At 39.4% G+C, this 62,500-nt stretch overlaps 2 protein-coding genes across 3 annotated transcripts in view; both read left to right on the forward strand.

Moving 5' to 3' along the window:
• Positions 1-11,208: 11,208 nt before the first annotated feature.
• Positions 11,209-37,154, forward strand: LOC128684847 (putative mediator of RNA polymerase II transcription subunit 26). Its single transcript, XM_070099957.1, has 4 exons — positions 11,209-11,315; positions 14,807-14,975; positions 15,904-16,072; positions 32,270-37,154. Exon 4 carries the CDS (start codon positions 32,299-32,301, stop codon positions 35,791-35,793), a length of 3,495 nt encoding a protein of 1,164 aa, XP_069956058.1. The 5' UTR covers positions 11,209-11,315; positions 14,807-14,975; positions 15,904-16,072; positions 32,270-32,298; the 3' UTR covers positions 35,794-37,154.
• A 16,547-nt stretch (positions 37,155-53,701) lies between these two features.
• LOC138850903 (serine-rich adhesin for platelets-like) overlaps positions 53,702-62,500 on the forward strand; it is a 31,589-nt gene continuing 22,790 nt past the window's right edge. The window contains exons 1-2 of one of the 2 annotated variants that reach the window (XM_053771143.2): positions 53,702-54,169; positions 58,703-58,764. The gene's annotated coding sequence lies outside the window, so the exon portion shown is untranslated. The remainder of the gene's footprint in view (positions 54,170-58,702; positions 58,765-62,500) is intronic. The other variant, XM_053771142.2, reaches the window with a different exon arrangement.

The following is a 62,500-nucleotide window of genomic DNA, read 5'->3' on the forward strand; positions in this document are numbered from 1 at the left end:
ACCAACAAGGAATACACCAACAAGTGTTGGACGACATACATACAGATGAGGAGGAGGTGAAGAAACTGCTAAGGGACATCGATACCTCAAAGGCAATGGGACCGGACAACATCTCTCCATGGGTCCTTAGAGAGGGAGCAGATATGTTGTGCGTACCACTTACCACAATCTTCAACACATCCCTGGAAACTGGGCAACTACCTGAGGTATGGAAGACAGCAAATGTAGTTCCCATTTTCAAAAAAGGAGACAGAAAAGAGGCACTAAACTATAGACCTGTGTCATTGACGTGTATAGTATGCAAAATTATGGAGAAGATTATCAGGAGGAGAGTGGTGGAGCACCTGGAACGGAACAGGAGTATAAATGCCAACCAGCACGGATTCACGGAAGGCAAATCCTGTGTCACAAACCTTCTGGAGTTTTATGATAAAATAACAGAAGTAAGACAAGAGAGAGAGGGGTGGGTTGATTGCATCTTCTTGGACTGCAAGAAGGCCTTTGACACAGTTCCTCACAAGAGATTAGTGCAGAAGCTAGAGCATCAGGCGCATATAACAGGAAGGGCACTGCAATGGATCAGAGAATACCTGACAGGGAGGCAACAACGAGTCATGGTACGTAATGATGTATCACAGTGGGCACCTGTGACGAGCGGGGTCCCACAGGGGTCGGTCCTAGGACCAGTGCTATTTTTGGTATATGTGAACGACATGACGGAAGGGTTAGACTCAGAAGTGTCCCTGTTTGCAGATGATGTGAAGTTAATGAGGAGAATTAAATCTGATGAGGACCAGGCAGGACTTCAAAGAGACCTGGACAGACTGGACACCTGGTCCAGCAAATGGCTTCTCGAATTTAATCCTGCCAAATGCAAAGTCATGAAGATAGGGGAAGGGCACAGAAGACCACAGACAGAGTATAGGCTAGGTGGCCAAAGACTGCAAACCTCACTCAAGGAGAAAGATCTTGGGGTGAGTATAACACCGAGCATGTCTCCGGAAGCACACATCAATCAGATAACTGCTGCAGCATATGGGCGCCTGGCAAACCTGAGAACAGCATTCCGACACCTTAGTAAGGAATCATTCAAGACACTGTACACCGTGTATGTCAGGCCCATACTGGAGTATGCAGCACCTGTTTGGAACCCGCACTTGATAAAGCACGTCAAGAAACTAGAGAAAGTACAAAGGTTTGCAACAAGGTTAGTTCCAGAGCTAAGGGGAATGTCCTATGAAGAAAGATTAAGGGAAATCGGCCTGACGACACTGGAGGACAGGAGGGTCAGGGGAGACATGATAACGACATATAAAATACTGCGTGGAATAGACAAGGTGGACAAGGACAGGATGTTCCAGGGAGGGGACACAGAAACAAGAGGCCACAATTGGAAGTTGAAGACACAAATGAGTCAGAGAGATAGTAGGAAGTATTTCTTCAGTCATAGAGTTGTAAGGCAGTGGAATAGCCTAGAAAATGACGTAGTGGAGGCAGGAACCATACACAGTTTTAAGACGAGGTTTGATAAAGCTTATGGAGCGGGGAGAGAGAGGGTCTAGTAGCAACCGGTGAAGAGGCGGGGCCAGGAGCTAGGACTCGACCCCTGCAACCACAAATAGGTGAGTACAAATAGGTGAGTACACACACACACACATACACACACACACACACACACACATACACACACACACACATACACACACACACACATACACACACACACACACACACACACACACACACACACACACACACACACACACACACACACACACACACACACACACACACATACACACACACACACACAGGAATCATTCAGGACCCTGTACACCGTGTACGTTAGGCCCATATTGGAGTATGCGGCACCAGTTTGGAACCCACACCTAGCCAAGCACGTGAAGAAACTAGAGAAAGTGCAAAGGTTTGCAACAAGACTAGTCCCAGAGCTAAGAGGTATGTCCTACGAGGAGAGGTTAAGGGAAATCAACCTGACGACACTGGAGGACAGGAGAGATAGGGGGGACATGATAACGACATACAAAATACTGAGAGGAATTGACAAGGTGGACAAAGACAGGATGTTCCAGAGATTGGACACAGTAACAAGGGGACACAGTTGGAAGCTGAAGACACAGATGAATCACAGGGATGTTAGGAAGTATTTCTTCAGCCACAGAGGGAGCATTCACCAAATTCAACTTCAATAACAAAAACATAAAGTGGGACCAAGTAAACCAAGTCCTAACCGATATAAGCTGGGAAGATATACTAAGCAACACAGACCCAAACTTATGCCTAGAACAGATTAACTCGGTGGCACTCGATGTATGCACAAGGCTTATTCCTCTAAGAAAAAGGAGTAGATGTAAAATAGAAAGAGACAGGCGCTCCCTTTACAGGCGACGGAAAAGAATAACAGAGCGGCTAAAAGAGGTCAATATATCTGAAATGCGCAGGGAGACACTGGTCAGAGAAATAGCAAGCATCGAACTTAAGCTAAAAGAATCCTTTAGGAGTCAGGAATCGCGGGAAGAACTAAAAGCCATAAATGAAATCGAAAGAAACCCAAAGTATTTCTTCTCCTATGCCAAATCAAAATCGAGAACAACGTCCAGTATTGGGCCCCTACTTAAACAAGATGGGTCCTACACAGATGACAGCAAGGAAATGAGTGAGCTACTCAAGTCCCAATATGACTCAGTTTTTAGCAAGCCGCTAACCAGACTGAGAGTCGAAGATCAAAATGAATTTTTTATGAGAGAGCCACAAAATTTGATTAACACAAGCCTATCCGATGTTATCCTGACGCCAAATGACTTCGAACAGGCGATAAATGACATGCCCATGCACTCTGCCCCAGGGCCAGACTCATGGAACTCTGTGTTCATCAAGAACTGCAAGAAGCCCCTATCACGAGCCTTTTCCATCCTATGGAGAGGGAGCATGGACACGGGGGTCGTCCCTCAGTTACTAAAAACAACAGACATAGCCCCACTCCACAAAGGGGGCAGTAAAGCAACAGCAAAGAACTACAGACCAATAGCACTAACATCCCATATCATAAAAATCTTTGAAAGGGTCCTAAGAAGCAAGATCACCACCCATCTAGAAACCCATCAGTTACACAACCCAGGGCAACATGGGTTTAGAACAGGTCGCTCCTGTCTGTCTCAACTACTGGATCATTACGACAAGGTCCTAAATGCACTAGAAGACAAAAAGAATGCAGATGTAATATATACAGACTTTGCAAAAGCCTTCGACAAGTGTGACCATGGCGTAATAGCGCACAAAATGCGCGCTAAAGGAATAACAGGAAAAGTCGGTCGATGGATCTATAATTTCCTCACTAACAGAACACAGAGAGTAGTCGTCAACAGAGTAAAGTCCGAGGCAGCTACGGTGAAAAGCTCTGTTCCACAAGGCACAGTACTAGCTCCCATCTTGTTCCTCATCCTCATATCCGACATAGACAAGGATGTCAGCCACAGCACCGTGTCTTCCTTTGCAGATGACACCCGAATCTGCATGACAGTGTCTTCCATTGCAGACACTGCAAGGCTCTGGAGTTTACCTGGAGAGAGTTTCGGGGGTCAACGCCCCCGCGGCCCGGTCTGTGACCAGGCCTCCTGGTGGATCAGCGCCTGATCAACCAGGCTGTTGCTGCTGGCTGCACGCAAACCAACGTACGAGCCACAGCCCGGCTGATCAGGAACTGACTTTAGGTGCTTGTCCAGTGCCAGCTTGAAGACTGCCAGGGGTCTGTTGGTAATCCCCCTTATGTGTGCTGGGAGGCAGTTGAACAGTCTCGGGCCCCTGACACTTATTGTATGGTCTCTTAACGTGCTAGTGACACCCCTGCTTTTCATTGGGGGGATGGTGCATCGTCTGCCAAGTCTTTTGCTTTCGTAGTGAGTGATTTTCGTGTGCAAGTTCGGTACTAGTCCCTCTAGGATTTTCCAGGTGTATATAATCATGTATCTCTCCCTCCTGCGTTCCAGGGAATACAGGTTTAGAAACCTCAAGCGCTCCCAGTAATTGAGGTGTTTTATCTCCGTTATGCGCGCCGTGAAAGTTCTCTGTACATTTTCTAGGTCGGCAATTTCACCTGCCTTGAAAGGTGCTGTTAGAGTGCAGCAATATTCCAGCCTAGATAGAACAAGTGACCTGAAGAGTGTCATCATGGGCTTGGCCTCCCTAGTTTTGAAGGTTCTCATTATCCATCCTGTCATTTTTCTAGCAGATGCGATTGATACAATGTTATGGTCCTTGAAGGTGAGATCCTCCGACATAATCACTCCCAGGTCTTTGACGTTGGTGTTTCGCTCTATTTTGTGGCCAGAATTTGTTTTGTACTCTGATGAAGATTTAATTTCCTCATGTTTACCATATCTGAGTAATTGAAATTTCTCATCGTTGAACTTCATATTGTTTTCTGCAGCCCACTGAAAGATTTCGTTGATGTCCGCCTGGAGCCTTGCAGTGTCTGCAATGGAAGACACTGTCACGCATACATTTCTTATCAGATCATCATTGTTAGTGAAGATGAGGTCTAGTGTATTCTCCAGTCTAGTAGGCTCTATTATTTGCTGGTTTAAATTGAATTTTGTGCAGAGATTTAAAAGCTCGTGTGAGTGTGAGTTTTCATCAGAGCTGCCTCCTGGTGTTATTACTGCAACAATATTATTTGCTATATTCCTCCATTTTAGGTGCCTTAAGTTGAAATCCCCCAGGAGCAAGATGTTGGGTGTAGGAGCTGGAAGATTTTCCAGACAGTGGTCAATTTTTAACAGCTGTTCCTGGAATTGCTGGGATGTTGCATCCGGAGGCTTGTAGACTACCACAATGACTAGGTTTTGGTTCTCGACCTTTACTGCTAAAACTTCCACTACGTCATTTGAGGCATTAAGCAGTTCTGTGCAAACAAGTGACTCTGCAATGTACAGGCCAACCCCCCCCTTTTGCCTGTTCACTCTGTCACATCTGTATAGGTTGTAACCTGGGATCCATATTTCGTTGTCCAAGTGATCCTTTATGTGGGTCTCAGTGAAAGCCGCGAACATTGCCTTTGCCTCTGCAAGCAGTCCACGGATGAAAGGTATTTTGTTGTTTGTTGCTGGCTTTAGACCCTGTATATTTGCAAAGAAGAATGTTATCGGACTGGTGGTATTGTTGGTACTGGGGGGGGGATTTTTTTTCCGGCATTAGTATCTGTATCTGTTGGTTTGGAGTGGAGGCCATCGACTGTGGTTCCACTCCAGGAATGACTGGATTTGGTGTACGATTTCTGCCATTTCCTGCCAGTTTTTTTTCCTTCCTGGCACTAAAAAACCTCTCCCTCTTGAGTGGCTGTGGCTACCCAGGTTTTCCCATGGCCTGGATGTTTTGTATCTTTTTGTCCCCTTTAGATGGTATGCCTGGCAATTTAAGTTATAGCACAGTCTTTCCTGTACTGAAGAGGTACACATTTCAGGGTGAAAAAGCTTACAGGAAGGGAGTTTGCATTTTCCTGTTGTCATATGGGCATGACATTTTCTAGGGTGGTCATAGTTGCATGTCCCATCTGTTTTTCCAGATTTCCCATGCCAGCAGATACCAAGTGCATAGTATGTGCACAGGCTTGGTTTCCGTTTGCCTTGGGTTTCTGTTCCAGGCGGACATCAACCAAATCTTTCAGTGGGCTGCAGAAAACAATATGAAGTTCAACGATGAGAAATTTCAATTACTCAGATATGGTAAACATGAGGAAATTAAATCTTCATCAGAGTACAAAACAAATTCTGGCCACAAAATAGAGCGAAACACCAACGTCAAAGACCTGGGAGTGATTATGTCGGAGGATCTCACCTTCAAGCACCATAACATTGTATCAATCGCATCTGCTAGAAAAATGACAGGATGGATAATGAGAACCTTCAAAACTAGGGAGGCCAAGCCCATGATGACACTCTTCAGGCCACTTGTTCTATCTAGGCTGGAATATTGCTGCACTCTAACAGCACCTTTCAAGGAAGGTGAAATTGCCGACCTAGAAAATGTACAGAGAACTTTCACGGCGCGCATAACGGAGATAAAACACCTCAATTACTGGGAGCACTTGAGGTTTCTAAACCTGTATTCCCTGGAACGCAGGAGGGAGAGATACATGATTATATACACCTGGAAAATCCTAGAGGGACTAGTACCGAACTTGCACACGAAAATCACTCACTACGAAAGCAAAAGACTTGGCAGACGATGCACCATCCCCCCAATGAAAAGCAGGGGTGTCACTAGCACGTTAAGAGACCATACAATAAGTGTCAGGGGCCCGAGACTGTTCAACTGCCTCCCAGCACACATAAGGGGGATTACCAACAGACCCCTGGCAGTCTTCAAGCTGGCACTGGACAAGCACCTAAAGTCAGTTCCTGATCAGCCGGGCTGTGGCTCGTACGTTGGTTTGCGTGCAGCCAGCAGCAACAGCCTGGTTGATCAGGCGCTGATCCACCAGGAGGCCTGGTCACAGACCGGGCCGCGGGGGCGTTGACCCCCGAAACTCTCTCCAGGTAAACTCCAGGTAAACAGAGTAGTCAGTAAGTGGAATAGTTTGGGAAGCGATTTAGTGGAGGCAGGATCCATACATAGCTTTAAGCAGAGGTATGATAAAGCTCACGGCTCAGGGAGAGTGACCTAGTAGCGATCAGTGAAGAGGCGGGGCCAGGAGCTAGGACTCGACCCCCGCAACCTCAACTAGGTGAGTACAACTAGGTGAGTACACGAACGCACACATGCACACATGCACACATGCACACATGCACACATGCACACACACACACACACACACACAGTCATAGAGTAGTCAAGTCATGGAATAGTCTAGAAAGTGAGGTAGTGGAGGCGGGAACCATACATAGTTTTAAGGCGAGGTATGATAAAGCTCATGTAGCAGGGAGAGAGAGGACCTAGTAGCAATCAGTGAAGAGGCGGGGCCAGGAGCTATGACTCGACCCCTGCAACCACAAATAGGTGAGTACAAATAGGTGAGTACACACACACACACACACACACACACACACACACACACACACACACACACACACATGCACACACACACACACACACACACACACACGCATGAACACACACACACACACACACACACACACACACACAAAAACACACACACACACACACACACACACACACACACACACACGCACACACACACTCACACACACACACACACACACACACACACACACAAACACACACACGCACACACACACACCTACACACACACAACAGGCCTAGTGTCTAATTGACATGTGCCTAGGACAAAATGGTAACTAACTAACACACACACACACATACATACGACATACATACAGATGAGGAGGAGGTGAAGAAACTGCTAAGGGACATCGATACCTCAAAGGCAATGGGACCGGACAACATCTCCCCGTGGGTCCTTAGAGAGGGAGCAGATATGTTGTGCGTGCCACTTACCACAATCTTCAACACGTCCCTGGAAACTGGGCAACTACCTGAGGTATGGAAGACGGCAAATGTAGTTCCCATTTTTAAAAAAGGAGACAGAAAAGAGGCACTAAACTATAGACCTGTGTCATTGACGTGTATAGTATGCAAAATTATGGAGAAGATTATCAGGAGGAGAGTGGTGGAGCACCTGGAACGGAACAAGAGTATAAATGCCAACCAGCACGGATTCATGGAAGGCAAATCCTGTGTCACAAACCTTCTGGAGTTTTATGATAAAATAACAGAAGTAAGACACGAGAGAGAGGGGTGGGTTGATTGCATCTTCTTGGACTGCAAGAAGGCCTTTGACACAGTTCCTCACAAGAGATTAGTGCAGAAGCTAGAGCATCAGGCGCATATAACAGGAAGGGCACTGCAATGGATCAGAGAATACCTGACAGGGAGACAACAACGAGTCATGGTACGTAATGATGTATCACAGTGGGCACCTGTGACGAGCGGGGTCCCACAGGGGTCAGTCCTAGGACCAGTGCTATTTTTGGTATATGTGAACGACATGATGGAAGGGTTAGACTCAGAAGTGTCCCTGTTTGCAGATGATGTTAAGTTAATGAGGAGAATTAAATCTGATGAGGACCAGGCAGGACTTCAAAGAGACCTGGACAGACTGGACACCTGGTCCAGCAAATGGCTTCTCGAATTTAATCCTGCCAAATGCAAAGTCATGAAGATAGGGGAAGGGCACAGAAGACCACAGACCGAGTATAGGCTAGGTGGCCAAAGACTGCAAACCTCACTCAAGGAGAAAGATCTTGGGGTGAGTATAACACCGAGCATGTCTCCGGAAGCACACATCAACCAGATAACTGCTGCAGCATATGGGCGCCTGGCAAACCTGAGAACAGCATTCCAATACCTTAGTAAGGAATCGTTCAAGACACTGTACACCGTGTATGTCAGGCCCATACTGGAGTGTGCAGCACCTGTTTGGAACCCGCACTTGATAAAGCACGTCAAGAAACTAGAGAAAGTACAAAGGTTTGCGACAAGGTTAGTTCCAGAGCTAAGGGGAATGTCCTATGAAGAAAGATTAAGGGAAATCGGCCTGACCACACTGGAGGACAGGAGGGTCAGGGGAGACATGATACCGACATATAAAATACTGCGTGGAATAGACAAGGTGGACAAAGACAGGATGTTCCAGGGAGGGGACACAGAAACAAGAGGCCACAATTGGAAGTTGAAGACACAAATGAGTCAGAGAGATATTAGGAAGTATTTCTTCAGTCATAGAGTTGTAAGGCAGTGGAATAGCCTAGAAAATGACGTAGTGGAGGCAGGAACCATACACAGTTTTAAGACGAGGTTTGATAAAGCTCATGGAGCGGGGAGAGAGAGGGCCCAGTAGCAACCGGTGAAGAGGCGGGGCCAGGAGCTAAGACTCGACCCCTGCAACCACAAATAGGTGAGTACAAATAGGTGAGTACACACACACACACACACACACACTCACACACAGGGGTCCCACAGGGGTCGGTCCTAGGACCAGTGCTATTTTTGGTATATGTGAACGACATGACGGAAGGGTTAGACTCAGAAGTGTCCCTGTTTGCAGATGATGTGAAGTTAATGAGGAGAATTAAATCTGATGAGGACCAGGCAGGACTTCAAAGAGACCTGGACAGACTGGACACCTGGTCCAGCAAATGGCTTCTCGAATTTAATCCTGCCAAATGCAAAGTCATGAAGATAGGGGAAGGGCACAGAAGACCACAGACAGAGTATAGGCTAGGTGGCCAAAGACTGCAAACCTCACTCAAGGAGAAAGATCTTGGGGTGAGTATAACACCGAGCATGTCTCCGGAAGCACACATCAATCAGATAACTGCTGCAGCATATGGGCGCCTGGCAAACCTGAGAACAGCATTCCGATACCTTAGTAAGGAATCATTCAAGACACTGTACACCGTGTATGTCAGGCCCATACTGGAGTATGCAGCACCTGTTTGGAACCCGCACTTGATAAAGCACGTCAAGAAACTAGAGAAAGTACAAAGGTTTGCGACAAGGTTAGTTCCAGAGCTAAGGGGAATGTCCTATGAGGAAAGATTAAGGGAAATCGGCCTGACCACACTGGAGGACAGGAGGGTCAGGGGAGACATGATAACGACATATAAAATACTGCGTGGAATAGACAAGGTGGACAAAGACAGGATGTTCCAGGGAGGGGACACAGAAACAAGAGGCCACAATTGGAAGTTGAAGACACAAATGAGTCAGAGAGATAGTAGGAAGTATTTCTTCAGTCATAGAGTTGTAAGGCAGTGGAATAGCCTAGAAAATGACGTAGTGGAGGCAGGAACCATACACAGTTTTAAGACGAGGTTTGATAAAGCTCATGGAGCGGGGAGAGAGAGGGTCTAGTAGCAACCGGTGAAGAGGCGGGGCCAGGAGCTAGGACTCGACCCCTGCAACCACAAATAGGTGAGTACAAATAGGTGAGTACACACACACACACACACACACACACACACACACACACACACACACACACACACACACACACACACACACACACGAATCTTCAGTCAAAGAGTTCAACATTTCAGGTCCTTTTTACCCACAGTTTTTACAAAGGTTAAAACAGACACGGGGAACATCAGAGATTTGTGTGTCTAGTATTATGCCTATGAGTTCTGTTACAGTTGTCAAGAAAGTTTCAGAGAAGGGTTGACCAGCCCGGCTGGTCAGGTACTGACTTTAGGTGTAAGAGAGTAGTATAATGTAAGTAGTTGTGATTGAGGTAAATAGTAACGTATCTTAGAGATGATTCTAATCTGAATAATTTTTCATGTGCTGAATGGGTGTTTAATTTAATGTTTCTGTCGAGAAATAGACCTAGGAATTTTTCTTTGTTTTGACTATTCACGATGCCCTGTGGCATGGTGGCAAAAGCTCTCGTTTCACACATTGACGTCTAGGATCGATTCCCTGCGAGGGTAGAAACATTGGACGTGTTTCCTTACACCGGTTGTCTAAGTTCACCCATCCGTAAAATAGGCACCTGGGTGTTAGTGGACTGTTGTGGGTCGCATCCTGGGACAAAACTGACTTAATTTGCCCGAAATGCTCATCATAACAAGCAGCTTTCTATACAGTAGTATGTCAATGATGTCAGCTATGGTCTGTATACCTTGTACAAGTACTTGTAATAAATAAAGATATTATATTATTAACATATTATATTATTATTATATTATATTATTTTATCTTCGTTCCACCTTGGTTAAGTTTCTTGTCCGGGTAAAGGAAGGTTCAATACGGCGTATGGTGTCAGTGGCCTTCAGAACCCCAAGAACAAAGAAGCGCCTTGAAAGAAAGTTTATCAAGGACGTCTCTCTCTCGCCTGAGTATCAGTGACAAATTTCCCTCGTTCTCACTGGGACGCTTGTCCTCATCTATTTTGCCCGCCGGGCACTCTACAGGAGGGGCACCTGTACATCAGCTTACTTTAGCCAGCTCCATTTTTTCCGGTCTTCGGAAACTTCTTTAACGGTTTTAGTGGGAAGCCGGTTACTAAACTCAGGTGGGAGTTTAAACGTCCCTCCCTGCTGGGGCTTGGCAAGGGCGTCCACCGGATCTAATTTGAAACTTTAAGTTTCTATCTCTATTTACAAAGGAACTTTTGTTCCTTTTCTCTCATCGCCCAGCCTTGGGCAACAATTTTTCCTCGTACCATCGAGAAACAGGGTTCGATACGGCTTATGTTGTCAGTGGCCCTGATAAACCCAACAAAGGAAGAACAAAGTTAATCAAGTTAAATTTAGGTACAGTTACATAGAAGTATAATTACGCAAATTTAGATGATTGAAACTGTCATACATAGTATCGTAATGTGCACTAACTAGGATAATCCAAAAAAGTCAAAGTTATTATTTATTTAAGCTTTGAATATATAGCTGATTTTTCTTACTGGTCCTATGGGAACGGGTGGGGATTAAACCCATGGCAAGTGTTATTACGATTTCGTGAGTTAATGTAAATTTAACCAATATAATAATATCTTTATTTTTACAAGTACTACAAGGTATACAGACCTAGCTGACATCAGTGGCACTACTGTGTAGAAAGTCCCTTGTTATGAAGATTATTATTATTATCATCATCACCATGGGGAAGCGCTAAACCCGTAGGGTTATACAGCGCCCGTGGGGGAGGATGAAAGGTATTCAGGCTTAATTCAGGGAACTGGAGCACAGATCCCTTGTTATGGAGAACATTTCAGGCAAATTATGTAAGTTTTATTCCCAAAATGCGACCCACACCAGTCACTAACACCTAGGTACATATTTTGCTGATAGGTGAACATGGACAGCAGGTGTCTTGAGGAAACACGTCCTGATGGTTCCAGCCGTATAGGGGATCGACCTGCGGACCTCAGTGTGTGAGCTGAGTGCTCTAACAGTCGAGCTGTGGAACACCTAGGATACCTGGAGTTTACCTGGAGAGAGTTCCGGGGGTCAACGCCCCCGCGGCCCGGTCTGAGACCAGGCCTCCTGGTGGATCAGAGCCTGATCAACCAGGCTGTTGCTGCTGGCTGCACGCAAACCAACATACGAGCCACAGCCCGGCTGATCCGGAACTGACTTTAGGTGCTTGTCCAGTGCCAGCTTGAAGACTGCCAGGGGTCTGTTGGTAATCCCCCTTATGTGTGCTGGGAGGCAGTTGAACAGTCTCGGGCCCCTGACACTTATTGTATGGTCTCTTAACGTGCTAGTGACACCCCTGCTTTTCATTGGGGGGATGGTGCATCGTCTGCCAAGTCTTTTGCTTTCGTAGTGGGTGATTTTCGTGTGCAAGTTCGGTACTAGTCCCTCTCTTGCACACGAAAATCACCCACTACGAAAGCAAAAGACTTGGCAGACGATGCACCATCCCCCCAATGAAAAGCAGGGGTGTCACTAGCACGTTAAGAGACCATACAATAAGTGTCAGGGGCCCGAGACTGTTCAACTGCCTCCCAGCACAGAAAGTCAAATAATTTTGGGACTTATGGCTCAATTTGTAATTGCTTTATCTCACATACAGAGGGACCAGGGTTCAGTGCCCGCACAAGTGAAACCTTGGGCTTTGTAGGGAAATTATATCTTTATTTCTACAAGTACATGTACAAGGTATACAGGTTTAGCTGACATCAATGACATACTACTATATAGAAAGCCGCTTGTTATGCTGAGCATTTCGGGCAAATTAGGCCAGTTTTGTCCCAGGATGCGACCCACACCAGTCCACTAACACCCAGGTACCCATTTTACTGACAGGGAGCATAGAGAACCGGTGTAAAGAAGCACGTCCAATGTTTCTACCCTCGCCTGGAATTGAACCCAGACCCTCACCATGTGAAGTGAGAGCTTTAGCCACCAGGCCATGGGGCACCATTAGTTCTTAATACTCTCACCTGGGTTTACACAGTGAACAATCTTTCTGGGTCTTACTGTCTCTTGATATATACCTGGGAATGTTTCATCAACGAGTGACTATTAATTATCAAGAAAAATCATTAATCACTGGGCAAGACTATGACATTACACTGAGATGCCAACAGTGAACACAGCATGGACTGGATTTATATATCAGGCAAATAATTATCATAAGAGGAGGCTGTTACTAAGCAATGACTAAAAATACTTGTGTGCATGTGCAGCATGAATACACATGACTAAACAATAAGATCTGGTCACATTGTCATCTTGCTCCTGACACTGATGCTTGTTGTAGTGAAAGGATGGGGAAACACTGTAACAATACTTTCTGTACCAGAAGTACATACTACTTGTTACTTGCGTAGCAAGAGTGGTTGAAGTGGGCCAGTCAGTGTACCCAGGTTGCCAGATCTTGGCTAGTTGGCGACTATTTTGTCAACCAGAGCAGACTGCTTAACTTTTGCTTAGTCCAGAAATTTTTTAATCAGTTAGCATGCCTGAGAAGAAATTATATTTAATCTATGAAACTGAAAGTGGATAGGTTACTTTATTACTATATGGTTCCATCTGTTCACTCTCAAACCCTTCTTAGTACATATATCTGTATCCAAGTCTCCTTATTAAATCTAGAGGCCAAATTTTGTTTGATGTGAGACATGGACTAGTTTGATCTCCAGTTTGAGACAGGACTAACAAGTACGTACGTCCGCATTGTTCCCGTTTTGCCAGCAGCAGCATCTTTTGCCAGCATCTTGGCCATTCCCTCATAGTGAAGGATCACTGACTAGTAACTGAATCTTCCACCTACAAATCCAGCCTGTATTAGTATATCCTTGGCTATATACTTAATGAATACATTGTTGCTGCTTTGCTAGGGTTTTTGGATGCTTTCCATCTGCCTTATTAAAGAGAATATCAAGACTGTTACTGAGTTTCTCTTTGAAGAAAGATTGTTCATTGCTAGTGCTATTGTAGCCCAGCCACACATTAAGATAAGATTTAGTTTTGATTTTTAAACCCGGAAGGTTAGCTACCCAGGGTAACCCAAGAAAGTCAGAGCATCATCGAGGCATTTTGTTTTATTTCCATTGGGGTCCTTCAGTCTTGTCACCCAGGATGCGATCCACACTGTTGACTAACACCCAGGTACCTACTTCCTTGCTAGGCAAACAGGGACAGGTGTAAAGAAACATGCCCAATGTTTCCACCCAGCTGGGGATTGGACCACAGACACACTGGTGGCTAAAGCTCTCACTTCACACACAGAGGGCCCGGGTTGGATTCCTGGCAGTTGGAAACATTTCGACACGTTTCCTTACACCTGTTGCCCTGTTCACCTAGCATCAAATAGGTACCTGGGTGTTAGTTGACTGGTGTGGGTCACATCCTGGGGGACAAGATTGAGGACCCCAATGGAAATAAGTTACAGTTCTCAATGACGCACTGACTTTCTTGGATTATCCTGGGTGGCCAACCCTCCGGGGTTAAAAATCCAAATGAAATCTTATTTCATCTTAATCTTATCTTAACAATATACAGTATACTATACATGTATTTTGATTTGTTCATAAAAATTTCAGAAATCTAGATGCAATATTTTGTGGAGCTAAGAACACTTCAGACCTCATTTTATTTTCCACAAGTTCTGTACTCTAGAATTCATTTATTAGTGAAAGAAATAAAACATTTGGTAGGTCAGTGTTTTAAGTTAAAAGTAATCTGGCAGGGGATTGCTGAGATGCTCTTTTATATTTGCATATTATTTTGCTCACATAGCTGAGTGTATAATATCAGACTTTAAGTAGGACCATTATTTAGTCATTTTCTATCCACAGAATTTGGTGCTGTAGTTATGTATCCTCCCAGAGCCCAAAATCTGTCAGTCACAAAGGCAGACATGGCTAGCATCTCATCTCTCCATTCTCAGTAACTGTTGATGGCTCCATAGGCAATTAGTGATTAAAATCTAACTATATACCCATCTTCCAAGACATTTTCGAAAAGGTATGACATTTTCACTTTAAAATTGTGATTTTAATATTTATTATCTGTATGTAGATTTTTAGGTAGTAGGTTGGTAGACAGCAACCGCCCAGGGAGGTACTACCGTCCTGCCAAGTGAGTGTAAAACGAAAGCCTGTAATTGTTTTATATGATGGTAGGATTGCTGGTGTCCATTTTTCTGTCTCATAAACATGCAAGATTTCAGGTACGTCTTGCTAAATTCTACTTACACTTAGGTCACACTGCACATACATGTACATGCATATATGTACACACCTCTCTGGGTTTTCTTCTTTTTTCTTACTAGTTCTTGTTTTTGTATTTCCTCTTACCTCCATGGGGAAGTGGAACAGAATTCTTCCTACTTAAGCCATGCGTGTTGTAAGAGGCGACTAAAATGCTGGGAGCAAGGGGCTAGTAACCCCTTCTCCTGTATATATTACTACATGTAAAGGGAGAATCTTTTGTTTTTCCTTTTGGGCCACCCCGCCTCGGTGGAATATGGCCAGTGTGTTGAAAGAAAGATGTAGATTTTATTACGTACATAAAAATATAGTTGTAAGTGAATTTTAACCCTTAAACAATGTATGAAGGGTCATCTTGACAGCCCTCTGTGGGCATGTAAATTAAAAAATTCTAATAGTATAATAGAGTAAGATAAGCCAAATACTGTACAGCATAACTACAAATATAATATGTAAAAAAAAAAAAGTGATACATGACTTTTTTATGGTGTGTTAAAGTGTACTCCTTGAAGTGTAGTAATACAGAGTGATGCAGTATTATGGATTTTTATCTTGTGTGCTGCAATTATTGGGATGCCCTAAACCATGACCAATCATTATTTGCATATTATTTTGCTCACATAGCTGAGTGTATAATATCAGACTTTAAGTAGGACCATTATTTAGTCATTTTCTATCCACAGAATTTGGTGCTGTAGTTATGTATCCTCCCAGAGCCCAAAATCTGTCAGTCACAAAGGCAGACATGGCTAGCATCTCATCTCTCCATTCTCAGTAACTGTTGATGGCTCCATAGGCAATTAGTGATTAAAATCTAACTATATACCCATCTTCCAAGACATTTTCGAAAAGGTATGACATTTTCACTTTAAAATTGTGATTTTAATATTTATTATCAGTATGTAGATTTTTAGGTAGTAGGTTGGTAGACAGCAACCGCCCAGGGAGGTACTACCGTCCTGCCAAGTGAGTGTAAAACGAAAGCCTGTAATTGTTTTATATGATGGTAGGATTGCTGGTGTCCATTTTTCTGTCTCATAAACATGCAAGATTTCAGGTACGTCTTGCTAAATTCTACTTACACTTAGGTCACACTACACATACATGTACATGCATATATGTACACACCTCTCTGGGTTTTCTTCTTTTTTCTTACTAGTTCTTGTTTTTGTATTTCCTCTTACCTCCATGGGGAAGTGGAACAGAATTCTTCCTACTTAAGCCATGCGTGTTGTAAGAGGCGACTAAAATGCCGGGAGCAAGGGGCTAGTAACCCCTTCTCCTGTACATATTACTACATGTAAAGGGAGAATCTTTTGTTTTTCCTTTTGGGCCACCCCGCCTCGGTGGAATATGGCCAGTGTGTTGAAAGAAAGATGTAGATTTTATTACGTACATAAAAATATAGTTGTAAGTGAATTTTAACCCTTAAACAATGCATGAAGGGTCATCTTGACAGCCCTCTGTGGGCATGTAAATTAAAAAATTCTAATAGTATAATAGAGTAAGATAAGCCAAATACTGTACAGCATAACTACAAATATAATATGTAAAAAAAAAAAGTGATACATGACTTTTTTATGGTGTGTTAAAGTGTACTCCTTGAAGTGTAGTAATACAGAGTGATGCAGTATTATGGATTTTTATCTTGTGTGCTGCAATTATTGGGATGCCCTAAACCATGACCAATCATTATTACTGCTACTACTAACTATCACTTCTACTAACCACAATATTACTGTTCACTCTTCCAATTCTCTGAGAAATAGGGTAAAACTTAGATTTTGTGTGATGATGGATTCAAAATGGAGGGGAGGTGTAGTGTAGGAGAGGCCTGGGGATGTGATTATTTAGCAGAGGATAGGTTGATCTAGTGCACAGATAACCTGCACATGAGAGAGAGGAGCTTACAACGTTTCGGTCCGACTGTGCTTTTGTTCCTGCTCTTTGTGGGCCCCTAGCTCCCCTGCAGTGCTCCTCTTTCTAAGTCTTTGACTGACTCCACTACTACTGTTACTTCCTCTACCACTACTTCTCTTCTTCCTTTCCTACTACGTACCTCTCTTATCCCGTCCCTGTTTGCTGGCCTACATATATCCCTCTTTCTCTACTTTTTGTTAGTGTGACTTTGTAAATGGTCCAAGTCAGACTGAAAAGCCATCGTAAGCCCCTTTCTCCTATGTGCGAGTTATTTGTGTATTGTTTCAGTCATGGTGTTATGCCTTCTTGTTATTTATTTGCTTTAGTGGCTGGAATGCATAGTGTTTATTTTGGATGCGTAAGTTGTGCTCAGATAGCCAACTTTGCTACCTGTGTAATTCCACAACTTTTCCATCAGATTTCATATTTTTGCTTATGGGAGATTCTAAAGAAAAATTGCAAAGGTTAGTGGATGAGTTTGGGAATGTGTGTAAAGGTAGAAAGCTGAAAGTGAACATAGAAAAGAGTAAGGTGATGAGGGTGTCAAATGATTTAGATAAAGAAAAATTGGATATCAAATTGGGGAGGAGGAGTATGGAAGAAGTGAATGTTTTCAGATACTTGGGAGTTGACGTGTCGGTGATGGATTTATGAAGGATGAGGTTAATCATAGAATTGATGAGGGAAAAAAGGTGAGTGGTGCGTTGAGGTATATGTGGAGTCAAAAAACGTTATCTATGGAGGCAAAGAAGGGAATGTATGAAAGTATAGTAGTACCAACACTTTTATATGGGTGTGAAGCTTGGGTGGTAAATGCAGCAGCGAGGAGACGGTTGGAGGCAGTGGAGATGTCCTGTTTAAGGGCAATGTGTGGTGTAAATATTATGCAGAAAATTCGGAGTGTGGAAATTAGGAGAAGGTGTGGAGTTAATAAAAGTATTAGTCAGAGGGCAGAAGAGGGGTTGTTGAGGTGGTTTGGTCATTTAGAGAGAATGGATCAAAGTAGAATGACATGGAAGGCATATAAATCTATAGGGGAAGGAAGGCGGGGTAGGGGTCGTCCTCGAAAGGGTTGGAGAGAGGGGGTAAAGGAGGTTTTGTGGGCGAGGGGCTTGGACTTCCAGCAAGCGTGCGTGAGCGTGTTAGATAGGAGTGAATGGAGACGAATGGTACTTGGGACCTGACGATCTGTTGGAGTGTGAGCAGGGTAATATTTAGTGAAGGGATTCAGGGAAACCGGTTATTTTCATATAGTCGGACTTGAGTCCTGGAAATGGGAAGTACAATGCCTGCACTTTAAAGGAGGGGTTTGGGATATTGGCAGTTTGGAGGGATATGTTGTGTATCTTTATATGTGTATGCTTCTAGACTGTTGTATTCTGAGCACCTCTGCAAAAACAGTGATAATGTGTGAGTGTGGTGAAAGTGTTGAATGATGATGAAAGTATTTTCTTTTTGGGGATTTTCTTTCTTTTTTGGGTCACCCTGCCTCGGTGGGAGACGGCCGACTTGTTGAAAAAAAAAAATATATATATATATATATATATATATATATATATATGTATATGTATATATATACATATATATATATATATATATATATATATAATGTATATATATGTATATATATATATATATATATATGTATATATATGTATATATATGTATATATATGTATATATATATATATATATGTATATATATGTATATATATATATGTATATATATGTATATATATATATATATATATATATATATATATATATATATATATATATATATATATATGTATATATATGTATATATTATATATATATATATATATATATATATATATATATATATATATATATATATATATATATATATATATATATATATATATATATAGTGGTAGAAAATCCATTTCAGAAGAATTTTTATTCATTTTTATTTTAAATTGTGACACTGTCAGCACTTTTAACCCTTTGACTGTTTTGGTCGTATATACAGGTCTCCCTCAACATTCGCGAGGGTTAGGGGATCAAGAGCCTCGCGAATGTTGAAAAACCATGAATGCTTGGTGCCCCAATAGTATATTGTAGGGAAATATATTACAATACTGCTTCCTTAACTTGTTGAACCATGAATAATCATAAAATACGTACATGAAAACGTCGTAAATTGTACTAAATATATACATGTTATGCTTTAATAACGTATGTTATTTAATAACATGTACGTTAATAACATGTATGTTATTAAATACCACAGACTCCACCACTGCCTCCACCACTGCGAGTCCCTACTACCCTCCCTCCGACCCCCGCAACTGGCAGCCAGCCCTCCCACCACTCATTGTGGTGAGTGTTTTGTTTGTTCATTATTTGCTATTAAACTACAGAATAAATAATGTAAACTCATTCATGACTGCATAATGGAATGGCTATTAGGAAAGGTATTAGACGGTGACATCATGTGTTTACTCTTGAACACAGCAAAGAATCGAACATTTCTGCTATTGCTAATAATAACAGTAGTAATAATAATAATAATAATAATAATAATAATAAATACGATATAATTGAAGAAGGAAATTGTACAAAAATACAAGGGAGTGGTTGACACATCGTCAGTGTGACTTTGTTTATGCTGGAGTGAACATTAGTCTCCCTGCTCTTCCAAACATTTCACAATAATTCAGCGGTTGAGGCAGTGGTATTTAATAACATATATGTTATAAATAATAATAGTACATGTTATTATTAATAACATGTATTATTATTAACATGTATGTATTTAATAACATATATGTTATAAATAATAATAGTACATATTATTAATAACATGTATTATTATTAACATGTATGTTATTAAATACCATTGCCTCAGTCACTGCCTCTACCACTCCAGTCACACTCTACAAGCACCAAACACAATGAATTATTGTGAAATGTTTGGAAGAGCAGGGAGACTAATGTTCACTCCAGCATAAACAAAGTCACACTGACGATGTGTCAACCACTCCCTCGTATTTTTGTACAATTTCCTTCTTCAATTATATCATTTATTATTATTATTATTATTATTATTATTATTATTATTATTATTATTATTATTATTATTATTACTATTGTTATTATTAGCTGTAGCAGAAATGTTTAATTCTTTGAAGTGTTCAAGAGTAAACATATGATGTCACCGTCTAATACCTGTCCGAATAGCCATTCCAATATGCAGTCATGAATGGGTTTACATTATTTATACTGTAGTTTAATAGCAAATAATGAACAAACAAAACACTCACCACACAGTGGTGGGAGGGCTGGCTGCCAGTTGCGGGGGTCGGAGGGAGGGTAGTAGGGACTCGCAGGTGGCGGGAAACTTAAATATGATTTGGCGGCTGGGAATTTGGTGGCTGGGAATTTGGCGGTTGGGAATTCGCGAATGTGTGAAGCCCGTGAAAGTTGAAAACGTGAATGTTGAGGGAGACCTGTATACATCTTATGAGCCACCGTTTTTGACGTATATATACTCATAAATTCTAGCTGCTTCAAATCAAGCAGGAGAAAGCTGGTATGCCCACATGTGAGAGAATGGGTCTGTGTGGTCAGTGTGCACCATATAAAAGAAATCCTGCAGCAACCAGTGCATAATGAGAAAAATGCCGACTTTGTGGTCTATTTTTGTATAGTATTTATGGTTGTACTGTATTCTCGTTTTCTTGGTCTCATTTGATAAAATGGAAAACATATTATAGAAGTAAAGGTGATTTGGATTGGTTTTGCTATGAAAAGAACCTTGAAATGGAGCTCAAATTAGGGGAAATGTTTGATTTTTGCCGATGTTCAAAAGTAAACAAATGATGTCATTTTCCAATAAATGTCCAAGTAGCCATTCTGATATGTAGTCATGAAGGGGTTGACATTATTTATACAATTATTACAATATTGCAGTAGTCTGCATAACAGTAAATCTTTTATTTTTTGTTTGAATAAAAATTCAAGATGGAAAGCAAGAGTAATATCAGAGGGGCCTGGAAACATGACTGATGAACAAAGAAAATGCTATTTTAGAGCCAGGAATGTCTGCATTGTTCATTCTGGATCCTATTTTGAAATTGTCATATTTTTTAATTTTCGTGAAATTGGCCAAATTGCAAATTTCTGACCACGTTATTAGGTAGTTGAAATCAGTAAATAGGCAGTTTCTTGTATACAATCAATAGAAAAAATGGAGTTCTAAAGAAATAGCTATGAGTTTGGTCGACTGGAACAATGGAATTTGCCAAAAATAGGGCTCAAAGTGGGCGAAATTGCAGATTCGTAAATATCGCTGAGGTCGCTAAATTCGTGAGAGCGTAATTCCGTCAGTTTTCCATCAGATTTCATTTTTTTGGTGTCATTACAATCGGGAAAAGATTCTCTATCATTTCATAAGATTTTTTTTTTTTTTTGCGACACCATGAGACACCTCAGGATTTGGGGTTGCGAAAGTCAAGGGGTTAATATTAGGTTGAGACAGTGAAAGGCTTAAATACTGTATTGATGAAAAAAAAGGGAAGCAGCAATATTATGTATTGGGCAGGAACAATGAGTCAGATGTGAGTGTTGGGGAGGTATGCGAGGCAGTGGGTACAATGAAAGGTGGTAAAGCAGTTTTGACAGCTTTGTTTTGGAGTGTTTGATGTATTTTTGCAGTACATTTGTATATATGTTTGAATGAAAGAAAGGTACCTTAGGACTAGCAAGAGAGCATACATATGAGGAAATAGGGGACAAGAGAGAGTGCAAGAATTACAGGGAAATTAATCTGTTAACCCTGTCAGGGTTTCATCCGTACTAGTACGGCTTACGTACCAGGGTTTTTGAAATACTTGTACACCTAAATTCTAGTGCTCTCAAATCTAGCGAGAGAAAGCTGGTAGGCCTACGTATGAAGGAATGGGTCTATGTGATCAGTGTACGCAGTACGTATAAAAAAAATCCTGCAGCACACAGTGCGTAATGAGAAAAAAAAAACTTTGACCGTGGTTTTTGGATTAAAACAGCGACTTTGCACTGTATTTTCGTAAGATAAGATAGGTAAGATAAGATTTCGTTCGGATTTTTAACCCCAGAGGGTTAGCCACCCAGGATAACCCAAGAAAATCAGTGCGTCATCGAGGACTGTCTAACTTATTTCCATTGGAGTCCTTAATCTTGCCCCCCAGGATGCAACCCACACCAGTCGACTAACACCCAGGTACCTATTTGCTGCTAGGTGAACGGGACAACAGGTGTAAGGAAACGTGACAAAATGTTTCCACCTGCCGGGAATCGAACCCGGGCCCTCCGTGTGTGAAGCGGCAGCTTTAGCCACCGGGCCACCCGTATGGTATTTATTGTTGTATTCTAGTTTTCCTGGTTTCATTTTATAGAAAGGAAGACATATTACAGAAATTGAGATGATTTTGACTGGTTTTACAATGAAAAGTACCTTGAAATTGAGCTCAAAGTAGCAGAAATGTTCGATTTTTACCAAAGTTCAAAAGTAAACAAATCATGCTACGCATCCAATACACATCAACTGGTGAGTCTAATATTCTTTCACAAGTGCACTGATATTATTTATACCATTTCTACACTAATGCAGTAGTCTGCATAGCAGTACATCTATATTGTGTGAGAATAAAAATTCAAAGTGGAAAACAAAAGAATGTAAAAGGGGCGTGGGGACATGACTAACGAACAGAGGAAATGTTATTTTAGTGCCAGGAATGTCTTTCTTGTTTATTCTGGACCCTATTCGGAAATTGGCATCTTTTGAAATTTGTGTGAAAATGGCAAAATTGCTAAATTCTGACCACTTTATTGGATAGTTGAGATCGGTTTCTTGTACTCATTCGATAGAAAAACTGGAATTCTAGCGATATAGTTATGATTTTTGTCGACTAGTACACTGGAATTGGCCGAAAATAGGGCTCAAAGTGGGCAAAATCGCCTATGTGTGAACATCGTCAAGACCGCTAACTTCGCGAGAGTATAATTCCGTAAGTTTCCATCAAATATCATACTTTTGGTGTCATTATTATCGGGAAAAGATTCTCTATCTTTTCATAAAAAATAATTTTTTTTTTTTTAAATTTGGCAACCATGAGAACAAATCTCAGAGAGGGCCTGGCGAGCCTGAAAGGGTTAACTATGATGAGTAAAGTGTATGGTAGCATTATTATTGAAAAAGGGATAAGACTGACAGTAGAATTACAGAGGAACAAGGGACGATATCATCATTTTTTTTGCCAGTACCGATAATAAATTTTAGGCCGATACCAATACCATCAAAATTAATTGATACTGATATTGTAAAAATTAGCCAATACCCACCAATACTGATACAGTGGAACCTCTACTTACGAGTTTAATCTGTTCCATGACCTTGCTTGCATATGGATTTGCTCATTTGTAGAGTCAATTTTCCTCTTTTAAATTAACTGAAATGGAATTAATCCGTTCCAGTGGACTTCCAGGCACAACAAAATACTTCAATAATTTCCCTAATATCAACTCTACGGCTTATTCAGATATGAGCAACTGCTCGTATCTGGAAAAACTCACACGTGGATGCACTCGTAAGTATAGGTAGGTTCCACTGTACTTAATTTTAGGCTGATACTGGTACCATCAGAATTAACTAATACCACCAATAATATATACTTTGGCACACCCTTAGTGTTTATAGTGAAGCATCTAAATGAATAATACAGTACTTAGATAAATGTAAGGAACTGTCATATTTATGGATTTAGAAAAGGCATATGATAGGGTGGATAGGGAAGTAGTATGGCAGATGCTGAAAAATGTATGGAATAGATTAAAGCAGAAAGAATTTTTATGCAGATAGTGAGGCTTAGGGTAGGTAAATAGGAGTGAGGGAGGAACTATTTCCAAGCAAGATTAAGCCTTAGACAGGGATGTGTGATGTCATCATGGCTGTAGGGGTGTAAAAAAAGTGAATGCTAAGAGGGTGGATGTAAGTGGGAAGAAGAATGATTGGTGGAATGATGAGGTAGAATGGTAGGAAGGCAGAAAAAAATTCCATATGAGACAATTTTACGATATAGAGGGCAGAGTATACAGAGGAAAACTAAGAGAGGTCAAAACAGTGGTGGTGGAGGGCAAAAGGAGAACAAATGAAAGAATGGTTGAGGCCATATCAGCTAATTTTGCTAAGAATAAGAAACAGTTTTGAAGGAAAATTAATAAGCTGAAAAGGCCTGGAATCAAATGAATTCGGCAGATTAAAATAAAAAGGGATGTTACGTGGGGAGGAATGTAGAGGGAATGTTTTGAGGAGCTGTTGAATATAGGTGAAAAGGGGGTAGAGTAATTTCATTCATTGGGTAAGGAGGAACGACATCTTATAGGAATAAGGAAGATTTAAATGTGAGTGTGGGGAAAGTGCATGAGACAGTGAGTAAAATGAAAGGGGTCAAGCAAATGGGATTAAAAGAGAGATGTTAAAAGCAAATGATATAGTCTTGGAGTAGCTAGTGAGCTTGTTCAACATATGTATGAAAGAAGGGAAGGTACCTAAGGATTGGCAGAAAGCATGCATATTTCCTTTACATAGAGAAAAAGGAGATAAAAGATAGTGTAAGAATTATAAGGGAATAAGCCTCAACCATCTTCCTTGGCACCAACACAACCACTCTTCCTCAGCTGTCTTCCTTTATCATCACCACAACCACCACTCTCCCTCAGGTATTGCCTGTTATCACCACTATCCCCCCCCCCCAACCATCTTCACTCAGCATCACCACTGCTTTCCCACAACACTGCTTTCCCACAATCATCTCTCTCAACCATCACTGTGACATGCCTGTGATTGTTTTTGAGGGCTCCTCTACCCTAGCAATACTGGTTGAAGCCAGATGACTAGCATGTTCATATTGCTGTCACAACCTGGCTGATCTGGCACTTCGTTTCCTCTTGATAACATCTGCATTTGTTCCTTTTCACTGTTGCCATGAAGCATTGAATGACCAATGCTTTGGCTTTTTCCTTGAATATACTGTAACAGTGGTAACACTGTCAACAAGAGACCTTAACTGTAACTAAGGGAGAAGAGTCACCGAAAGGATACTTGGTTTCTTTTTCTCACAGTTGCACAACAGTGGAGTGGGTTACAAGAGGAAGTAGTAAGTGGTACAGCCAAAAGAATTCTTTTTAATTATTTGATAAATACCAAAGAGAGACCTTGAACTTATTCCAGTTGCTACAAAAAGGTAAACAGGGCAATATATTTACATTATACCTGGGCACAATGGCTAGAAGGTACCTAAGGATTGACAGAGCATGCATTTTTCCTTTGTTGAAGGAGAATGTGATCATGAAGGGGTGTAAGAATTATATAATATATCTATCGAATATACTGTACTCAGTACAGGTTAAGGTCTCTTGATCGAAGGAATTGGAGCAGCATTCACCTTCCTTGAATCATACTTGATTACCATCCATTTCCTAGACTTTGTATGGCCTTTATGGATTTAGTGCATCCCTATGATTATAATGATAATAATATTCAACTTCTTTGTGTATAATAAGTAAATTACACGAATCAAACAGCAACTGCAATTACTATACAGCAGACCAAGCAAAGACATTACTCAGAGCAAACAATAACATAACTATCTTTAATTACAATGTCAGATCCTTGAGCAAACATTATGATGACCTCACAGCATTACTCAACTCCCTTCATTCCAATATATCAGTCATCACACTCACAGAAACCTGGCTTAAGCCTGATATTACAGATGTCTGTGTCATTCCTGGCTACATGGCCATACACAACTGTAGAACAGACCAGGAAGGGGGAGGAACAGCTATGTACTACTCAAATCAACTCGAATGTATCAAAAAATCTTGCACAAGGGATGAACATGGAGAATATATCATAGCCAAATTGAAATCAAAAGACCTGCAAAAACCCCTCACAGTTATAAACATCTACAGAGTACCACAGTCAGACATTTACCACTTTAGTGAAAAACTAGGAAACATGATTACTGATGCACACATGAATAAAGACCACCTGCTACTAACAGGAGATTTCAACATAAACTTACTGCACGACCAGGACCCACAAGTAACCGAATTCACAAACACTATGAGCAACTGCCTATTGCTACCAACAATATCTAAACCTACAAGAATCACCGAGACAAGTATCTCCTTATTAGACCACATCTGGACTAACACCATATCCCCTTTAAAATCAGGCATAATCACAGACAACACTACAGACCACTACCCAACCTTTCTCATAACTAATCTAGGTAAATTGCCACAAGACATTACTAAAGTAACCTTCAGACTACATAACGAGACAGCTGTTAACAACTGTATAGCAGCTATGAATAACATCGATTGGCAAAATGAGCTCGAAACATATACAGATATGAATGAATGTATAAATAATTTTCTAAAAAATGCCCATTGCCTCTAAAAACAAACATTGCCCCAAAAAACTAAACAGATAACAGCAAAGAGACTGAATAGTCCCTGGCTAACACCCAGCATCCTCAAATCCATTAATCTATCTTGCACCAACTGAGCCCACGGAAGTCACCAAGATTATAAAGCCACTTAAAAATAACTCAGGGAATCTGTCTCATGTCCCACCATTATTGTACAAGCGAGCGGCCCATGTCCTCTCGCATGCTATCTCATTACTTTTTAACAAGTCATTAGAAACTAGCATCTTCCCGAAACTACTCAAGACGGCAAGGGTTACACCATTACATAAAGGTGGTGACCCTACAGATTCAAACAACTATAGGCCAATATCAAACTTACCATTGCTATTCAAAATCTTTGAGAAACTCGTGCACAGGAGACTATATTCATTTATAACGGCACAAAACATACTCAACCCCTGCCAATTTGGATTCAGGAAAAATAAAAGCACTAACGATGCAATCATAAAAATGCTAGATCTGCTTTACACAGCATTGGAAAATAAGGAATATCCACTAGGAATTTTTATTGACCTAAGAAAAGCTTTTGACACAGTAGACCACGGCATCCTACTCCACAAACTTGACCATTATGGTATAAGAGGCCATGCGCTTGCTTATTTCAAATCTTACCTTACTAATAGGTATCAGTATGTCACCATTAAAGACACGGCATCAACAACATGGTCACTTGATACTGGAGTTCTGCAGGGAAGTGTCCTTGGTCCCCTGCTCTTCCTCATATACATCAATGATCTTCCAAACGTATCTCAACACCTAAACCCCATTCTCTTTACTGACGACACGACTTATGTCATCTCTCACCCTAACCTTCCCACCCTCAACACCATTGTTAATGAGGAGCTGATCAAAATATCGACTTGGATGACAACCAATAAACTTACGCTTAACACTGACAAAACCTACTATATCATGTTTGGTAGCAGAGCAGGAGATGCGCAAATTAATGTTAAGATCGACAACACTCTAATTGCCAGACATAATGAGGGCAAATTCCTAGGCCTATACCTCGACAACAACCTGAATTTCAGCACCCATATCCAACACATAACCAAAAAAGTATCCAAAACGGTTGGGATCCTCTCCTAGATACGATACTATGTGCCGCAAACAACCCTTCTCACACTATACCATTCACTTATATATCCATACCTCACCTATGCTATCTGTGCTTGGGGTTCAACTGCAGCAACACACCTAAAGCCAATAATAACCCAACAAAAAGCTGCAGTAAGAATAATCACTAAATCCCATCCCTGGCAACACCCCCCCCCCCCCACTCTTCATAGATCTAAACTTACTCCCTGTTCAGTACATCCGCACTTACTACAGTGCAATCTACATCTACAGGACCTTAAATTCCAATATTAACCTTGACCTAAAATGCTTTCTTGATAGTTGTGACAGAACCCACAGGCATAACACCAGACACAAACATCTCTATGACATTCCCTGTGTCCGACTAAACCTTTACAAAAATTCAATGTATGTCAAAGGCCCTAAAATCTGGAACACCCTACCTGAAAACTCTTAGAACTGCAGACACATTCATCACCTTCAAAACTACCATCAGAAAACATCTTATCTCCCTGATACACCCTGTCAACTAATTACACGAATACCACCTAGTGGTTCACACTTACACTCACTCACCCATTTGACCATAAACAGAAATATCAATCTCAATCTTAAAATAATGAATCTTAACTAGTCATAAGTTGGCCTGTGATACTCCAATGCTGAAACTATATATTGTGCCAAAACAAAAGCATTCACATTGCTAAACTCACAAACTAGTATTAAATCGCTTAGCCATAATACCAACTTACCTCATAATTTTGTAATATTTTAACTTAAGATTTAATCTAAGTCTGCCTGAAATGCCTAGCCATGCTAGGTGTTCTAGTGGTACACTCTGTAATTATTATTTTACTACATGTAAACCACACAATAACCAAATTCTGTAAACTCAGCATTGTAATCCTTATAGAGAATAAACTTTTGAATTTGAATTTGAACACAAAGCACAAATACGAAAAACAGTACAGAATTGGTCAGATAACTAGAGAAGAGTCTAAATGTTACTTGTCAGCTCTTACCAGCCTGATAAGAAGATCTAAAAAATTGTATTATGAAAATAGATTACATAACATCAAAGGTGATATGAACAAGACCTGGAAAACTCTATCTGAAATTTTTGGAACTAAAAAGTTATCCAAAAACAAAACAATCAAACTAACAAAATCAGACGAACCCCTGCTCACACCAACTGAAACAACAAACAGACTCAATATTTTTTTCTCCACCATAGGAAAAATCTAGCAAACAAAATACCAAGCTGAAACACCTGTCCATCAGACTACCTCACAGGTACCTACCCAAATACGCTATTCCTAGCTCCAATCAACCCACTAGAAGTCTCGCTCATCATCAACACCCTTAAGAACAAGGCAGGAGACATAAACAACTTGCCTGCTTTTATGTACAAAAAGGCTTCTCAAGTATTGTCACCAATTATTGCAACACTTTAACAAATCCATTGAATCATCCACCTTCCCAACAATCCTCAAAATAGCGAGGGTCACTCCGATCCATAAAGGAGGTGACCAAGCTGTCTTGAATAACTATAGACCAATACAGTGGAACCTCAAATATCGAACTTAATCCGTTCCAGGAGCTAGTTCTAAATTCGAAAAGTCTGAAAATCAAAGCAATGTTTCCCATAAGAAATAATGGAAATACAATTAATCCATTGCAGAAACCCAAAAATATTCACAAAAAAAAACATTTTATAGAGATTAATTACAGTTTTACATACACAAAACAAATGCTATAGTGTTGAATTATGTATATAAATATAAAATAACATTTTTACTTACCTTTATTGAAGATTGGTGATGACATCTGGAAGATAGGGGGGAGGAGAGAGGGGGTTAGGGTTTGGAAGGAGAATCCCCCTCCATGAGGACTTCAGGTAAAGCCCTCTGGAGTTACTTTCCTTCTCTGTCTTTTAATACCACTAGTACCAGCTTGAGAGTCACTGGACCCCTGTCTCACAAAATAACTGTCCACAGTCCTCTGTTTCTGGCACCTCTTTAACATTTCCCTAAAATGGGACATGGTTCTGTCACTGAACTGGTTCCAGGAGTTTTGTGTACTAGATCGGCATGCAGCTTCCTTGCCTTTTTGCAAATAATCGTCTCTGAAACACTATCACCTGCCATCTCTTTATCCTTGATCCACACCAGCAACAACTTCTCAACCTCTTCAACTATTTGTGGTCATTTTTTGGTTAGCATATTAACACCCTTCTCCTGTATATATTACTAATGTAAAAGAAAAAAACTTTAGTTTTTCCTTTTGGGCCAGCCCGCCTCGGTGGGATACGGCCGGTGTGTTGAAAGAAGAAGATTAACACCTTTTACAACATCAGCTTCCTTGATTTGTTCTTTCTTTCCCAGGATAGAACCAATGGTCGACTTGTTTTTCCCATACATCCTGGCAAGCTCAGCAAGTCTCACACCACTCTCATACTAATGTATTATTTCCTTCTTCACATCTATGGTGTTTCTCACTTTCTTTACCACAGGGTTATCACTAGCAAGTTTCTTTGGGCCCATGGTAGCTTATTTCACAGTCTCACAAGCACTAAACACAATGAAATAATTGTAAAATGTTTGTATGAGAGCACAGGTTAGTGTTCACTCAAGCATCAACAAAGCCAGACTGGCTCACGGCGCCTGTGCGGAGACACGGACAAAGCGCGCTGGCGGACAGGTCCGGTACCTGGCAGTCCGAAAATAGGGGTGCGTTCGATAATAGGGACGAAGTTGGTTCGAAAAAAGGGTTCTATTTTTGAAACTTTTGATAAGTGATACATTCAGAATTTGAGGTTCCACTGTATCTAACTTACCACTGCTCTCTAAAATCTTCGAAAAATTAATTCATAGAAGGATCTATTCCTACCTCGTCTCACACAACATATTAAACCCTTGTCAGTTTGGATTCAAGAATAATAAAAGCACAAATGATGCTATCATACACATGCTAGAACTAATATACTGTATACCGCACTCGAAAAGAAAGAAGTCCCGCTGGGTATTTTCATTGATATATGTAAATCTTTTGATACAGTCGACCATGAACTGCTGTACTCTATATTAGCACACTATGGTATCAGAGGCCACTCCCTCAACTACCTAAAGTCATACCTTAGTAGCAGAATTCAGTATGTGTATGCAAATGGCACAAACTCTTCCACCCAACCAATCACAGTAGAAGTCCCACAAGGAAGTGTCCTTGGACCACTCCTCTTTCTCATCTACATCAATGATCTACCGAATGCATCACAGCTACTCAAACCCATATTATTTGCAGGTGACACTACATACGTCTTCTCCCACCCAAACCCAGTCATACTCGCCAACACTATCAGTGCCAAATTGCAGAAAATATCTGCCTGGATGATGACTAATAAACTTTCCCTGAATACTGATAAAACCTATTTCATTAAGTTTGGAAACAAAGCTGCAAATGTTCCACTTGACATAATGCTAAACGGATCATCAGTCACAAGACTTACAGAGGGAAAATTCCTAGGTATCCACCTTGACAGTAGCCTTAAGTTCCAGACACATATACAACAAATCACCAAGAAAATCTCTAAGACTGTAGGCATACTATCAAAGATACGGTACTATGTTCCACAATCAGCTCTCCTGGCACTGTACCATTCACTCATATACCCTTATCTCACATATGGAATTTGTGCATGGGGAACAACAACATTAAATCACCTAAGACCTCTAATAACCCAGCAAAAGGCAGCAGTCAGAATGATGATAAATTCCCACTCCCGACAGCATACTCCACCAATTTTCAAAAGTCTAAATCTGATCACCATTAAGAACATCCATACTTATTCATGTGCCTACTATATACACAGAACAATACATGCAAATATAAACCCTCCACTCAAACTTCTCCTCACCAACCTTAACAGGACACATGACCATAACACAAGACAAAGATCTCTTTTTGATGTACCTCGTGTCCGTATCACACTGTAAAAACTCTATGCACATAAAGGGCCCCAAAATATGGAATTCATTACCAGAAGATACTAAAGTAACCCAGTCTGAAAATCAATTTAAGACTCTTCTCAAAAGTCACTTAATCACCCTAGACTAAATGCTAAATACTCAGTACTCACATACTCAGTATGTATTCCCATATCATAATTTCAACAATTACTTTTGAACCTTGTATTCATTGTCGACAGGAATATAATCGAATCATTGTTTTCACACAAAGCGTTTTTGAATATATGAATATATCTTTTGTCTTATATAAATTAGATTCACTTATAATTAATAATCTACTGTACAACTATGATATAATTAATATTCTACTGTACAACTATGATATAATTCGCAGTGTTAAGTAGTCAGTAAGCCACTAATGTTAAGTTGGCCCATAATGCCTAGGCATAATAGAGGCTCTCTTTGCATTGCAACCCATTATTGTAAATACATAATCTCAATGTACTATTTGCAAAGACATAAATAAATAAATAAATAAATAAATAAATGAATAAAATAAATACTGAATGCTTTCATTCATCTTAACAGGGACAAATGAAGACTGCTGACATATCAGGATGCAAGGAACAAGACATTCAACTCTTCCCTTTACCTTTGATGGACTCGGGCAGGTTTATGAGAATTTAAGAAACTTGGAATGGGAAAAACATGGTCATACTCCAACAAGTCTGACTGAAATCCATGACAAAATAGCACCTCAGGCTTTGCCTAACTCTAGTAATCACAGTACTGGATTAGCTCAGGCCCTTCCATTAGCCAGCCAGTTGAAGGGAGTTGTTCAACAACAATCATCACATGAGCAACAGTACAATCAATCCAAGCAAGATCATCGACAATTAATGACTCAAGCAATAACCAACACAGTATCTTTACCCCCTGCTATATATGAAAAAACAAACTCACAAATGTTTTCTGTTAACCCACCACAGAAAGTTCCACTAAAAGGTCAACTTCACAGATCTTTAGAGAACAGATCACAACCCATATACATGTACCAGGTCAGTTCGATGAAACATGCTCAAGTTACCACTCAGCAGTCATCTACACAAACATGCAGTCAAGACACATTCTTAATTAATAAGGCAAAGTCAGTTAACTCTACACACATGTCCCAGTCTCATAGCTCACTAGTTAACAATCCAGTCTCTCGACAATTTCATCAAGATACATGCCCAAAACCCTTCCGTTTTGATCTATCAGTTAGCTCTCCAGATTCAGTTCAACAATCAAGCAGCCAAGACACATTCTCAGTTAATCAACCAAAATCACTTAACTCTAAATACATGTCCCAGTCCCATAGCTCATTAGTTAATGGTCCGGCCTCTCGACAATTTCATCAAAGTACATGCCGAGGACCCTTAAATTTTAATTTATCAAATGGTTCTCTAGATTCAGTTGAACAATCACGTCAAAGAGTACAAGATCATCAACCACAACAAACTGTTAAAAATAGTCAGTTTCACTGCCCAAATGAAACTGTTCAAATCTTGGCTGTTGAGAGTGCCAAATTGGATACCTTAAAAGTCAGCCAATTGCAAAATGGTCAGGACAAACACTTGGAACAAAACCAGTATGAGCAACAAGACAGGCCAGCACAGCCAAAGCAGCCTGCCAAAGATTTTGGAACAGATTCAAGAGAGGAGGAAACAACAGAAATCACAAGCATTCCATTACCTTGTGGTGAAATGCAGACTACCTCAGAAAATCAGGTAGCTGTTTCCCAACATAATTTTCAGCAAAAATGTCAAGTTACTCAAGCTAAGTGGACAAATGAACAGCAGGACATTCAGGAAACCCCCCACATACAAGCAGGTCATGCCATTCATCGCATGAAGAGAGCTAAGGAGAACAAATACTTGAAAACATATTCACGTCAGAATGCAAGAAAACCTACATCTAATCTTATTCTTGAGAGACTGAAAAGTAGGTCCTCCAACATTTTATCTGATCAGATTAGCAATTCCACACTCGGCCAAGGTTCACAAGAACATAGTATTCATCACACACTCGTCACTACAGAGGTATCTGACTTCTGTTTAAACAAAGCATTAAGTCTTAACCTCACTCCACCCACAACACCACCATCAGACAATACATCAGCTAAAATGTGCTCTAAAAAGAATTCTGCTAACATTTTTTTGAAAAACTCTAAATCATGTGGCAATAGCAACTCTCAAGATACATGCAAGAAAAGCAGAATGGATTCAGGAAAACAGTCAGATTGTGATTATGTATTACTTACCAAACAAATTAGAAACATACCTGCTACTGATAACATGAACTCAAGTAATGTAAAACAACCTTGTAACACTTCCATCGGTAATGTTTTTTCTTCTGAGTGTGCAGGAACTCTCGAGGAATTCACAAACTCTTTGAATAACAAGTCTTTTTCAGAATTGTGTGGAATACCTAAGCCTCCAGGATCTTTACCCAAAAATTTCAATGAAGTAAAGGCAGATATTGTCTTTAGTGAGCCAGAAAGTAGAAGTAATACCACACAAAGAGAAACTGACATGGATGAGGATATACAAATTGTGTTTTCTAAGTCAGATAGTGACAGACTGAACATGAAGGAGGATATATCATCTTTGGGATTAAGACTGTTTCCCCACCCAAATTCTGGCACTGAATATTCCTGTAACTCCACCTTGCTGTCCACATCAACCACATCATCCATGCCTTTACCCTCAACTAGACCTTCTACAACTATAGTGCATTCTACATCCACCCCATGTGAATTCATTGTACCTTCTACTTCTGCCACACAAATACCCACCACCATGCCCTTTTTGTCCACTTTATCCTCTACATCCATCATGCCTGCATCCACCATGCCTTCTTCCACCATACGCACATCCACCACACCCACATCCACCACACCCACATCCACCACACCCACATCCACCACACCCACATCCACCACACCCACATCCACCACATCCACATCCACCACATCCACATCCACCACATCCACATCCACCACACCCACATCCACCACACCCACATCCACCACACCCACATCCACCACACCCACATCTACCACACCCACCTCCACCACACCCACATCCACTGCACCAGTGTCTATAACTATGGCCTCCAAATCCATTCTTCAAGGCTCTCATGATCTCATGGATAATTCCTTAAAGTCGTTAACCTCAGAGCAAAAGGAAATACAAATTTCTGACAATCTATTGGAATCTCCTGAGGTTTACTGTTACGTTTGTGACAATAATGTGAGTGGAAAGGATATTACATCTCACTTATATTTTGGGAGACTTTCATGCACTTCCTGTCCTGCTGAAATTGTCAGCTGTGATATGATGAATTTATCAGAGAAACCACTTTTTATGGGGTTATGTCATAGTGGCCAAGATCACAGTTTTCAAAATTGGCCTCACGACCTAAATAAATTTCTGACATATAATATACAGAAAGACTTGCTCATCAGGAGATTTTGTGAAGACATACACACTGTGTTGACGAATGAAGAGTTAAAGGAGGAAGTTGAGCAGTATATTTCTAAGTTAGATGTTCTGTTACCATATCCACCCTGGAGGTCTGCATTACATCAGATTAAATACATGCATCATGAAACAAAATTTCACCCAACTGTTAACCTGACTGAAGAAAAGGAATCAAGTCCAGGGAACACCAGTTATTTGGATGATAATGTAAATTTAAAGGATTTAACCTCATATAGTCCCTTGCCTAAACCTCCAAAATTTCTTCGAAAATCCAGCAGATTAAGAGGGCCTTGTATTGTGAACACTCCAGTAGATGGCCGGTACCTGGTTGTGAAATACCCAAGCCAGTCGTGTCCAGAATCATGCCCCGAGTGTTACACTGTCATTTGTCCTTCCAAGTTTAGTTTAAATATCACCAATTTCACTATATCATATGTTTGTGAATATTGCTACCTTGTTATATATTTTATACCAAATCCTGTGGAAGGTTTTGATTCAAATATTGGTTTCAAAAATGAAAGAATTGGGCTTAAGAATGCTAATCCAAAATCTCGCAAGCTTATCAAAAAAATTATTTTTCATACTTAATTCTCTTGGTGGATATAATATAAAACATTTTATTAGCAACAGATTTATATTAACAATACAGCCTCACCTCGCTTAGCAACGTATTCATTTACCAATGACTCGGACTTATGATGGGCTCTCTGACCAGTATACGTACCTAAATAATGTATATTAGAGCTGATTTCCTGTATTTTATTTATGTATGATGCAAAGGTGACATTAAAACAATATCAAAGATGGCTGACACAAACCCACTACCATTATAGTATGCTCCTCACTTAGCGATGAATTGGTTTACTGACATGGTCTTAGGAACAGAATTTTGTCGTTAAGTGAGGAGAGGCTGTATATTACCTGTTTTATAAAGACTGACAAAATTTTAAATGATTATCAAACTATGAAATACAGTAGTTCCTCCAAATTTGCGGGGGTTATGTTCCATGACCACCCACGAATTTGGAAAAACCGTGAATTCTGGACTCAGTTAAAAAAATGTCTTTAAATGCCTGTTTTTAAGTTTAAACCCTAAATATGCCCCAAAATACTTTAATTTCAAACTCAGTTTCATGCATCACCCCTAGAAAAAAAAAGGAATGTAAAGATACCCCTGTATACAGTACAGCTTTTAACCCGTAAACGGTCCAAACGTATATATACGTTTTTTCAACATTTGAAAGTATGTAAAAAAAGTAGATCATCTTTTTGTTTTTTTACATTTGAAAATGTGTAAAAAAACTTTGATCTACTTTTTTTTTTGTTACATTTGAAAATATGTAAAAAAAAATGTAGATCTACTTTTGTAGCACTACGCATGTGAACGTAGATCTGCTTGGACCGTTTACGGGTTAATGTCACCTTTGCACCATTTATAACCTTTCTGATGTATTTTTAAATGTTTATATAGTAGTGTGCTACATATTGAAATAAACAGAATAGAAGAAATCAGCTCTAATATACATTGTTTAGGTATGAATGCTGGTCAGAGAGCCCATCGTAAGTACGAGGCGTCAGTAAACGAGTACGTTGCTAAGTGAGGAGAGACTGTACTGTACTACTATGTCTCCCACAGTGCTAGAATGTAAAATGCCGATGTTACCTCCATTTTTTTTTTTTTAACAAGTCGGCCGTCTCCCACCGTAATTCATGCAACCCCATTTTCTTTTGTATACTATTGCAACAAAAACAGACAAAAAAAAATTATGCAAATTTGCGGGGATTTCTGCGAACAATTATTAGTTAGGTTCTAAGGAAAAATCTGCGAATTACTGAAGCTGCGAATTTGGAACCATGAATTCGCAGGGGTCCACTGTATATAAATACGTATATACTTTGTATCAGCTGTATTTTAATAAGATTTATAAAATATTGATTTTAACTGGTAATGTAGTGTCTTTTAACCCTTTCAGGGTCCAAGGCCCAAATCTGGAGTCACGCACCAGTGTCCAAGAATTTAAAAAAAAAAAAATTTGTTATTTTTTCTTATGAAATCGTAGAGAATCTTTTTGTGAAGGTAATAAAACAAAAAGTACGAAATTTGGTGGAAAATTGACGAAATTATGCTCTCGCGAATTTTGATGTGTCAGCGATATTTACGAATCGGCGATTTTGCCGACTTTGACTCCCATTTTAGGCCAATTACATTATTCCAATCAACCAAATTCTTAGCTATTTCACTAGTATTACTTCTATTCTATCGATTGAGCACAAGAAATCGCCAAGTCAACTGTTTCAACTACAAAATAAAGTGATCGGAAATTGTTAATTTGGCCAATTTAACACGAAGTTCAAAATATTCCAATTTCAAAATAGGGTCCAGAATGAACAATGTAGGCATTCCTGGCACTAAACTAACATTTCCTCTGTTCATTAGTTATGTTTTGAGGCTTTACAAATAAATTCCATTTTGATTTTTTATTCACATAATGAATTTTTATTCACACCAAAAAATAGAAGATTTACTGTTATGCAATACTGTAATAATTGTATAAATATCATCACCATATTTGTGAATGTATATTAGACCCACCAGCTGACGTGTATTAGACGTGTGAGGTCGTTTGTTTACTCTTGAATATCGGCAAAAATTTAACATTTCTGCTATTTTGAGCTCAGTTTCAAGCCATTTCCAGTGCTAAAACCAATCAAAATCATCTCTATTTCTGTAATATGTCTTCCATTCTATCAAATGAGACCAAGAAATCGCAAATACAACTATAAAAAACATACGAAAAAACACTGCAAAGTTGCTGTTTTAATCGAAAAGTTTTAATCGAAAAATCATGATTTCATTTTTTTTCTCTCATTATACACAGTGTGCTGCAGGATCTGTTTTATGTGGTGCACACATACCACATAGATGTATTCTCTCATATCTAGGCCCAAATGTACCACTCACAGTTTATCAGAGTGAGCTGAGCTCATGGCGTAGATCTACGGTTTGGACCCTGAACGTAAAGCCGTAGATCTACGGGACGGACCCTGAAAGGGTTAACCCTTAAACTGTCCAAACAGATCTATGTTCACATGCGTAGTGCTCCAAAAGTAGATCTACGTTTTTTACATATTTTCAATTATAAAAAAAACGTAGATCAAAGTTTTTTTTTAAACGTTTTCAAATGTAAAAAAAATGAAAAGAAGATCTACATTTTTTTACATACTTTCAAATGTTGAAAAAACGTAGATCTACGTTTGGACAGTTTAAGGGTTAACATAGTACTGTATTACAGTCTTTTAACATGGTACTGTATTCAGTAATTCGCGGATATTTCCTTAAAACCTAACTAATAATTGTTCTCGGAAATCCCCACAAATTTGCAGAATTTTTTTTTTTTTTTTTTTGTGGCAATATAAAAATTTTTATGCATTGTAATACTAAATATTAAGAAAAATATAATTTGATAATACAGTGGACCCCCGGTATTCAATAAATCCGGTATTCGATGCATTATATCGCAAAAAATTTTCCTTGGTATTCGATACGATTCGTACGAGACCTATCCACATGTGGCCTGAACTGCCCCTTGTGTGCCAGTGTTTACAAGCCAGCCAGTGTGCGCGCATCTAAGGATACATTCGGTACATTCCATATTATCCATATTATCACTGTGTTTGGTGCTTGTTTCTGCAAAATAAGTCACCATGGGCCCCAAGAAAGCTTCTAGTGCCAACCCTGTGGTAAAAAGGGTGAGAATTAGTATGGAAATTAAGAAAGATTTTGAAGGGTTTGGGGCTAACCCTGAGAAGCCTATACCAGTTGTGGAATACATTGTGCCTACTTCAAAAATTAAGGAAATGTGTGCACAGTGGGTTGAAGTGCAAACCTTTATGGATGAAAATCACCCTAACACAGCTATTACAATGACAATGTTGTGGCCCATTTTAGACAAATCGTAAAGGAACGGGAGGTACAGTGCTCTATGGACAGATTTGTTGTGCGACAGAGGTCCAGTGACTCTCAAGCTGGTCCTAGTGGCATTAAAAGAAGAAGGGAAGTAACGCTGGAAAAGGACTTGCTACCTCAAGTCCTAATGGAAGGGGATTCCCCTTCTAAACACTAACACCTCTCCCCTCCTCCCATCCCATCACTCATCACCAGATTTTCATTAAAGGTAAGTGTCAGTTATTTTATTGTTATTGTAATTATTCTATTGCATTAAACTTAATATTTCATGTAGTAAAATTTTTTTTTCATACTTTTGGGTGTCTTGCACAGATTAATATGATTTCCATTATTTCTTATGAGGAAAATTGATTCGGTTTTCGATATTATCGGTATTCGATGAGCTCTCAGGAACGGATTAATATCGAATACCGGGGGTCCACTGTATTGTAACATAAACGGTCTTGCATGAATTACAGTACATATAGGGGTAACTAAACAGGTATCTGAACCTTTCATGGTGCATACAGTTTCCTTAGGTGGACTTACATTCAAAATTTTATTATAATCGGAATGATAGTTTATTAGTTTTTTACTAGAGATCAAAAGCAGTTCACATTTAGGTGTGAAATGAGCCTTTAATATTGAGAAATGATGTTTGCCCTGTGACTAATAGTATCCTGGAAAAATATATTAATTCTACATACAAGTGTTCTTCAATTTATGCAGTAGATGTAATCCAGGCATATGACAGGTGTACTAATATCAATTAGGTTATCTACAATTAATCCAAATATAGTATTGTAATAAGAATCCTCAAACTGTTTGCAAACTGCACTTATCACAGATGGTTTATGTATGTCACACACACAGTTGTTGATAAAAATGTGATATCCCATTTAGTGAATTCAGATAAAGCGTACCCACATAAAATAAGGGAAATTTGTATATAAACTTTTATACATTTCTACTGTACCGATACATAAGGTACACTTGTTGTTAAACTACAGAAATAATTGACTACAGCATATACAGGGAACAGCAGTGAATTATAAATTGAATGCTCAAGTACTTTGTTTGAGGAGCCACATATTTTTAGAAGGAAGTGAAAAGAAGAAAAAGAAAGAGAGTAACCAACAGAAGCCTTAAAACACTGTTGTATACTGCTTAAAAAAATACAAAAAAGTTCAAACAGAAATCATGAGGTTTTATTATTTTAAGTTTACACAGTTTAAGTCTAATAAAACATACCCCCATCAAGCAGATGTTGGATAAAACTTAAAAGAAGTGTGGCCAGACAAAGGCTCAACGTACATTTAACGGGATGTCTAATTAAAATAGCCATGAAGTAGACCAAATCCGCAATATCGAAATGCTGTCTAGATCAGTCATACACTCATTAAAATAGATCAGCTCCACTTAATCGTAAGTTTGTACAGTCCAGGCTTCATCCAGGACTTATCCATTTTCATTGTGGTGGTAGAGATAAGCCTGTGTCCAACAAGATATTATGTTACCAGAGACAAAATAATTGTTTACAAGAAGTGCAGACAGGGCAAGACAGGGCAGGTAGGGCAAGCAAGAGCAAGCAGGCAGCCAGCCAGTTAGTCAACTAACCAGTCAACCAGCCAGGTAGCCAGTTAGCCTATCAATTCAAATCAAATTCAAATTCTTTTATTTCTTTGCAAGTTTACAATGTGGTTGACATATTTTAGGAAGTATATTTACATAGGTAGTTTACAGTGAGGGTTTACAATGATTTATAATACAAAGAGAGCCACTGTCATGCCTTCACATTATGGGCAGTCTAAACTTAATACATTACTGATTACTTAGCACTTGACATACAAAACATAGTATGATAAGGTTGCACTAATTATACAATAGGTTATACATCTATTAAATATATGTTATTCGTCATTTGCATTAGGTTAAAATATGAGAATTTATTGTACTTTTAGCATTTACTTTTGGGGTTCTGAGGCTAGCCAGCCTGAAATGGACATTTGTCCATGTCTGGTAGTTGATCAGTTTAGCAGATTAAGTTTGCTTAACCCTTAAACTGTCCAAGCAGATCTGCATTCACATGCGTAGGGCTCCAAAAGTAGATATATGTTTTTTTTTACATATTTTCAAATATAACAAAAAAAAAAGTAGATCAAAGTTTTTTACACGTTTTCAAATGTAAAAAAAAAAAAAAAGATGATCTACTTTTTTTACATACTTTCAAATGTTGAAAAAACGTAGATCTACGTTTGGACAGTTTAAGGGTTAATTGAAATGTTCAATATAACGGTGGCTTGTGGCCTGGTGGTGGGTTCACCCATCAGTAAAAGTGGGTACCTGGGTATTAGTTGACTGGTGTGGGTCGCATCCTGGGGCAAAATTGACCTAATTTGCCCGAAATGCTCTACATAACAAGCGGATTTCTAGTTAGTAATATGTCATTGATGTCAACTGGGCCTGTATGCCTTGTATATGTACTTATAGGAATAAAGATATTATATTACTATAATGGAATCAGACTCCCCCTCCCCTCCCCTCCTTATTAGTCCATTTTATGGGGCTTTTACTGTACATAGTGTTATGGCTGCCTTTATTGAAGTTCAGGTGTTCTCATCATCGTTTTGGCTTGTGACACTGTATCTCACACACACACACACACACACACACACACACACACACACACACACACACACACACACACACACACACACACACACACACACACACACACACACACACACAAACAAACAAACAATAGTGTCAAAAGAGAGGAAGATACGTATTATGTTTCGAATTAAGTAAGACCTGCCCAGCAAGATGTTAGGTGCTTTTATGCGCACTAAGTTTTTACAAAGTTGAGCCAGATGCGGGAATATCATAAGAGATTTTTGTGTCTAGTAACATGCCTATGAATTCTGTTGTAACTGTCAAGAAAGAGTTTCAGGGCAGGATTGATATTAGAATTGACTGTCTTGTATATGTAGTATATACAGTAGTATAATTGCATTTTATGCATATTAAGTAAGTTTAGAATTTTCAACAGTGGGACAGTGTTGTCTGGCACTTGAATGGGTCATCATTTGTACAGACACTTTTCGTTGTGTTATTATTGGCTTAAGGTGAATTGCTGGAGTGGATCCCCAGGGCTCAGCATGAGCTAAGCTCCAGTGACAAAAAGAATACATCTGTTCTCTTAAGTTCAGCTCTAAAAGTCAGGACTCTTGATCTGAGAAACAAGCTATCCTCCTCTTCCTTGAATCAAGTCAGAATACTCAACAACTCTTCCCTCTTCCCAGTAAACCCTGTGGGTCCCTCAGATGAGAGGCACATGTTATAAAAGTTTCTATAGGATGTGAGTGTTGGTTTTAATTCAGTTGAGAATCAGGCACGTATCTCACCCATAGATACATCTTCACGGGTGTGTCCCCTCCCAACCATTGTGTAGCTAACTATGGAACACGGTTTAAGAATTTACCTGTGGCTTATTCCTTTCCATGTGCATCACAGATTTTATATCACCAAGGTGCTTGTAGAAATATCAGGGAACTTTTAAATTTAAAAGTGTACTATCTGTTTCAGTATTTATAATTTAATGGAATTTTTTTTAACTGATGCTATTATTTTTACCTGCCATAATAGTACAATATTTATTTGTGTTGTATGTTTTATATATGTTAGTAGATTTTATTGTTTATTTTGTCATTTGTTTTCTTATGTGCTTATATAATTTTTAATACCAAAAACACTGAATGATCTACATGGTCAAAGCACTCTTCAAATGCAGAAACCACTTTATGTATTTCCAATGATTTTACTCCCTCTTATTTTTTTCCCCCAAACTTTTGCCTGCTGTATGACTGCATTAATAATAACTAATAATAACTAGCTTTTTTATTTGTTTGTACATCCTATATACATACATTACTTTAAGGAAGTTACTGGTTTGTTTGACTGTTGCCTATGCATCAGGTCAGTGCTTGTGCAATGCTATTGTTCTGTCATAACACCTAGGTTTATTGTCAAGTTCATGGCTCTATTGCAATGGGACCATGGAAATTTTTGTCCCCCTATTGACTTTTATGGCACTCATTGCACAACTGTATTACCCATTTCCTCATTGTACTTTAACATAATTAAATACCCAGTCTAATTATATCTCCATTGTCTTTTGCACCCCCATTGACTTATTGTACTCTCAGATTTTTCTTCCAATATTTCTCCCAATATCTCTTCTTCCCTGATGTATAGCTCTTTATGACCCTCTTGAGTTTAGCATATTTTTGTGAATAAATACATATTTACTCATTCCCTACTTCTTTCTGCAAACAGCCGCTATTTATGGTCAAGGGATCTAGCCCTCTAGATACCCTGAGCTGCACTAGTTAAGGCAGCCTATATCTGTAAAGCCGACTGCAGAAACTTGGGAGATTCTCCATGTGTGTACCATGAATGCCAACCCTGCTAGTCAAGATTGTCAGTGTTTAGCAATCTAAATACTAAATCCATTTTTAATTAACCTATCACCTTCTCTTAATATATCCATCTTTTTCCATAATTTATTTATTTATTTATCATAACTTTTTCAATAACATTTCAGCCAAACACTACCTGGCACAGTGTATTCAAAGAAACTATACATGCTCTCTAGTAATCCTTAGTTACTTTTATTTCTTTTCAACATACCAACCGTCTCCCACCATGATAAGGTGACCAAAAAAAAAAAAGGAAACACATTCACTATTATTCATTCAATAGCTGTCTTGCCAAAAGTGTGCAGACATCAAAGTTCAAATTACCTTCCAAACTGCAACATCCTCACTCATCCTTCAGAGTGCAGGCACTGTACTTCCCACCTCCAGGATTCAAAGCCAGCTAACTGGTTCCCCTGAATCCATTCATAAATATTACCTTGCTCACACTCCAACAGTATGTCAAGCCATGAAAACTACTTGTCTCCACTCACTCCAATCTAACACACTCTCACAAGCCTCCCAGATGCTCAAGCCTCTAGCATTCAAAACCTTTTTTACTCCCTTCAGCTATTCCTAGGATGACTCCTACCCCATCTTTCATATTCACATTTATCAAATTCATTAACCATTCTAAAGCTTTTTATTTAGCACTTGCCTTGAACATAATGAAAAATTCAAAGCTTTTTCCTACCTGCTTTCAGTATCTCATTCTTAATCTAAGCTATTCTGACTGCTTCTCACTTTCAACCTGCATGTCTCACCTCTTGATCTCTTCAAGCAAATCATATTAGTCAATATCTTTCAAGAATGGGAGATACCTTGATGCCAGTGAAGAGCTCTTGATACAAGGAATTGGAGTTACCCTACCCTTTCCTTCAATCAAAGCTAATTGCTTTCCATTCCTCAGGTACTGTATGACCCCTATAGATTTAGCACTTCCCCATAATGTAATAATAATAGTCTTCTGTGTCCCATGTATGAAATCTTTTTGTTCTCTTCATTATTTATTTTGAATAACATCAAAATTGCCCTTATTGTAACCACATAGTGCAGCTATAAGCCATAACTCATGGAAATAATTTCCACATGTTTTATTTAAAAACCATTTTGTTGGTATCAGTTACCAAGGTTTACATAGGCATGTGTTTGTTGTAATTATAGAACCAGTCAGGTCACAGCCCTCACCTTATGGGACTTTTCTAGCAAGGAGGAAAATGTTTACCTTGCCAATTTTGAGTCTGGCAAAAGTCAAGACCTGGCTGATGATAGGCTTATCTCTGTCATTGGGACACTACATCCAGAGGTGGATTGGTCATACGGGTGTTTGGGCAATGTCCAATGGGCCACTGGGCTGGGTTAAAAAAAAAAAAAAAAAAAGAGTTAAAAAAATGTCATGAAAAATTGAAGTCATAGCCACTGTGCAAAGATTGAAACAAAAATGGAACATGCCTTACTTAAGCAAGGTAAGGCAAGTTAATGAACCGACCTGATAGGCGACGGATTCCCGGGCCAGTTTTGAGATTGGTACACTTCTGATCACATCCCTCATTTACTGTACCACTCCCATCAAGGATTGCCTTGATCCTGGTGAATGGCTCATGATGCAAAGATTAGAAGAAACATTAAACCCTCATGAGTTCAGTGCTTCCATATGAACATTTTAGTAATGATGATGATGATAATAATAATAATTATATTAATAAGAGTAAGAGCCTACAATTTCCCAGATCTGTACATATGTGTGACTTAGTTAATGGTTCAAGTTGTACCATTAACTGAAACTTATGATAACAAACATCACAAGTTTGTCTCATATGAAGGTTATTTGTGTGCTGTGCATATGCCTTTCCTCTGTGAGTATTTTGGTGTAAGGGTTCTTGTGGGAATTTGCTTACTGTATCCCATTTCTTTCAATAAATTCTCTATGCCCTATGAATGGGTTTAAATTTTTGCCTTATTATAGGGCCTTAATGCTGGTGAAGGATTCCTGTTTCCAAACCTGATTAGTACTTCCCATTCCCCAGGAACTATATGACACCTGCAAGTTTAACACTTCCTATGATTATGATAATAATAAATGGTACCTGTTGTAGTCAACAGGATGTTTGGCAATAAGATGTGACAGAGTACAACAGTGTTTATGTTCTGTGTTGTATGTGGGTCTATAGGTTGTAGGCTTCTGAGATTTCCTCACATGCATGGGTGCTTACACCTATCCTCTTTAATTATATGTATTGTAATGTGCTGTAAGTATATTTTTTTAGCATCATAAGTGCTGTATAACCTGTCAGTATAAAAATAATAGTACATATATTAATAGTAACAAAATAACCTCATTTATCCCACTATCCATCCCTTTAACCCTTAAACTGTCCAAACGTAGATTTATGTTAACATGCGTAGCGCTCCAACTTTATTTTCTCCATTAGAAAGCATGTAAAAAAAACGTATCTCTACGTTCTGAGCACTATGCACGTCAACACAGATCTACGTTTGGACAGTTTAATGGTTAAGGGAGGAGGGGTACCTTAATGCTTGTGAAGGACTCTTGATCAAAGAAATTTGAGATACCTTGCACTTGTATCAAACCTGATTCTCTCCTATTTCCCAGATGCTCTATGTTCCCTGTGGGTTGGGCACTTCTCATGAATATGGTAATATTTCAAATTATTATCAAAACTAAGTACTAAACTGCCAGGGTCATACAGCACTGATAATATTCCAAAACCCCTCAGAAAGAGTGCCCTGATGATGATTCAGGGCTGTTCATTTAAGAAACTGGAGCTGCTCTTTTATTCCTTGAATCAAATGTGACTACCTCCCATTCTCTGACATATGATCCCTACTGATTTAGTGCTTCCCTATTAAAATGCCAGACACACAAAACTGAGTGCTTGGTGAGGTGATATTTTCATAATCCTTACTCCCCTCAAGAATATGACAACTTATCCAAGGAATTTTAGGTATCCTCCATTTTTTTTGATCAAACTGGATTCTCTCCCAATCCTCATGCACTGTATGACCTCTGTTATGGTGATAATAATAAGTATCGCCTTACTGAAGTGTCTCATCTCAGGCTTCAAAGTTCATAACCTATGTATGAGACTTCAAAGTTGGGTGCCTTGTTGCTGATGAAGCACTCTTGATCCAGGAACTTGGAACTACTCTTCAATTAGCCAAACCAGATTATCATCTGTTCCCCAGGTGTGGTTCCAATGTGGATGACGATTTTTGTTGGGTTATAATGAGTTTTAAGTGATTTGTTAATGCAGGCAATAACAAATCACTTAAAACAAATTATAGCCCAACAAAACTCTACCTTTAGAAGGATCACTCAATAAGGCTCTGCTATTCAAAGGTTTTAAGTTTATTGAACAAACAAAATATTCACACTTGTTGCTGTGTATACTATACAGGCCACTGAATGCAAATGCTATCAAACCAATGTTACAACTCTAACTGAAGAGCAATAATATTATGTATAGACACTAGAAGCCAGATTTGAGTCCTGGAGATGGGAAGTACAGTGAATGCGCTCTGAAGGAGCTGGTGAGGATATTAGTTTGGAGGGGCATCTGAACTGTCTTGCAAGAGGTATTGGCATACCTTTTGCAAGACAGTGATGGAGTGAGTGATGGTGAAGTTGTTTCTTATCTTTTTGGGTCACCCTGCCTGGGTGGGAGATGGCCAGTGTGTTAAAAACAGAAAAAAGCTGAAACAAATGTCTTTGATATCTCACATGTTCAGCTCAGCCTTAGTAGAAATTCCATACATATAAAAGGTCCAAATATGTATATGAAACACTACCAGAAGATTAACAGTTACCTATCTACCAACTGTCTCAAAAATATTTAAAAAAAAATGAATTTGATGTGAATTGTTGTTGATAGAGTATTCCAGTCAGTATTGCACCTATTGTCACTATTTTATTTCTACCCCTCAGTCCCCTTTAGGTACCTTGATGCCAGAAATGACTTTTGATCCAAGGAACTGGACCAACTTCCCATTCCTTGGATCTAATTTGATTGCCCCACATTATCCTCACAGATGCTGCATGACCCCAAGTTTAGCATACCCCCCCTGAATAAATAATAATAATAATAAAGGTACTGGAAATGGTAGCACAAATTCCTTGGATCAAAAGCACTTCAGTATGAAGGGGCCATTCCCTTGAAGCCACTGGCATCTATAATGTAGCAAGTCCCTCAAGGGAGGCTCAATGATGCTGGTGAGCTCTTGATTCAAGGAATTAATCTCATCTTTCCCGTCTTATGTAAACTTGATGGCGTCTCATTCCCCCCCTCCCCCACATGCGTTGTGATCCCAACAAGTTTAATATTTTCCCATAAGTGTAATATAAAACAAAATTGCATAGAATTATTGACCCCTATGTTGGGCCTCCTGTGGTGGGGCCACTGGCTTGTTTGTGGGGCCCCTCAAGGGAAGTTCCTTGATGCTGGTGAGGGGCTCTTGATCTAGGGAATTGAATCCATCCCCCCACATGCGCTGTATAATTCTACGGGTTTAGCGCTCCCCCATGATTATAATGAGGCCTTCTGTGGGGCCACTGGTCCTCTGTTGTGAGGCCTCCTCTGGTGGGGTCATTGACCCGTTTGTAAGGTCATCTCTGGTGGGACCACTGACCCGTTTGTAAGACCATTGGTCTCTGTAAGGCCACTGCCACCATTGTGGGGCTTCCTGTGGTGGGGCCACTGGCTCCTGTTTGTAGGGCCTGGCTCCCCATTGTGGGGGCCTTCTGGAGTGGGATCACTGGCCCGTTTGTAAGGCCACTGGTCCCCTGTTGTGGGGCCTTCTGTGGTGGGGCCACTGGTCCCGTGGTGGGGCCATTGGCTCCTGTTTGTAAGGCCACTGCCCCCCCCCCCGTTGTGGGGCTTTCTGTTGTGGGGTCACTGGCCCGTTTGCAAGGCCACTGGCCCCCTGTTGTGGGGCCTCCTGTGGTGGAGCCACTGGCCCGTTTGTAAGGCCACTGGCTCGTTTGTAAGGCCACTGACCCGTTTGTAAGGCCACTGGCCCGTTTGTAAGGCCACTGGCCCGTTTGTAAGGCCACTGGCCCGTTTGTAAGGCCACTGGCCCCTGTTTGTAAGGCCACTGGCCCCTGTTTGTAAGGCCACTGGCCCGTTTGTAAGGCCACTGGCCCGTTTGTAAGGCCACTGGCCCGTTTGTAAGGCCACTGGCCCCTGTTTGTAAGGCCACTGGCCCGTTTGTAAGGCCACTGGCCCCTGTTTGTAAGGCCACTGGCCCCTGTTTGTAAGGCCACTGGCCCCTGTTTGTAAGGCCACTGGCCCCTGTTTGTAAGGCCACTGGCCCCCCGTTGTGGGGCCTCCTGTGGTGGGGCAGACACGCTGCACCGGGCTTAGAGGCGGTCGATGACACCAGTCATGACAGCTCAACATGTATGGAGCAGCAGGAGCTACTGTAATAATAACGACATTAAACATATACTGACAAATTAAAAGTAATATGACAGAAAGACAAACATAGGATTATTGGGTTTATAACCTATCAACTACACGAAGAACAGCAACGTGGCACATGTAAACCAGTCATGGATACTTGAATCTGTGAAATAAGAGATTAAACTCAGTGTATATACGGAGAGAGATATATACACCTCTAGACACACATACACCGAAATGCATAATACAATGAGATACTTTCATATAAATTTGATGGTACACAATACCAAGAAGCTGATGGAAAGACACAGGCAGACCTTGAGTAGCTTATTGCACATGTATTCTAGTGACTTTCTTTGTGTTTAACTATATTTTGTATATTACACAAAGAAATAAATGTTTGTTTTGTTTATGTATTTTATTCACCAAACTAAGATACCTCTCAATGGAAATAAGTCACTGACTTTCTTGGGTTATCCCAGGTTCTCTACACATATGCTGCTTTGTATGATAATCTATGTAGCTGTATTTGTGTATACCTGAATAAACTTACTGACTTATGTTTGACTTTCCCACATGGTCGGTGTAGTAGAAAGTCATGGTTGCGTTCTCCAAGTGGTCTCCGCAGTCCATATCTAATTTTTAAGTTATGTACTGTTAGTTATATTGCAGTTCCTTTTTTGGTGGTGTAATAAATTATAACTCAAATGCTTATTATATTGTTACTCATACTTTTATTATTCGTGTATATTTTTTATTTGCCAGCTGTGTGCACATCATTTTCTCTGGACTATATCCTGGTTGCATAAAGTGCCAAGTGAAATTATAAGTGATAATAAGTAACTATTTGGAGGTGAAGGATGATCACCCCCTCCCCCTTCCTTCTCCCGATATGACATACACATTTATGTATACACTTACATATCTGTGGGTGTATATACACTAATACTTCTAGGTGTATATATGCTAAGGCACACCTCTAGGTATATCTACTGATATTCACATCTAGGTGTATATACTGATACACATGTGTCTTATCAAAATATACTGATACACAAACATTTAGGTGTATCAGAAATCTTTCCTGTGAGGATGGTATTGGTACTGAATCTGCACTCTCTGAAAAGGCGTAGAATTAGGGATATAAATAACGTGTTGAGAATACCTAACCATGATAGGACTCGCAGCATTGGGTTCAAGTTGGAAAAAATTAAACTGAGGAAGGAGATAGAAAAGCACAGCTTTGGCTGTAAGAGTTGTGGATGAGTAAAAAAAAACTCCCTATACTTATAGTATATGTACATGGTATACAGGCCTAGCTGACATCAATGACATACTACTATGTGGAAAGCCGCTTGTTATGCTGAGCATTTAGGGCAAATTAGGTCAGTTTTGTCCCAGGATGCGACCCACACCAGTCCATTAACACCCAGGTGCCCATTTTACTGATGGGTAACATAGACAACCGGTGTAAGGAAACACGTCCAATGTTTCCACACCTTCAAAAAATAGTTTGGGCAAGTACATAAGGTGTGGGTGAGTGTGAGTGTGAGTTTTAGATCTGCCTAGCTTGACCCAATACGCCCTTCAAGGGAGGTTCCTTGACGCTGGTGAGGGGCTCTTGATCTAGGGAATTGGATCTGTGCTCCGGTTCCCTGAATTGAGCCTGAATACCTTCCCCCCACATGCGCTGTATAATCCTATGGGTTTAGCGCTCCCCCATGATTATAATTATAATAATTGACCCAATACGACTGCTACAGTTCCTTTACCAAATTCAAAATTTTTATTTCTTTGCGTAGTATAGGTATATGTATATCCACTGAGACATACACACTTGGGTGTATGGAGGATAGGTCATGTATAGTATATATCAGGCACTAGGACAACATTTTTAAAGTCTCAAAATTATATACATCCTCAGCAAGGTACAATCATATTCCATATAAATTACATTGTGAGAAAGTCGCTACCATACAGGCGACTTGTTAATTTTTTAATTAGGCTTCACAAACATGTTTAAATTGGTACGAATCTTAAGAACACACACGTATGGTAAATTACACAACTGATAAAGCCAATATCTTATTGCAGTCTGTACCAATTGTCTTATGATCCTGGTGATAGGTTGATATCCTGTGAATTGTCCAGTTGCAAATAATTTTTCTCTTGAGACTAACACTAGCTTGGGGTGAGGCTGCAGGATTAAGTAAATTTATTTTGGCACAGGTTATTTCCACTTTTTTTTTTTTTTTTTTTTTTTTTTTTTTTTTTTTTTTTTTTTTTTTTTTTTTTTTGTTCGCCGGTACTCTCCCGGCCCGGGTCTTTTCCAAGTAGTGGTGACCCGGCCTTGTACCTCCTCCCATGGGAGGAGGTACAAGTACCCCCTCATCTTTGGGACCAGTTGTCCCCAGGCCTAGCCACATTCCCCGCCCTCACGGGGCTCGTAGGGAGAAGCTAGGCCTCTGGTCTGCCATCTGCCCCGCCCTAAAAGGGCTCGTAGGGATGGCAGTCTTATATTTATTTCCACTGATTTACAATTCCCCTGCTGTATAATCCTCCGGGTTTAGCGCTTCCCCCTTGATTATAATAATAATAATAATAATACAATTCCCCTGAATATATGTGTGTGAAACACATGAAAGCACTCTTATATTTTTCCCTATTGTTACTGTGGTAGTTGTACATGTCTGCAATCACGCGTTTTTTGTGATTTCTTCCATGTATCCCATGTGTGGATGGGGCAGGAACGGGAGTTTACTATCCACCTCCCTTTTAATTATGAATTTAATAGACGGATCAAGATCATTGAGTCTCGGTAGGAAAGTATTCAAATTCTGGGTAGATGACCACAGGCAAAGTACATTATCCATATCCAGAAGCCTTGAATAAGTCTTTTTTATATATGTAGATAACACGTCTCCTTGAAGACAATCTTCCCTCTTACAGCTGCCAGCGTCTGGGGTGGGAGGCTGCAGGATTGATTTGCAGATATAAATATATATCCTGTGGGGATAGGGGAGAGGGTTGCAGCACTCTGCCCAGCTATTGGATATCCTGGACAATTTCGTGTTATATATACATACATACATATGAATTTATAATTCAAGGAAACCAGTTAGCCGGACTTGAGTCCTGGAGGTGGGAAGTACAGTGTCTGCACTCTGAAGAGGCGGTGGAGATATTTACTGTTTTTTAACTGTAATATCGGCGTGCCTCTGGCAAGACAGTGATGGAATGAGTGACGATGAAAAGTGTTTCTTCCTTGTCAGGTCACCTGCCTCAGTGGGAAGTGGCCGATATGTTAAAAAAGATGTATATGTGGGGGACGGGGGGGGGGGAGAAACAGGGTATTTCCTCGTTCCTGCAGCGTGGTGCGTGCTTATATACCATTAAAGAGGAGGGGCAGACATCACTTGCCCTGCGCACTCACGGTACCGCTGAGAGAAAAAAAAAATTGCGCGCGCCTGCAATTTTCGATCCGCGAGTTGTAGCATTTATTGAAGATGACGTTGTTTTTCCTTGTTGCATAATGGCATGTTCACTCAAGAGGGAAAGGCTTTTGATCCGAGGAACTGCGGAACAAAAGCCTTTCTCGGGTCAAGGTTGACTCATTTATCTGGTGTCGTGTGATCCCTGAGCTTTTAGTAATAATGTTTCACGGGAATTTTTTTTTTACACACCATTGTTACCTTCGTTATTATTGTCAGTCAGCACTGTTAACTGATATAATAGATTTAATTAGTATTAGTATAATCATTGTAAGTGTTGGCTCTAAATACCATTATTGTCATTATTATCAATTATTGCCATCACATTCGTCAATATCTTCCCTGTTATTGTCATTATTATTCTTAGCGTTATCACCATAATACCACCACCACCACACCATCATCATCATCACAATAATAATCATTAATACTATAATTATCATCATGGTCCCATAATTATCATAATGATCCCTATTACCAATTTACATGTGAATTGCTATAATGTCCCTCTTCACCACCGTCATTGTTACAGTATTTATCAGTGTTATTGAGGCGCCTGTAATTATTATCAATATGAGTGTATGTAAGAGGGACTGAGAGAACATATCTAGAGAGGAAGTTTCCTCTTGAAATTGTGACGCCATTTTGCCTCTCCACTATGGCCAGTTTGGCGTATTCTCGCAGATTTAATTTTTTGGGAATAAATTGCTGTACGAATAGTTTTGGACTTCATATCAATGGTTATATTACTTTACTGCGATTATTTCACGTTTTTTAATCAATTGTTTAATTTTATAGTATATAATTTCATTATATAAATGAGCTTTAATTGGCAAGACTAGGAATATCCAGCAATATATCGCAATAAACAATAGAAAAGAAAGTAGAAATATATAAAAGAAAGTAATTACATTATTATATATAATTAGTAATAATATAAACAATGTGATAGCTTATTCATTATTTCAAAGTTTATCATTGTGGAAAAATAAGACAGATTATAGAGAAATAGGCAAAATGGATTTTTTTAATAAATGAAGAGTCAGTTAATTAATGTGACACATAATGAAATGTAGACAGTTTTCCTGCAATTGTGTTGCAGAAGAGGAAGTAATGCAGATAAAATAACATAGACGCCCCTGCGCGGCATTATCTTATCCGTTCTCTCTCGTGGCGACCATGAAAAGAATCTACCCACCAGGAATTTACTTTGTTAATAAATGACTGCACGAAGGCGTTTGTAGCGTAGAGGGCATTTTAAAATAGTAATATGGTATATGGAGCTTACTGAAGGTCCTTTGTGCCCCTCTGACCATAGTTTGTTTACAAACAGAAGAGGCGCGCGCAGGAGCACCTGGCTTAAGCCGAACTGTTTGGGGCATCTCTAGACGCTCTATTTCACACAGTTACAAAGCCTCTTCGGGTATTTAACCTTCTGAAACACCCCTAGCATCCCGCACTTCCTAAAAAATCAGCCAAGGCGCCATTTTCTGCAGCCAGGGTGGCGTTGGTCACGGTGAGTCCTGAAGCACATTATCCTCGGCACCGTTGCCGATTTGTGGTGCCGTCGTCTTGTGATGGTGTAGCAACTCTTGTACCACCTGATGCCAGGCCTCAGTCTAGTGCAGTCAGGTGGGTTGGCTGCCCATGTTCGTATGGAGACTGCCGAGGAGAGGGAGCAATATGAAATTGAAGATGAGTGGTTAAGATGGTGTTTCAGTGTAGACAAACGAGTGCTTTAGGCTTATGTCCCGCCTTGCTCCTACTGACCCAGTTTATCTAACATGTTTTTTGTGGTGGATTTAGCTTTGTTCTAGGTTAGGTATGCAAGTATTTTATACACTATACCCATATCAATTATCATGGGTTCATTATGCACAGGTTTATTATTATAATCCTGTTAAGATAAAAAATTAAGGAATACTGCAGTAGGCCTATTGACCCATGCTAGTTATCTCTACCTTACACTCACTCATACCCATACAGCCTATATTTAAAGCTAACTAAAGTTTTTGCTTCATTGAGACTACTTGAGAGTTTGTTCCACTCTGTTGCCAAACCAATACTTCTTTATCTACTTTCTAAATCTAAACTTGACAAACTCTAACCAATTGCTGAGTCCTGTCTTACTTTGATACTTTCAGCACATTTTTTATATCCCCTTTATTGATTCTGGTTTTCCATTTGTATACATCTTGGAGTATACCTGGAGGGTGTTTCGGGGGTCAGTGCCCCCGTGGCCCAGTCCATGACCAGACCTCGCAGTGGATCAAGGCCTGATCAGTCAGGATGTTACTGCTAGATGCATGTAAACCAATATACAAACCACAGCCCGGTTGGTCTTATGCAAGTCTTTCCAGAGTACAAATTCATTGCCTTCAGCCTATCTTTGTAGGAAAGGTTTCTGATACCATACTTCTTCAGGATAACACAGAAAGCCAAATAATGTTTTATTTACTACTTGGGTTTCTGGTGTATCCTTGAAAAGTAAAACTTGTGCAACAATTAGGTATCCTTATTTTGAAACATTATGCCTATACAGTAGGCTTCTTCAGTCAAGTAATGAGGAGTCAGCATAAGCAGTGATGTAAAGATGAAGTAATGAGTCCATCACCCTTGAAGGCATAGTCTTGAGATGGTCAGTCTCTCAGCCTAAATATACCTTTTGAGTTTTGAGGGATTTTTTCTACTCCCAGAGCCTGGCTCATCTGGTGCTAACCTGGTCATTCAGGCTGTTGCTGCTGGAGGCCCACTGCCCCACATATCCATCACAGCCTGGTTGATCTGGCACCTGGTGAAGATATTTGTCCAGTTTTCTCTTGAAGTGTTTCTGATATCTTCTGATATCAGTGTTTCTGATATCTTCTGATATCAGTGTTTCTGATATCTTCTGATATCAGTGTTTCTGATATTTTCTGATATCTTCTGGAGAAGAGTTGTGCTCCATTGTCAGGAATAATGTGAAGCTGGAGCATCAGATTGGAGACTTATATACTGCCAAAGGTGAGGTGCAGAAAATCTTGAAGATGACAGAAGAAGCAGGTTCCACTAGTAAAAGTAATAATGCAGTAATTGAGAGGCAGTGCAGCAAGTGTACTGGGTAGGTCCCTCTCAAATCCAACTTCTCATTTGTAACTGGTGGTCAGGTCGAAGATATCCTCTGTACAGAGACACCATTGTGTTGCATTGTCTGACAGTGAAAAATAATAATGATATACAACACTGACAAGTTTCTTGGAGAAGGATAACATCAGAAACTTCTCCTCTAAATATAGGCTGAAGATACCGAATTTTCACTTTCTGGAAATATGTAGCCTATGACAAGTATACAAAGGAAAAACCAGAATTAATAATTGGGATATAAATAACATACTGAAAATATCCAACCAAGAGAGAACATTGAGCTATCCCTTATTGTTATTTATCAGAGAATGTGATGTGGACATCATTTAAAACTGCTTATTTCCTTTTGGTATCTATTTAAATTTAGTTGATTTAGACATAAATGTGTATGGCTCAGTTGGTAGTGACCTCAGCTCTATGTACTCAGGGACATATGTGGTGAATAATGACTTTAAGGAATTTGTTTAGATGTCTTCTTTTCCAGCCTACATATATTACTGATGTTATTCTGTTTGTTTACTTCAGAGGACATTTGTGTGTTTAGAGAGGTAGATTCATAGCAGTGATGGATTCAAGTCAAACAAATTTAGATCTAGAAAGGATATAGAAAATAAAGGATCTGGGATCACTCCCTGACATAGATGAAATGTTGGGCACATTTCCTTACATTTGCTGCTCCTGTTCATCTAGCAGTAAGTAAGCAACTGGGTATTAATCAGCTGTTGTGGGTTGCTTCCTTGGGAGAAGGTTCAAGGACACCAACAGAAGTATGACTGACAGTTCTTGAAACCTTGGCTTTATTGAGTTATCCTGAGTGGCTAACCTTCTGGGATAGAAATCTAAAGAAAATATTGTCTTGTTTAGCAGGTGTGACACGTTTTAATTTGACAAGGTGCTCTATTTTATTAACCTTGCCATAATCAGAATAACATGATGCATTAATTTAGAATTTCCTTATGTTAAGATGAGAACAAGAAATGATAATGATAAGGTAGTAGATATGCTGGGTTAAACATTCAATATATAAGCACTGTTGGGCATGTGAAAGTTTATTGAATGTAGGATAACCCAACAAGCCCATGGATAATCCAACAAACCCCAGTAGCTGGTTTATTTTCATTGAAAATTTATATCTTGTTAATCTCTTAATTATCGAAAGTGCTTTGTAAATTCTATAATTTACTTCTCTAATTAGTTTGAGATCTATGTTATCACCATTTTCACTCTGCTTTGCACAGTAAGGTCATTGATTTGCAGAAATGCAATAAATGGGTGTGAGAGTGGGTAAATTTATGGTTTAAAACAGTTTTTTGCCACATAAAAAATGGAATTTTGTAAGCTTTTATTTGGGCTTTGCTTACATAAAAAAAATTACTTTTATCTTGAGGAGACATGCTTATTAATTTCTTCAAGGGCATTGATAGTTTATTCCTAATCATCTACAACTCTATTATAAGACAGATGCTTTACAGTATTCTTTCTAAATCTGAATCTTTTCATTATAGCAAGTTCTGTCTTTGTTAGATATTATGTATATATTCCCTTTATTCCTGTTTATCATTTGCATACTTTATTCCTATCCCAATGTACAATACTTTTATTGTGAGTGTAAGATTAGTTATTTTATTTTATCTTCATAGGATGCATGATACAGGGGAGTAAACTTGTTATTTTTCTTTTCACTTATGGCCATTTTGTACTGTTGAGGCCAGAATTGCCATACTTATCATGATTAACAAAATCGTAAAAACATGATTTGACATCACAGAATGGTGATCTGCTATGTTTAATCTTAATGTGGCAATACCAATACTATACATATCTTCTTAACTGAAGCTAAGTCTAAACAAGTGTGCAGTATTGTACTTCTGTATCCCTTAGCTGGCAATCAGAGATGTCCAAAATACATCTCTGAAACTGTCAGTGGCTTGGGTTATATAGCTATTAGTTATGGGCTCTATAAGAGATTGGAATGAACAAAGTCCTTGACCCATTTAGTGTCTTAGTGCTCTTCATTGAAAGTAAAAATTTATAGTAAAATATTTTTCTGCATCGGAGGAGTAAATATTCAAGTGCAAACCATTCACATGTTCTTCCATCAACTCTCTTCATGTTTCCAATTAATTTTTTTAAGGAATTTTAGCATTATAAACAAATATAATTTTTCAAGTACCTCCACGGATCCTCTACTTGTCTAAATAAAAATATAATTTATTCAGCAACAGTAAAGAAACTTGGGAAAGCTGAACTCCTCAGTAAAGTAATTTTGCTACTTCAGTACAGTACTGTTGTGATAGAAATACGTTCAGTCACTCTTATACGTATTTAGTGAGATGTGCTAATTAAGTTCTGTACACTACTTTTGGGCCTAGAGGAATGCAAGCCAATGACATGACTGGAACAGTTCAATAAGAAAAAGTGATAAGAAATTAATGGATTGAAAATTTAGATAAAGGAAAATTCTTAAATTTATATGTCCCTGAGAATGCTAGACCTGGTAAGCTAAAGTTAGTTGATTAGTAATTAAAAGGAGAAAAATATTTTCCTATGTTTGGGGTTATAAAAGGATTTATTATTAGGTAGTTTAGAGTGAGTTAGTATTAGCCTTTCAAAGTGAATAATTAAATCTGGCAAAAGTTAAATATGCAGTATGCATGCCTGATTTAGTGAAAGGCTAATTCCTGTACTCTACTGTATTGTGACGTTAATCCTATAAATTGGTCAAGTAGTCCATAAAAGAGCAGGGTACCAGTGTCTTCCCAGTCTCTCAGATGTAAACATCAAATTAATTTGATGTTTACAATGGGACTGTTAGCTTGAAGGAAGTCAAGTTACTCCTTATTTTATGCTTTCTCACTATAAAGTAACCATGCATAGAACAAGAGACTTTTTTGTTTTCCTTATTTGCATTCATAGTTCTTTATAAAATTTCAAAGAAGGAAGACTCAGCATCAGTTGTGCCAGTGATGGTGCCTATTTTATAAGGTGAATTCTAATTTTCTTTTTTGTGGTGATAACTTTTTTTTTTTTTGGTCCCATTAGTTTACAAGTATGCTGAGGCTGGTCACCTTCCTGGGAAAGAATTAGCTACTGTTTTAGTCAAGGTATGTTTTCTTCTTTTTCCACTCGCAGAATCTGCAATGATTTAAATAGCATTAAAAAAGTACTACAGATCGGCCATCACTAATCCTGCAATCAGTTATCCAGTTCCATTAGTAATCCGGCACTAATTTCGGCTAGCATAATTTCAGATTTCATCATTATACTGACTCAAATTTCATCATTATTCTGACTCAAATTTCATCATTATACTGATTCAGAAATTGTGCATATGGTTGTAAATCCACAGCAGCAAGCCAGTTGAGGAGAAAGAAGTGATGAAAATGAGGATGATGTAGCAGAAAGTCTCTCTATTGATAGGTTAATTAAGTGTATTCTAACCTAACCACTCTGTTCTCCAGCACTCGCTAATCTGGCACACTACAGGTCCCAATGATGCCGGATTAGTGATGGCCGACCTGTATACGTATACGTATGTATACGTATATAGTATATATATACATGTATATATAAATATTTATACATGTATATATATATATATATATATATATATATAAATATATATATATATATATATATATATATATATATATAATATATATAAATATATATATATATATATATATATATATACATATACACACACACACACAGTGGACCCCTGGTTAACGATGTTTTTTCATTCCAGAAGTATGTTCAGGTGCCAGTACTGACCGAATTTGTTCCCATAAGGAATATTGTGAAGTAGATTAGTCCATTTCAGACCCCCAAACATTCACGTACACGCACTTACATAAATACACTTACATAATTGGTCGCATTCGGAGGTGATCGTTATGCGGGGGTCCACTGAATATATATGTGTATATATATATATATATATATATATATATATATATATATATATATATATATATATATATATATATATATATATATATATATATATATATACATATGTATAAATATTTATATATACATGTATATATATACTATATACATATACAGGTTGGCCATCACTAATCCGGCATCATTGAGACCTGTAGTGTGCCGGATTAGCGAGTGCTGGAGAACAGAGTGGTTAGGTTAGAATACACTTAATTAACCTATCAATAGAGAGACATTCTGCTACATTGTCCTCATATATATATATATATAGGTGTGTGTGTGTATATATATATATATATATATATATATATATATATATATATATATATATATATATATATATATATATATATATATATATATATATATATATATATATATATATTATTTTTTTTTATTATCACACTGGCCGATTCCCACCAAGGCAGGGTGGCCCGAAAAAGAAAAACTTTCACCATCATTCACTCCATCACTGTCTTGCCAGAAGGGTGCTTTACACTACAGTTTTTAAACTGCAACATTAACACCCCTCCTTCAGAGTGCAGGCACTGTACTTCCCATCTCCAGGACTCAAGTCCGGCCTGCTGGTTTCCCTGAACCCCTTCATAAATGTTACTTTGCTCACACTCCAACAGCACGTCAAATATTAAAAACCATTCGTCTCCATTCACTCGTATCAAACACGCTCACGCACGCCTGCTGGAAGTCCAAGCCCCTCGCACACAAAACCTCCTTTACCCCCTCCCTCCAACCTTTCCTAGGCCGACCCATACCTCGCCTTCCTTCCACTACAGACTGATACACTCTTGAAGTCACTCTGTTTCGCTCCATTCTCTCTACATGTCCGAACCACCTCAACAACCCTTCCTCAGCCCTCTGGACAACAGTTTTGGTAATCCCGCACCTCCTCCTAACTTCCAAACTACGAATTCTCTGCATTATATTCACACCACACATTGCCCTCAGACATGACATCTCCACTGCCTCCAGCCTTCTCCTCGCTGCAACATTCATCACCCATGCTTCACACCCATATAAGAGTGTTGGTAAAACTATACTCTCATACATTCCCCTCTTTGCCTCCAAAGACAAAGTTCTTTGTCTCCACAGACTCCTAAGTGCACCACTCACCCTTTTCCCCTCATCAATTCTATGATTCACCTCATCCTTCATAGACCCATCCGCTGACACGTCCACTCCCAAATATCTGAATACATTCACCTCCATACTCTCTCCCTCCAATCTGATATCCAATCTTTCATCACCTAATATTTTTGTTATCCTCATAACCTTACTCTTTCCTGTATTCACTTTTAATTTTCTTCTTTTGCACACCCTACCAAATTCATCCACCAATCTCTGCAACTTCTCTTCAGAATCTCCCAAGAGCATAGTGTTATCAGCAAAGAGCAACTGTGACAACTCCCACTTTGTGTGATTCTTTATCTTTTAACTCCACGCCTCTTGTCAAGACCCTCGCATTTACTTCTCTTACAACCACATCTATAAATATATTAAACAACCATAGTGACATCACACATCCTTGTCTAAGGCCTACTTTTACTGGGAAATAATTTCCCTCTTTCCTATGTACTCTAACTTGAGCCTCACTATCCTCGTAAAAACTCTTCACTGCTTTCAGTAACCTACCTCCTACACCATACACCTGCAACATCTGCCACATTGCCCCCCTATCCACCCTGTCATATGCCTTTTCCAAATCCATAAATGCCACAAAGACCTCTTTAGCCTTATCTAAATACTGTTCACTTATATGTTTCACTGTAAACACCTGGTCCACACACCCCCTACCTTTCCTAAAGCCTCCTTGTTCATCTGCTATCCTATTCTCCGTCTTACTCTTAATTCTTTCAATAATAACTCTACCATACACTTTGCCAGGTATACTCAACAGACTTATCCCCCTATAATTTTTGCACTCTCTTTTATCCCCTTTGCCTTTATACAAAGGAACTATGCATGCTCTCTGCCAATCCCTAGGTACCTTACCCTCTTCCATACATTTATTTAATAATCGCACCAACCACTCCAAAACTATATCCCCACCTGCTTTTAACATTTCTATCTTTATCCCATCAATCCTGGCTGCCTTACCCCCTTTTATTTTACCTGCTGCCTCACGAACTTCCCCCACACTCACAACTGGCTCTTCCTCACTCCTACAAGATGTTGTTCCTCCTTGCCCTATACACGAAATCACAGCTTCCCTATCTTCATCAACATTTAACAATTCCTCAACATATTCCCTCCATCTTCCCAATACCTCTAACTCTCCATTTAATAACTCTCCTCTCCTATTTTTAACTGACAAATCCATTTGTTCTCTAGGCTTTCTTAACTTGTTAATCTCACTCCAAAACTTTTTCTTATTTTCAACAAAATTTGTTGATAACATCTCACCCACTCTCTCATTTGCTCTCTTTTTACATTGCTTCACCACTCTCTTAACCTCTCTCTTTTTCTCCATATACTCTTCCCTCCTTGCATCACTTCTACTTCGTAAAAACTTCTCATATGCTAACTTTTTCTCCCTTACTACTCTCTTCACATCATCATTCCACCAATCGCTCCTCTTCCCTCCCGCACCCACTTTCCTGTAACCACAAACTTCTGCTGAACACTCTAACACTACATTTTTAAACCTACACCATACCTCTTTGACCCCATTGCCTATGCTCTCATTAGCCCATCTATCCTCCAATAGCTGTTTATATCTTACCATAACTGCCTCCTCTTTTAGTTTATAAACCTTCACCTCTCTCTTCCCTGATGCTTCTATTCTCCTTGTATCCCATCTACCTTTTACTCTCAGTGTAGCTACAACTAGAAAGTGATCTGATATATCTGTGGCCCCTCTATAAACATGTACAT

This window comes from Cherax quadricarinatus, chromosome 5, assembly GCF_038502225.1.
Source record: "Cherax quadricarinatus isolate ZL_2023a chromosome 5, ASM3850222v1, whole genome shotgun sequence".
Taxonomy (NCBI): Eukaryota; Metazoa; Arthropoda; class Malacostraca; order Decapoda; family Parastacidae; genus Cherax; species Cherax quadricarinatus.

Bases quoted from the DNA above. Each gene is read 5' to 3' on its own strand.
- LOC128684847 (XM_070099957.1), top strand. From the start codon at position 32,299: ATGCAAGGAACAAGACATTCAACTCTTCCCTTTACCTTTGATGGACTC.